The sequence below is a fragment of the Heteronotia binoei genome, chromosome 19, assembly GCF_032191835.1.
Source record: "Heteronotia binoei isolate CCM8104 ecotype False Entrance Well chromosome 19, APGP_CSIRO_Hbin_v1, whole genome shotgun sequence".
Classification (NCBI taxonomy): Eukaryota; Metazoa; Chordata; class Lepidosauria; order Squamata; family Gekkonidae; genus Heteronotia; species Heteronotia binoei.
This window is the reverse complement of record NC_083241.1, coordinates 33,424,842-33,495,910: the sequence shown is the minus strand read 5'-3', so window position 1 is coordinate 33,495,910 and position 71,069 is coordinate 33,424,842. Positions and strand designations below refer to the sequence as shown.

Sequence of the window (71,069 nt, the reverse complement as noted above, 5' to 3'; positions counted from 1 at the left end):
CGAAGGAAGCCGATTTACAGGGCTACTGAAAGTCTGTGTGGGAAAATTCATATGTTGAAAGCTCAGTGTTCCTCAGTTTTGTTTTGTTTTAAGTTTCATTGAAGCTTGCACTAAAACATATTTATACACGTTTCCGTGTAAATTTCATTGCTTCCGGTGGTGGTTCCATTTTCTCCAGGGGAGCTGATCTCTGCTGGCAGATCAGTTGTAAAAGCGGGAGATCCCCAGGCCTCACCTGGAGGCTGGCAACTAGGAGAACTGCCTGGGTGATTCCCAACCCACTGACCCACAATGGGGTGGTAGGGGGGACCTCCCCCGACGTCGCCGGTGTGATGACGTCACCATTGCGCCAGCAACGTCGCGCGCCGGCCACTCTAGGCGTTTCCAGGAGAACTCAATGGTTTTCCCAGACGTTCTAGCATTTTGGAAGGAGAAACTCTATGGCACTTGGCGGGGGACTTGGCAACCCTACTGGCAACTGAGTTATGAACATGACAGCAAAAACGAAACTTCCATGTTCAGAGGCAGGATATCTCTGAATTCCAGTTGCTGGAGTGGGGCAGCTTTGATCAGCTTACAGGTTTCCCAGTGGCCGCTGTGTGAATTGGGGAGCTGGGATGTTTTGATCTAGCCCAACCTTTTGTATGGTCTAAAGCAGGCCGATGCGGTGCTCATGGGCATTGTTGCCAACCTCCAGATGGTGGTTGGAGAAAATGGCTGCTTTGGAGGGTGGGCTCCATGGCATTATGCCCCTTGAAGCCCCTCCCCTCCTTAAACCCCGCCCTCCTCAGGCTCCACCCCTCAAATTTCCAGATATTTTCAAACCCAGAGCTGGCGACACTACAGGGATGCAATGACACCTGCTGAAACCCCTCACGGTGCCTGCCAAGTGCTACTAGAAAGTGGACGGGACCAGATATGGCTCCTTCCCAGCATGCTTCTGATTAGTTGCATAATAGGGTTGCCAGCCCCCAGGTGAGGCCTGGAGATCTCCCGCTTTTCCAACTGATCTCCAGCTGGCCGAGATCAGCTCTCCTGGAGAAAATGGCTGCTTGGAAAGGTGGGCTCTGTGGCATTGGACCCTGCTGAGTCCCCTCCCCACCCCAAACCCCGCTCTCTCCTGGATCCACCCCCAAAGGCTCCAAGTATTTTCCAACACACACCTGACTATTCTTTGTGCACATTAAAATGCGCACTGTTTCCACGGCAGCCACCACTACAGTGTGGATTTTTATACTGCTCTTTCTCAGTGGTTTTTTTTTTTTTAATTACTCCTCTTATCCCTTCTACTTGGGCTTCCTTTGTGGATGGCTCTGCTTCTCATGGCAGCCATTTTGTGGTTGGCTCCACCTCCAGTGGTAGCCATTTTGTGTTTGTGATAGAATTTGTGATAGAATTCTATCTTGTGATAGAATTTCAGAGCTGCCCTCAGGTTCAAAAAGGTTGCTGGCCCCTGTGCTAAAGAGAAACCCTCTCTCCTACAAAGGTTTGCTGTACTCGACTCCCAGGTTTTTTTGTAGGTCTGTGAAAGCAAAACTCCTTGATTTAAAATGAAAGAGAGTGCTCATATTTGGAGAATTCTACTACTGTTCAATAGACACGGTTCCGCTTGCTGACACAGATACTAAATCTGTGCATAGCATAGCATCGCATCTAAGTTTACAGGTATGGCTTATCAAATATCCACCTCCTGGCCCTGATAGCAGATTGAATGACTTTGCTCATGCTTTCTGAATATTGAAATTCTGAAACAGGCAGCTGTCAGAGTCAGCTCGCTATGGCGCCGAAAATATACAGGTTTGGTGTATCTAAACCATGTAGAAATGTGTCAAGGAAAAGATCTATAATAAAGCTGTACAGTGGTATCAAAATCAGACATCATCTGTGTTTAGCAAGATTTTACAGAAAGCCTGTTAGTTAATTGCAAAACCCACATAACCTGATCTGGGTGGAAATTATAGAAAGGAAAATTATTTCCAAGCCTTCATCATCGTCATCGTCTCCTCCTCCTCCTCTGTGGATGTTTGATCTCTTTACACAAAATTTGTCAGTAATAAGAAAGCTAGAGAAGAAAAAAAAAGGAGTTTGGTCTAAATAGCCCTCTACAATTGGACAAGAAGGGAATCCTAACGCTGTGGTCCACAAACCAATTAATGCTGCAACCCCATGTGCTGTGTTGTGGGGAGGTGAATTTGTTGATGTTCCTTTGCTGGATCGTAAAGTTCTTTTAACATGATGCCCTCAAGAAAAATTGCTTTGCCGCGGTTTCACTTTTGCCGGCTCCGTTTGATTATGGCCTGTTGAAGACCACCAAAAAAGGCAAATCAGTGGACTTCAGATCAAATCAAGCCTAGAACTCTCCCTAGAACCTAAAATGACTAAACTGGGGCTATTGGACTTTGGTCACATTATTAGAAGACCAGGGCTGGCCTTCCACATGTGGCTCTTGCACACGCATTGTGTGGCTCTTGAAGCCCCCGCTGCCCCCATTGGCCAGCTTGGAGAAGGCGTTTGTCTCTTTAAATAGCTTCTCCAAGCCAAGCCAGCAGGCAGCTTGGAGAATGCATTTAAAGTTAACGTTGCTTTCTTTCCTCCTCTCCCTCCCCTGTCTATTTGCTTTCCTTCCTGCCTGCCTGCCTGGTGGCTCTCTGACATCTGACATTCATGCCTTGCGGCTCTCTAACATCCGACGTTTGTTCTATGCGGCTCTCACATTAAGAAAAATTGGCTGCCCCTACCTTATTTTATTTATTTACTTTAAATTTATATGCCGCCCGCCCTGCGAGCGGACTCTGGGCGGATAGCAGTCATGATAAAAACCATGTAAACACAATAATAAAAGAATAAAACACACATAAACAATTCCAAACTACATTATTAGGTGCCATAAGAAGATTTCATAACAAAGGCGGCTTCTCCATATCTTCTCCTTAGACCCTGGGCAAGGCTAACTTCTTGTGCCTCCCCCCCGCACTGATAACATTACTGAGTCACATGGGGGAGGTGCCCAATTTGGCGCCCCCAGAAGGCTGGCACCCTAGGTGATCACTTAGTTTGTCTAGCCCTGGAGAAGACAAAGAGTCTGGACTGGAAAAGACTGGAAAAGACAGTCTGGACTGGAAAAGACAGTCGCGCTAGGGACAGTAGAAGGCAGCAGGAGAGGGGGACGCCCCAACATGAGATGGACTGAGTCCGTCAAGGAAGCCGCGGGCCTCAGTCTCCAAGGCTGCGAACAAGCAAGGCTGTTACAATGGGACGTCTTGGTAGGTCATTAATTCATAGGGTCGCCATAAAATGGAAGCGACTACTGCACTTCCCAAACAGACGTACAGTCTTTAAGGTACAGCAAGAGTCCAGGTTTATAAACTCGTGTGGATTACAGCCCACTTCTTTGGATGAAGATCATGTAGTAGACGGGGTGGCCAAACTGTTGCTTGGGAGCCACATGGGACTCTTTCACACACGTATTGTGTGGTTCTCAAAGTCCCCATTGCCCCATAAGCTGGTTTGGAGAAGGCATTTCTCCAAGTCAAGCCAGCCAGAGGTTTGGGGGGAATACATTTAAAGTTGCTTTCTTTACACCTCTCCCTCTCTCTCCTCCATTTATTTTCCTTCCTCCCTCCCTCCCTCCTTTCCATTCATCTTGCAGCTCTCAAACATATGATGATCATGTCTTGTGGCTCTCAGACATCTGACATTTATTCTATGTGGCTCTTACATTAAGCAAGTTTGGCCACCCGTGTAGTAGACCATAAAAGCCTGTGTCATAAGAAATGTGAGTCTTTAAGAAGCCACACGAATCTTTGGCTTCCGCTCAGAGACTTAACACAGCTATTCCTCCGGGAAAATCACATAGCTTGCAATTCTGTGATTTGTAATAAGAATGTGCATTTAGGATTGGTGTTGAATCCCAATGCGTGGACCTAAGTAGGGACACAAAATGTTGATTTGGCACCACCTTGAGGTTTGCATCAGATACTGCGCTTTCCAGCCTGTCGAGAACTAGCAGAAACAACAAGAAATCTTGTGGCACGCTTCAAGACCCCAGCAGAAGATTTCGTCGGCCGGAGTCCACTTTGCCCGGTGTCCGTTGAAATGGTGCTGAAGGGTATTTTAACACATCTGGGTCTGAGGCAGCAGACTTCCCCCACTACACTTCCACACTTTCATGGGTCCCTTCCTGGTATAGACTTAAACAAAAGAGCAATCCTCTTACATTTGTGCCCTATGCTGTCACCTGGATGGAAGGGTATCTTTGAGACTGCTAAGGACCAGGGGTTGTTTTGTAGAAAAATAGGTGGTGGAGCTCATTAGCATTACTCATTAACATATGCCGTCCTCCCCCCCAGCCAAAAGCAACCCGATGCAAGAAAGAAGAGCCCCGGGTGAGCGAGGCTGGCTTGGGCTGGCTAGAGATCCAGCCAGCACAAGCAGGCCTCAGTTGCCTGGGGCTCTCCTGGACCACAGCCCCCCTGCAGTCGAAAGGCCAGCAGACTACCTACCACCCAAAATCACATAAGAAGTTGAGAAAGGGTGGAGTGGGCTTCTCCAGGGGTTCATGAGGGCTGCTGGGGGTGTGGCAAAGCCCCTGGTGGCTGGCTGGCTGCCCGCTCTCCTAATCCAGGGATCGTTATGCAGCTGCACCTGCTATTCAATGGACAAGGTAGGTAAGGAGGAGGAGAACGAGCATTGGTACTTACCGTGAGGGGTCATTCTCCTCTGAGTACAGGAGGACATCTTGGGTGCTTTCCACCATCTTGTCAGGGAGGCAGGCAATAGAATAATTTTTCTTCCTCTTCCTTGACTGTGGAGCACCCAGATCTCCTCAGTTGGGATACTCCGATAAGCAGTCTCTAAACTATCAACCTTACTCACAATAAGGAAACAGTAATAACAGTCAGTCAATATGCAAAAAGCATAACATAAGGAACTGTAAAGAACTGTAGAGCAGCAGAAGAAAATGGAATAGATATAGCAGAATAGACCCCAGTGTGAGCGATGCAACGTGGTGGGCAAGATGTCCTCCTGTACTCAGAGGAGAATGACCCCTCACGGTAAGTACCAATGGTCGTTCTCCCTCTGAGTCGGAGGCCATCTTGGGATCTCCTATAGCAGTGAATTAATGACTGGGTGGGGCATCGCTCTCTTCTAGGACCACATGTTGTAAAACCTTTCTGCCAAATGCTGCTTCTGCTGAACTGTAGGAGTTTAATCTGTAGTGTTGGACAAATGTTGAGATAGAGGACCATGTTGCGGCCCTGCACACCTCGTCTACCGAGGCATAATTGTTAAAGACTGTGTTAGTTGCAGCACTTCTAGCTGAATGTGCTGTGATACCTCTGGGTACTTCTAATTTCATTGCTCTATAGGCTTACGCAATACGTTGTTTAATAGCATAGCTGATGGCTGAAGTTGACATCTTTTGTCCCAATCTTGGTTGTGCAATGTTAATGAACATGGCATCTGTTTTCCGGATTGGTTCAGTCCTGATTAAATATGCTTTTAGACAGCGTCTGACATCTACGTTATGCCACATTCGCTCCCTAGGATGTTTAGGGTCTGGACAAAATGATGGCAAGTGAAGTTCTTGAGACTTGTGAAATTTTGACACAATCTTGGGTTGAAAAGTAGGATCTGTATGAAGAACTACTTTGTCTTTGTGAAAAATACAAAGTTCTTTCTTTACAGACAGTGCATTGATCTCCTCTTCTTGCTGAAGTGATCACTATTAAGAAGATTGTCTTTAAGCGTAACCATCTTAAAGAAATGCCTTGAATAGGCTCAAAGGGTGTTTTAGTGAGTGCGGACAAGACAGTTTGTAGACACCACGTCGGAAACCTATGAGTCTGTGGAGGGCACTTGAGGGTGGCTCCCCTTAAGAACCTCTGTACATGTGCATGCTTGGAGGGATCTTTACCTTGAATCAGTCCCAATACGGAAGATAGTGTTGCTACCTGTCTCCGTAAGGTGGCTGGTTTCAGTCCAGATTGTAATCCATCTTGTAGGAATTCCAATATGTCTTGAATTGATGGATTTAGTGGATCTTTTACTTTTCTGCGACACCATCTATGAAAAGCTTTCCAATTGCTATTGTAAATTCTAATGGTGGACTTCTTTCTGGAGGCCAATAATGTGTCAGTGATCTCTGAAGAATAACCTAACTTCAGGAATGTAGACCGTTCAATTTCCACACAGTCAATTGCAGCCAATCTGGATGTGGATGCCAAATTGGACCCTGCGTCAACATGTCTGGAACGATTTCTAGCCTGAGAGGTTGAGTGGTTGATAGCCTTTGGATAGATGAGAACCATGGGCGTCGTGGCCACCACGGGGCTACTAATATGACCCATACTTTCTGATGTTGTACCTGTCGAAGAAACCTTGATAACACCGGAATCGGGGGGAAGGCATACAGTAGGCCCTGAGGCCAACTCACTGTCAGTGCGTCCACCGCTGCCGCAGCCGGGTGAAAAAATCTGGTGCAAAAGGTTGTTACCTGGTAGTTGTCGTGAGAAGCAAACAGATCCATTATAGGTTGACCAAAGTGTTTGACTATCTGCTGAAATATTGATGTCTTTAATCTCCATTCCCCTGGTTGTATGGTCATTCGGCTGAGCCAATCTGCTTGAACATTGGCAATGCCCTTGATGTGTTCTGCCCTGATGGAAAGAAGGTGGTGTTCTGCCCAGTTGAATAATGTCTTTGCTTCCCTGGACAGAGCTGATGACCTCGAGCCCCCCTGATGGTTCAGGTAGGACTTTGCAGCCACATTGTCTGTTCTTACTAGTACATGCTGTTTCTGTACCTGATTGGTGAAGAATAATAGGGCTAGGCTTATTGCTCGTAGTTCCAATACACTGATCGGCAGTTGGGTTTCTGACGGTAACCATCGACCCTGCGTTGGTATGTTGTCGAGTGTTGCTCCCCAACCTGACAGACTGGCATCTGTGAACAGCTGCATCTCTCTGGGAAGATAGTAAACTCTCACTTGTCGCAGATTGGAATCCCTGGACCACCACATCAGAGATTTCTTGGCCTCTAATGTGACCTTGATCTGTGGATTCTGTTTTGTCATGATCTGGTACTGGTGAGGGCAGATTAGCCTTTGTAACAGTCTCGTATGTAATCTGCCCCACTGAACTGCATCTATGTTTGAGATGAGCAAACCCATCAATTTGGCTAAAGTCAATAATGGAGTGTGAGTGTTCCGAATAACTAAATCCACGAGTTGCTTGGTTTTCTGTATCTTGTTGTTCGGAAGAAAGATAGAGTTCTTTCGTGTATCTATAATCATCCCCAAGTGTTCCAACCTTTGTGTTGGTTCTAGAGAGCTCTTGGCTATATTTGTAAGAAAGCCGTGTTCCTGTAGACACTGCATAGTTGCTTGGACATCCGACAGAACTTTCCGGTTGGACGCTGATCTGATCAGAAGGTCGTCTAGATATGGATGAACGTGTATCCCCTGTGGTCTGAGATGTGCCACAACATTTACCATCACCTTTATGAATACCCTGGGAACCGTGGCTAGACCGAAGGGAAGTGCTCTGAATTGAAAGTGTCTGTTCCCCACACAGAACCGAAGGAACCGGCGATGAGATAGCTGGATCGGAATGTGCAAATAAGCTTCCGTGAGATCCAGTGAGGTGAGGAACTCTCCTGGTTGTAAGACCTCTGTGATTGATTTCAGGGTCTCCATACGAAAGTGTCGTAGATGAATGAATCTGTTGAGAAACTTTAGATCGAGTATTGCTCTCCAGTCCCCGTTTTTCTTGGGAACCGTGAAGAATATTGAATAAACACCTCGACCCCTCTGGTCTGTTGGAACGTGTTCTATGGCATTGATCTCTAAGAGATGTGTGATGGCCTTGTTCATTATAGATCTTTTTGTAGAGTTCTTCCGGATCGGGGACACCAGAAAACGTTCCGGTGGAATGCTTTTGAATTCTATTGCATACCCGCATGACACGATTTCTAATGTCCAGCAATCTGTTTGGGAAGCCTCCCAAGCGTCTTGAAAAACAGGCAAATCATATAACTTTTTTACAAAGGCAGGAAACTGCCTATTAGAGTTAGGCTCTCCCCATTCAGCTTTTAATTGTCTCTCAAAGAATTGTGGAAAAGGGAAAACCTTGGTAGTGGTGTGTAAGCCTGGGAAAAACTCCCTATCCCCAGTAGTTTTATTCCTGGGATTAGTATCGGTACTGGGATTCTCCTCCCCAGAGGCAGAATATTGGAGCACCAGTGCTGCCATGACCCTGGTTAACAAATACTGATAGTCATCAGCTTTAAAGCAGCGAACTGTCTGCTCTGGGACAGAGACATCCTCCACCTCCTCATCTGAAATAAAACTCTCTTGATCTTTGGATTGTGACTCCACATCCGACTGATTCTCCTCTGAATCTTCCTCTAACAATCTAGAGTTAGAGATCTCTTTTCTGGCTGCCTTAGTGGCCAGTTGCGCTCTTTGGAAAGATTTTTCTCTGGCTGCCTTGAGGAGGAAGAAGGAGGGGAAGGAGATCTGGATCCCACTGACCCCATGCCCATAGCCCCTGATTGACAGGCATTAAACATTTCTGCTCTAATTGTTTGCTGGAGCATAGTCATAAATTCAATAGAAATGGCTCTTTAGGGTACCGTACATTACCACTTTGTTGTATTAGGGCTGGGTTGACTGTGGAGGCGTGATCCGATAGGGGTTGGCCTCCTGTATTGTCTCCTGCCGGGAGATTGGTAACCGTCCCAAGGGGCAAAGCATAAGGCTCCTGGCGCCTGTCTGGCAAAACGCGCGCCAAAAATCCTCCTTCAAGGAAAAGGAAGAATTAGATTAGGAATAGAGAATAGGATTAAAATTGCTTCCTATCTTCTAGGAGCTAAGCTAGCTAGTTGCTCTCCCTCGAGAGGCAGGAAAGAAACTGAGGAGATCTGGGTGCTCCAAGGTCAAGGAAGACGAAGAAGAATTATTCTATTTCCTGCCTCCCTGACAAGATGGTGGAAAGCACCCAAAATGGCCTCCAACTCAAAGGGAGAAGGGGGAACCGTCAGTAAGGTTCAGGAGCTGTGCTCCCGTGAACTCCTGCTGAATTCAAGCTAAGGACTGTCTGGCTTTGGTTCAGTAGGTTTTACACCAGGGATCCTCAACACGGTGCCTGTGGGCGTCACGGTGTCTGCTGATATCTTTCCCAGCACCCATCGAGTGTTTTTAGCAGGGAGTTTTTTTGGAAGCAGGAACTTCTTTGCATATTAGGCCCCACCCCCCTGATGTAGCCAATCCTCCTGGAGCTTACAGGGCTCTTAGTACAGGGTCCAGGGATAGAATTCCAGTAGGGGCTCCTTTGCATATTAGGCCACACACCCCTGATGGAGCCAATCCTCCAAGAGCTTAGTACAGAGTCCAGAGATAGAATTCTAGCAGGGGCTCCTTTGCATATTAGGCCACACACCCCTGATGGAGCCAACCCTCCAAGAGCTTAGTACAGAGTCCAGAGATAGAATTCTAGCAGGGGCTCCTTTGCATATTAGGCCACACACCCCTGATGGAGCCAACCCTCCAAGAGCTTAGTACAGAGTCCAGAGATAGAATTCTAGCAGGGGCTCCTTTGCATAGTAGGCCACACACCCCTGATGGAGCCAATCCTCCAAGAGCTTACAGGGCTCTTAGTACAAGGTCCAGGGATAGAATTCTAGCAGGGCCATATGCAGCTGCACCTACTATTCAATGGACAAGGGAGGGAGGGAGGAGGAGAAGGGGGAACCGTCAGAAAGGTTCAGGAGCTGTGCTCCTGTGAGCTCCTGCTGAATCCGAGGCTTGCTAAGGACTGTCTTGCTCTGGTTGAGTAGGCTTTGCACCAGGGGTCTTCAACATGGTGCCTGTGGGCGCCACGGTGTCCGCTGATATCTTTCCCAGCACCCATTGAGTGTTTTTAGCAGGGTTTTTTTTTGGAAGCAGGAACTTCTTTGCATATTAGGCCCCACCCCCCTGATGTAGCCAATCCTCCTGGAGCTTACAGGGCTCTTAGTGCAGGGCCTACTGTAAGCTCCAGAAGGATTGGCTACATCAGGGAGGGTGTGGCCTAAAATGCAAAGGAGTCCCTGCTGCAAAAGAAAGCCCTGGTGACGACCATCTATCGATTGTGGGACAGTTTCACTTGACTTGCAGTGCAACCTTAAATGGAGTTGCACTCTTCAAAGGCCATTGACTTCCCTGGACATGGAAGGCCTCAAAGCCAAGGATAGCATCATTTAATCCAGTCGGCCTTTCTTGGCTCAAGGTTGCAAGCCCCAGGAGCTGCAGAGACTTCAAACTGCCTTGCTGCTCCTTCACTACAGTGCAGTGACACCATCCAATCAAACCTTCTCCGTTCAGACCTGCTGATAGAAGCAGCAACCTCAAGGCACGAAGAGTCTACATTTACCAGCCTACAGACAGGGACAGCCAAGAGCCTGTATATAAGTCCAGGTGCTTTCAGACACAGCATTTTTATATTTCTCCACAGGGAAACGCTCCCTTATGGCAAAGTATGAAGGGGTTTATGATTATCTGATAATTGTTCCTTTCCGTTAATCTAATTATTAACAGCAATGCAAGGCTTTTGCATATTACCATTCTTCTAATAGCAGCAATGTGGGGTCAAGACTGCCATTGACTGCATGCTTACATAGAATCATAGAGTTGGAAGGGACCCCCAGGGTCATCTAGTCCAACCCCCTGCACAATGCAGGGAACTCACAAATGCCTCCCCCTAAATTCACAGGATCTTCATTGCTGTCAGATGGCCATCTAGCTTCTGTTGAAAAACCTCCAAGGAAGGAGAGCCCACCACCTCCTGAGGAAGCCTGTTCCACTGAGGAACCGCTCTAACGGTCAGGAAGTTCTTCCTAATGTTGAGCCAGAAACTCTTTTGATTTAATTTCAACCCATTGGTTCTGATCCGACCTTCCGAGGCCACAGAAAACAACTCCACACCATCCTCTATATGCCAGCCCTTCAAGTACTCGAAGATGGTGATCATATCACCTCTCAGCCGCCTCCTCTCCAGGCTAAACATACCCAGCTCCTTCAACCTTTCCTCAAAGGACCTGGTCTCACCACCTTCATCGCCCTCCTCTGGGAGTAAGAGTTTGCTGCCAGCTAAACATACATTGTTGTTGTTGTTCAGTTGCACAGTCGAGTCCGACTCTTTGTGACCCCATGGACAAAGTCACGCCAGGCCCTCCTATCTTCCACCATCCTCCGAAGTCTGCTCAAATTCATGTTTGTTACATCAGTAACACTGTCCAGCCATCTCATCTTTTGCTGTCCCCTTCTTCTTTTGCCTTCTGTCTTTCCTAGCATTAGGATCTTCTCCAGCAAGTGCTCCCTTCTCATTTGGTGGCCAAAGTATTTGAGCTTCAGCTTCAGCATCTGACCTTCCAGTGAACAGTCTGGGTTGATTTCCCTTAGGACTGACTGATTTGATCTTCTTGCAGTCCAAGGGACTCTCAAGAGTCTTCTCCAGCACTACATCTCAAAAGCATCTATTCTTCTGCACTCGGCCTTCCTTATGGTCCAGCTCTCACAGCCATACATTACTACTGGGAATACCATCGCTTTAACTATACGGACTTTTGTTGGCAGGGTGATGTCTCTACTTTTTATTATACTGCCCAGGTTTGCCACAGCTGTCCTCCCAAGGAGCAAACGTCTTTTAATTTCATGGCTACAGTCACCATCTGCAGTGATCTTGGATCCCAGAAATGTGAAGTCTGTCATTACTTCCATGTCTTCGTCTTCTATTTGCATGTGATGGGGCCAGATGCCATGATCTTAGTTTTTTTGATGTTGAGTTTCAAGCCTAGTTTTGTGCTTTCCTCTTTCACCCTCAACAAGAGGTTCTTTAGGACTCCTCATTTTCTGCCATTAGAGTAGTGTCATCTGCATATCTGAGGTTGTTGTTGTTTTTCCCGGCAATCTTAATTCCAGTTTGTGCTTCTTCAAGGCCAGCATTCCGCATGATGTACTCTGCATATAAATTAAATAAGCATGGTGACAATATACATCCTTGTCGAACTCCTTTTCCTATTCTAAACCAATCAGTTATTCCATATCCTTCATACATAAGAACGCTTGAAGGCATGAAACTGCCTTATACTGAAACAGACCATTGGGTCTCTCAAAGTAAGTGTTGTCTACTCAGGGTGCTCCCCAGTGTCTCAGGCAGAGGTCTTTCCCATCCCCTACTGCCTGGTCCTTTAAATGGAGAAGCCAGGGACTGAACCTGGGACTTTCTGCATGCCAAGCAGACGTTCTATCACTCAGCCAGGGTTTCCAGTAGAGGTCTTTCCCATCCCCTACTGCTTAGTCCTTTAACTGCAGATGCCGGGGATTGAATTTGGGACTTTCTGCATGCCAAGGAGACATTCTATCACTCAGCCAGGGTCTCCAGTAGAGGTCTTTCTCATCCCCTACTGCCTGGTCCTTTAACTGGAGAAGCCGGGGATTGAACCTGGGACCTTCTGCATAGGATCCAGTGATGTATGGGCACTCAGTGCAGCAGACAGATTCTCTAATGACAACACTTCCCATTGTTGTGCTCACACAATTTTTAAAACGAGACACCCACGGTCCGCAAAAGGGGCATCTGCAAGCACAAATGTTGAAATCGGCGTCACCTCTGCCGACGAAGGGAAAGGCGGTCATCATCCAGAAGCGTTTAGCGCTCAATTAAATGAATGGATGTTTTGTTTCCCCTGACTCATATTATTGATCTGTCTGATGTTTTTATAGAGTTTGAGTCTGTTGTTATTTTCAGTGGTTCGCATCAAACTCCAGCTAGAGGTACCTAACTTTTTTTTTCTTCCCACAGAAGCAAAGCAAACGAGGGGCTCCATTTCCATTCAGGGAATCATGGGGGGAGAGTTAACCCTTACTTTTCCAGTGCCAATGCCCCCAATTAAAAAAAAAAAGAGGTAAAGGTAGTCCCCCTGTGCAAGCACCAGTCATTTCTGACTCAGGGGTAACGTCACATCACGACGTTTTCATGGCAGACTTTTTACAGGGTGAACAGAATAGGAGTCAAGTTGCACCTTTAAGACCAACCAATTTTTATTTAGAACATAAGCTTTCATGTGCTCTTAAGCACACTTCATCAGACGAGGAATCCAGCACAGTGAGCAAAGCCACTGTGAGCCAGGCTTTGCTCACTGTGCTGGATTCCTCGTCTGATGAAGTCTGCTTAAGAGCACACGAAACCTTACGTTCTAAATAAAAATTGGTTGGTCTTAGGTTTAAAACAATTTTATTGGTAACGTATGGTAATAAATCTATTTCTTACATCTTTAATAACTTCTTTTATCTATCCCATATATTACTTTCTACCCACCCCTCCCCCCGTTACTTGACCCCCGCCGGTGTTATTTACTTAAAATGCTAATATTTAAAGGTACCCTTAACTATTAAAACAAAAATTTATATTCTTCTTCTTTCTAAAACTTAAATCATTATCAAAAATTGTCCAATGTCCTTTTATTTTCCACTCTTTTTCTACATATCTTCTAAACTTTTTCCACTCCGTCTTAAAAATTTCTAAATCATAGTCTCTTAATATTCTTGTTAATTTGTCCATTTCACTCCATGTCATAACTTTTATAATCCAATCCCATTTCTCTGGTATTTTTTCTTGCTTCCACAACTGCACATATAATGTCCTAGCAGCTGAAAGCAAGTACCAAATTACAGTTCTATCTTCTTTTGGAAATTTTTCCATTTGTAGTCCCAACAGAAAAGTCTCTGCAACTTTCTTAAATTCATATCCCAAGATCTTAGAAATTTCTTGCTGAATCATTTACCAATACTTTTTTGCTCTTTCACAAGTCCACCACATATGGTAGAAAGAACCTTCATACTTTTTATATTTCCAACATCTATCTGGCATCTTGTTGTTCATCTTTGCCAATTTTTTAGGAGTCATATACCCGTCTATACATCATTTTAAAACAGTTCTCTTTAATACTATGACACGTCGAAAGCTTCATAGAATTCTTCCACAAATATTCCCAAGTTTCCCTCTGTATTTCTTTATTTACATTAATTGCCCATTTAATCATTTGAGATTTCACTACTTCATCCTCCGTAGACATTTTAAAAGTAATTTATATATTTTTGAAATTAATTTTTCATTGTCTCCAAGCAGAACTTTTTCTATTTCTGTTTGTTCTTTTCTTATTCCTTCAGTTTTGATATCATTATCCACCAAACTCTTTATTTGTTGCATTTGAAACCAATCATATTTATTGTTCAGCTCTTCAGCAGTTTTCAATTCTATTTTGCCACTTTGTATTTTTAATAATTGATTATATGACAACGACTTTTCTTCACCTATCTCAGCCGTTATTTTTATTACTTCAGCTGGCACTATCTATGGCGGTCTTCTCTCGTCCCCATATTTCTTATATTTCGTCCATGTATTTAACAAATTATTTCTTATATAATAGTGAGAGAAAAAAAACATCCATCTTCTTTTTTCCATAATACAGATACGCGTGCCAGCCAAATTTATTTCCGTGACCTTCCAATGCTAAGAGTTTTTTGTTTAACAGCGTTATCCATTCTTTTATCCACACTAAACAAACTGCTTCCTGATATAATTTTAAATTCGGTCGTTGAAATCCACGTCTCTCTTTTGCATCTGTTAAAATTTTCATTTTGATCCTTGGTTTCTTCCCAGCCCACACAAATTCTGAAATCTTTCTTCGCCATTTATAAAATTGTTTACTATCTTTCACAATGGGAATAGTTTGAAACAAAGACATTATTCTTGGTAGAATATTCATTTTAATTGCAGCTATTCTACCCAGCAATGACAAATTAAGTTTATTCCATTTTAACATATCTTCATCCATTTTACGCCATAGCTTCTCATAATTATTTTTAAACAGATCAATATTCTTCATTGTTATCTCCACACCCAAATACTTTACCTTGGAGGTAGCTTCACAGCCCGTTAGTCTCTGTAATTCTTGTTGCTTATTTATTTGCATATTTTTACATAGAAGTTTTGATTTTTCTTTATTAATACAAAATCCCACCAACTCCCCATATTCTTGTATTTTAGTTAACAACAAAGGTTTGACTTGTATGGGGTTTTCATTTATAAACTTTATATCATCTGCAAATGCTCTGTATTTGTAAGTAAATCCTTTTATTTTTAATCCTTCTATTTCTTTATCTTCTTGGATCTGCATCAGCAATATTTCAAGAGTCATTATAAACAACAATAGGGAAAGCGGACAACCTTGTCTTGTACCTTTGCTAATGATCATATCTTCTGTAAAATCTGCATTTATACATAGCTTTGCACGTTGTTCAGTGTATATTGCTTTTATCATTCTTATAAAGCTTTCTCCCAGCTCCATTTTCTCCATTACTGCAAACATAAAGTCGCAGTTTAAATGCTTTCTCTGCATCCACAAAGAATAATGCTACTTCCTTTTCTGGATGTCTTTCATAATATTTTACAATATTTACAACAGTTCTAATATTGTCTCTTATTTGCCTTTTGGGAAGAAACCCCGCTTGATCTTCCTTTATAAAATTTATCAAATGTTGTTTAAGCCGTTCTGCCAAGATTCTTGTATATATTTTATAGTCATTGTTTAATAGTGAAATTGGTCTGTAATTTTTAACATTCGTGACATCTCTATCTTCCTTTGGTATCAATGAAAGAACAGCTTCCTTCCATGTGTTTGGTATTTTCCCTTTCATTCTTATCATGTTCATCAACTTCTGCAGTTTCGGTATTAACTCATCTTTAAAGGTTATAAAATATTTAGCTGTATATCCATCTGGCCCAGGTGCCTTTCCATTTTTCATTGCATTAATTGCTGCTTCAATTTCTATTTTTTCAATTGGATCATTCAAAACTTTTCGCATATTTTCTGTTAAGAGTTCTATTTTTATCTTTTATAGACACTCATCCATCTTTTCTTTCTTTATTTTAACACCTTTAAACAACTTGGCATAATACTTAAAAAATTCTCTTTTTATTCCCTCTTGGCTAACCACCTCTCTTCCATCTACCACAATTTTATTAATAATTTTATTTTCTCTCTTTTTCTTCATTTGCCAAGCCAAATACTTTCCAGGTTTATTTGCTCTTTCAAAAGATTTCTTCTGCAGTCTTTTCAAATTCCATTCCTATTCTTTATTTAACAAATGTCTCATTTGCGTTTGTAATATTGTAATTTCCCTTATAATTTTCTTTTTCCCTGGCCTCTTTCTCAACTCCCCTTCTTTTTTCTTTATTTCATTTTGAATGTCCAACAGCTGTTTTTCTTTTGCTCTCTTGTCTTTATTATTCAAAGTAATCAATATTCCTCTCATTACTGCTTTATAGGCATCCCAGACGGTCTGAAATTCTATATCCTCTTTGTCATTAACTTGAAAGAAAGCTTTTGTTTCATTTTCTAGGTATGTCACTATTTCTTTATTCTGTAGTAAATCTTCATTCAATTTCTATCTTCTCAACTTCTTAGACAATTTTGTAATCCACGTGATTGGGTTATGGTCAGCCCCAATTTTGGGTAAAATCTCTATTTTCCTTGTTATAAGACCTAAATCTTTAGTGCCCCGCAACATGTCAATTCTGGAAAAAGTTTTATGTCTTGCTGGAAAAAAGGTATTGTCCCGCACTTCAGGGTTAAATTTCCTCCATATGTCCTCCAAATTTTCTTGTTTGACCAATTCAAAAAAAGACTTTGGCAATTTTCCTTCTTTGTTATTATTCCACCCCCCCAGACCTATCCAGTGAATTCTTAATTGTTCCATTGGTTGGTCTTAATGGCAATTTTCCTTCTTTGTTATTATTCCACCCCCCCAGACCTATCCAGTGAATTCTTAATTGTTCCATTGGTTGGTCTTAAAGGTGCAACTTGATCTCCTGCTTTGTTCAACTGCTTCAGACCAACATGGCTGCCCGCTTGGATCTTTTTACAGAGAGGTTTGCCATTGCCTTCCCCAGTCATCTACACTCACCAACCTCAGAAGGATGGCAGGCTGAGTCAACCTTGAGCCAGCTATCTGAACCCAGCTTCTGCCAAGATCAAACTCAGGTCACGAGCGGAGAGCTCAGACTGCAGTCCTGCAGCCTTACTGCTCTGCGCGATGGGGCTCCTCCCCAATTTCAACCCTCCCCTCTTTGCAGCGTGAAAATGGATCCTCTCATAGTCACACGGAGTGAGGTCTTCCGGTTATGAAGGGACTCGAGTTCCCATGACACATATTTGCTTTATTTCACTTTCACCATACATTTTCAGTTCTCGGTGGCCACTCTGAGGCCACGTGAATCCACAAAGCTGCCTTACAGCTGGCTCAGACCTTTGACCTTTCAGGATCACTATTGTCTGCTCTGACTGGCATCAGCTCTCTTGGGTCTCAGGCAGAGAAGTCCTTTGCTTCACCCGATCCTTTTAAGTGACAACGCCGGGGACCGAACCCGGGACCTTCTCCATGCAAGGCCAACGCTCTGCCACTGAGCCACGGCGCCTGCCCAGCGCTCATGCAGTTGGCACAGAAGCATGATAAATGAATGAAGCCCAGTGAAAGTGGGTTTTATGTCTGAGAAGACATTGCATTTCAAGTGCACTTCTGAGTCTGCTAATGCGATCTCTGTGCGAAGATAACAGTTTGCACATTAAAAATTAAATAGGAGTTTAGTGGCCCTTAAACGTATTTTTAATGTGTCAGAAGTTTTTGCCCTGACCTGAATGTCCCAGGCTAGGCTGATGTTGTCGGATCTCAGAAGCTAAGTAGGTTTGGCCCTGAAAAGTAATTGGATGGGAGACCACCAAGGAAGTCCAGGGTCACTATGCGGAGGCAGGCAATGGCAAGCCATCTTTCCTTGAAAACCCTAAGGCAGGGGTGTCAAACTCATTTGTTATGAAGGCCAGATCTGACATAAATGAGACCTTGTTGGACCGAGCCAAGTCAGGCCGGGCCGTATGTATTTTTTTTTTAAAAAAACTTAAAATAAAAAATGCTTAAAACATTAGCACTCATTGATCATAAAAGGTGCTTTCTTTGTATCTCTCCCATGGGATCCAGGGAACTGGACAAAGGAAGCTCTGGCTCTTTCCTTCCTTCCCCAGGGGGCCAGGAGGGGGAGAGCCTCAGCCAATAGAAAGAAAAGAGGATTGGCTCAGTAGCTCTGCTGTGTGATTGTGAAAACCTGGCAAAGCAAGCTCTGCCTCTCCCCCCTTCCTTCCCAAGGAGGAGCCTCAGCCAATGGAGATAATAAAGACTTTGCTCTGTCATTCCTGTGTTATTGAGCAAACCTTGCAAGAAGCTGTGATGCAGAAGGAAGCAAGAGAGAGGGATAAGGAAGCAGCTGATAGCCAATTGCTCAGGAGCCCTCCGGGGACTAATTCAGCCCCTGGGCCACAGGTTTGACACCCCTCCCCTAAGGGGATGCCCTAAGTTAACGGCAACTTAACAGCACTTTCCACCAAGTTTTTGTGGCCTCTAGCCCATTTCTTCCAATGCAGCGAGCGACTCCTTACTTGGCAGACCTTCTGTGGGGGAAGTTGGAAAAAATAGAAAATAAATTGCAAGGCGTCCTGAAATGAAGGGGACGCCATGGTGAAATATAATTCTTATCAAATTCACCACTCATGAAGACCACTACACAGACAGTTCACAAGTTTTGCTAAGCTAGTTAAACACCTGAAATGGGCCAAGAAGTTTGCTAACATAGAAAAAAGCCTACATATGTATGTGTGTGCAAAGCGCATGAAATCACAGCCAGATTGTTCAGAGGTGGTTTGCCGTTGCCTGCCTCTGCACAGTAACTCTGGACTTCCTTGGTGGTCTCCCATCCAGGGCTGAACCTGCTTAGCTTCTTTTGAGGTCTGGCAAGATCAGAGTAGCCTGGGCTATTCAGGTCAGGGTGGAAAGTGCCGTCAAGTTCCAGCCGACGTAGAAGAAGACCGCAGATTTATACCCCGCCCTTCTCTCCGAATCAGAGTCTCAGAGCGGCTCTCCTTTATCTCCCTCCCCCACAACAGACACCCTGTGAGGTGGGTGGGGCTGAGAGAGCTCCCCCGAAAGCTGCCCTTTCAAGGACAACTCCTACAAGAGCTATGGCTGACTCAAGGCCATTCCAGCAGGTGCAAGTGGAGGAGTGGGGAATCAAACCCGGTTCTCCCAGATAAGAGTCCATACACTTAACCACCACACCAACCTGGCTCCCCAAACTGACACAGAGCAACCTTGTAGAGTTTTGAAGGTGAGAGATGTTCAAAGGTGTTTTGCCATGGCTTGGTTCTGTGCAGTGACCTCGGACTTCCTCGGTGGTCTCCCATCCAAGGACTAGCCACTTAGCTTCTGAGATCTGATGAGATCAGGCTAACCTGGGCTATCCAGGTCAAAGCAACGGGTGTTCAGAGGTGGTCTGCCATTGCCTGCTTCTGCGTAACAACCCTGGGCTTCCTTGGAAGCTTAACTTCTGAGATTTGATGAGCTCGGACTAGCCTGGGCCATCCAAGTCAGGGCACAGTTACTAAGAATTCCGCAACTGTAATCCTTAAAGGTATACATACTATCCTCAGGTGGTTGAGTCTTTAAAGGCTTCATTACACCGAGAGTAAGTAAAATGGGCATGTTTAGCCTGGAGAGGAGGTGGCTGAGAGGTGGTATGGTCACCATCTTCAAGTACTTGAACGGCTGTCATATATAGAGGATGGTGTGGAATTGTTTTCTGTGGCCCCAGAAGACAGGACCAGAACCAATGGGTTGAAATTAAATCAAAAGAGTTTCCAGCGCAACATTAGGAAGAACTTCCTGACGGTTAGAGCGATTCCTCAGTGGAACAGGCTTCCTTGGGAGGTGGTGGGCTCTCCTTCCTTGAAGGTTTTTAAACAGAGGCTGGATGGCCATCTGACAGCGATGAAGAGGCTGTGAATTTGGAGAGGCTATTTGTGGGTTTTCTGCATTGTGCAGGGGGTTGGACTAGATGACCCTGGAGGTCCCTTCCAACTCTATGATTCATGTTTATGTTCACCAGGCTTTGAAAGACAACCAACCAATGGCCGCGTCCTGTGCTCACCTTGCCTGTCCCTGATTCCGCAAACAAACAAGCAACCGCCCCACCAATCAGCTTCAAGTCGACCCTCCCCCCCCCTCCCGCCCCAGTTCTCGGCTCCTGCGCGGCCCGGCCTCTTTTCAGCACCCTGGAGAGCGTCTGCTCCGGGCCCCGCCTTTTGCCGGCGCCGGAGACAGCGGCGAGCCTCGCGAGAGCCGCGGCCGCTGCAGCAGGAGGCGCCGGCGGGCGCTGCGGGTTCGGATCCGGGCGGGGAAAAAGCGGGGGCTTCGAAGCGGTGAGTGTTGGCGGGCGGCGCGAGGGGAAGGCCTGGGCGGCTGCGCGCCCGGAGCCCATTGCAAAAATAATTAATAATAATGGGGGGGAGGGGGAGCCTTGCCCTAAGGAATGTCCCTCCCGCAGTCAGCAAGGCAAAAATGGGCTCTCTCCAGCCCCCCCTCCCGGGACCAGAAAATGCAACCTTTGCAGAGAAGGCGTGGGAAAAAAAAAAGGAGCTTCCTCCCCAACGCGCCCCCCAGCTCCGCCCTTGCAGAAATTGCGCGGCGGGGGTGCAGATTTGGAGGACTGGGGGGGTACATTGAGTCCCCCCCCCCACCCCGCACGCATGCACGCACGTACGTGCCGCGGGGGAGAAGGGCTCGACGCCGCCCCCCGCCTCCCTCCTCTAAAGCCCTGATAGGATCTAAAAAGAGGTCACCCGCTGGCTGGTTCTTCTCTCCGGAGGCCTTCGGCCCGCTGGCTCGGCCTGGAGCGCGGGCGGAGGGAGCAGCAGAGAGCCCTTGGCGCGCCCACCCGCAGACGCCGCTACCCTTGGGGCACCCGGGCCGGGGCGGGGGGGTCGGTCAGCGGCACGAAGGGCTCCTCTGGTTCCCTCGCGCTCTGATTCATCCCTTCCCACCCCCCAATCCCTTGCTTGGGTGTGCAAAACATCCAATATGTGGGGAAAGTGACTTCAGCGGCGGACTGCTGTGAGCGTGATCTAATTGGGTATCTGCCCTTCGCAGTGTTCAGTCGCCCTGCACTTTCTAGTCACATGGGGTGCCTGTCGGTATGTTTGTAATGGCCAGTAGTGCCATGATGCTTTTGCATAGATTGGTGGTGGGTGGCCTCATTTGGATGACTGCTTACAGTTTTAGTCCATCAGTCCGTCCGTCCATCCATCCATCCATCCATCCATCCATCCATCCATCCATCCAGGGGTGGTGGAACTCATCCAGGGATTGTTATGCAGCTGCACCTACTATTCAATGGACAAGGTATGTGGGGAGGAGGAGGAACCCTCAGAAAGGTTCAGGAGCTGTGCTCCTGTGAGCTCCTGCTGAATCTGAGGTATCTATCTCTTTGTCTGTCTGTCTGTCTATCATCTATCTATCTATCATCTATCTATCCTATCACAGAGCTAAAAACGGTGCAGAGAAGGGCGACCCAAATAAAAAAAAGGGGTCTCAGCGCCTTCCTGCAAGGAAGGCTAAAGCATTCAGGCTAAAGCATTAATGGAGGATACATGATTTAGTTTCATAAAAATGATGCGCAGCCTTGAGAAAGCAGAGATAGACCATTTCTCCTCCTCCCTGAATACTAGAATTTTGTTTATGTTCTGACTTATTACCTAATTCTGTGACTATTGATATGCCAATAAAGGTATATGATGATGTTGGAATACTAGAATTTGGGTGGCACCTTGAGAAAGAGGTGGACAATTTAAGATGGAGAAAAGAAATGATCTGTTCACACAATGTGTGATTGACCTATGGAACTCACTGCCCCAGGATATTGCGATGGCTACTAGGGTCTTGAAAAGGGAATTGGATAAATTCCTGGAGGACAGGTGTATTGACAACGGGAGGCATGATACAATCCACAAAATATTGTCCAAAAGCATTGGATCATAGGATTACCTGAAACAATTTTTAAAATTTGTTGTTGAATACCTTTTATTAGGTCCAAGCCAATGGCTGAGAACAGTTACAAATAAATAGGAAACAGTAGTTTAAACGTCTCCGGGTTCAGAAACTGAGTACCTCTGCAGGCCAATTGCTGGGAAGTAACTGCAGAGGGAGAGGTTGGCTTCTTGGACCTCCTCTTTGTGCACTTGCAGCGGCCCTCTGATCGGTGTGTGAAACAGAATGGTGAACTGAAGGGCCCACAAGTGTCATAAGATCATAAGAGAAGCCATGTTGGATCAGGCCAAAGGCCCATCCAGTCCAACACTCTGTGTCCCACAGTGGCCAAAAGACCCCAAGTGCCATCAGGAAGTCCCCAAGTGGGGCCAGCACACTAGAAGCCCTCCCACTGTGCCATCCAACAGGGTTGCTGTTTTGAGTTAACGCTTCCTACTGCCTGGTGTGGGATGCTTAGATCAGCTTATTCCCCTTTGGGACACCTGCTCAAGCCAGTTACTGCTGTCTGCATTCAAACACCTTATGCCACCTTGCTGCTTTTCACATCCCAAGCTGAAACGGAAAACTGCCTTATACTGGAGAGCCAGTTCGGTGTAGTGGTTAACTGTGCGGACTCTTATCTGGGAGAACCGGGTTTGAGTCCCCACTCCTTCACTTGCACCTGCTGGAATGGCCTTGGGTTAGCCATAGCTCTCGTAGGAGTTGTCCTTGAAAGGGCAGCTGCTGTGAGAGCCCTCTCAGCCCCACCCACCTCACAGGGTGTCTGTTGTGGGGGGAGAAGATCTAGGAGATTGTAAGCCTCTCTGAGTCTCTCAGAGAGAAGGGTGGGGTATAAATCTACAATTCTTCTTCTTCTTCATTACACACTCAGTCCGTCAAGCAGTCTGCTCTACTGTGATGGGCAGTAGCTCTCCAGGACCTCAGGTGGACGTCTTCCACATCACCTGATCCTTTGAACTGGAGATGCTGAGGATTGAACTTGGGACATTCGGCATGCCAAGCAGACGCTCTGCCACTGAGCCATGACCGCTCCGGGGATTGTGACTGTCTGGCCCCTGCAGGTGTCTTCCTATTCTGCAGATTTTATCTTTAGTAGCACACGTGTTTGGGTGATTCCCATCTGCCATGTTTGTTTGTTTTTATCTTCTTACTCAACCCTCTTCCTCACCATCAGAGTTTTCTCTTTTGCAAAGGTGTCGGGGGGGAAAACAGCAACATGTTCCTCAAAAGGGCTGGGGCTTTGTTTTCTCCTTTAGTTGTGTATCACTTATGTCAAGATCCGCAACGAGGTAGGAGTGAAGATTTTGATGGACTGGATCCAATAGTGGTGGCTTGAAGGAGGTGGCCCTTGGATTCTGAGGTCGCCATTAGGAAAGGAAAGGTCCCCTGTGCAAGCACCAGTCGTTTCCGACTCTGGGATGACGTCACTTTCACGTTTTCACAGCAGACTTTTTACGGGGTGGTTTGCCATTGCCTTCCCCGGTCATCTACGCTTTCCCCCCCAGCAAGCTGGAGACTCATTTTACCGACCTCGGAAGGATGGAAGGCTGAGTCAACCTTGGGCCGGCTACCTGAACCAGCTTTCGCTGGGATCGAACTCAGGTTGTGAGCAGAGAGTTCAGATCACAGTACTGCAGTACTGCTGCTTTACCACTCTGCGCCACGGGGCCGCTACTAAGGTGGTCACCATTAACGTGATCACAAATAAACAGGGGTGGCTTTCACTATGCTGGAGCTGAGTATTCTGGATTGGGGCCTCCTCTCAACGGTGCCACCTGGCAAAGGGGTAAGACCAGTGGTGTCCTGGAACATTCTCCGTTGTGGCTCTCACCTGGTAGAATGGCTTGCAGTGTTCCTTCTAAGCTGAGTTAGCGTGAGCTAGCTCACTGATTTTTAGCTCCCAGCTCACACATAGTTGTCTTAGCTCAGGAAGGATGACCTCAAGAGCACAATAATTTCTGCAGCAGCTCCCAACTTGAATGCCAGTAGCTCACAGAGTAGAATTTTTTGCTCGCAAGACTCTGCAGCTTAGAGGGGACATTGATGGCGTGTACAAAAAGGCTGGGAAGGCCTCCTGCCCTGTTGCTGTTTTGCAAAATGTGTCCAACAGGATGACTCGGGAGGGCAGTTTTATAAACAGAGTAAGGGCAGTAGTTAAATGGAATTCTGCAGAAAGGGCACTTCCGGAAAAGCAACAGGGCTGGACTTCATTGCATTGCTTGTTTTCATGCATACTATCTTGCCTGTTCTTGTATAGGTTCTCCATAACTGTAATCCAGTTGTTGCATTGTTTTGTGGTGTGTCTTACACTGTTTTAATGCATTTCTCTTCCCCCCACCCCCCAGTTTTGTACCCCACCTTAAGTCTCAGGGGGAAAGGCAGACTATGAATAAAGTAAGTAAAATTACAATAGATCCATGGAGGTCCTGACCTGGATGACCCAGGCCAGCCAGTTTTATCATCTCAGAAGCTAAATAGGGTCAACTGTTATTAATATATGGAAGGGAGACCCTGCAAGGAAGCTCTAGGGCAGGGTGTCGAACTCATTTGTTATGAGAGCCGGATCTGACATAAATGAGACCTTGTTGGATCGGGCCATGTCAGGTTGGGTCGGGCTATGTCGAGCCAGGCCATGCGTGGACCTATTTAAGATTAGGTAGCTGAGATATAAACTTTATAAAGTACACAAACATAATTAAAACATGCTTCAAGCATTAGTACTCGTTGGTCTTAAAGGTGCTTTCTTTGTATCTCTCCCATGGGATCCAGGGAACTGGGCAAAGGAAGCTCTGGCTCTTTCCCTCCCTCCCCTGGGGACCAGGAGGGGTTGGACCCTCAGCCAATAGAAGGAAGAGAGGCTTGTATCAGTAGCTCTGCTATACAATTGAGAGAGCCTGGAAAAACAAGCCCTTCCTCCCCAAGGGAGGAGCCTCAGCCAATGGAGAAAACAGAGGTTTTGCTCTGTAGCTCCTGTGCAATTGAGCAAGCCTGGCAAAGCAAGCTGCGATGCAGAAGGAAGCAAGATGTAGGGAGAAGGAAGTAGATGACAACCAGTTGGCCGGGGGCCTGATTTGGCCCCCGAACTGCATGTTTGACATCCCTGTTCTATGGTCTCAGATAGAGGCCTTTTACATAACTTACTGACTGGTCTTTTGAACTGGAGTTGCTGGGGGATTGAACCTGAGTGTCAGGTTCTTCCCCTGTTGGACCCTGGAAGGGGCTGGGCGGCCGCTCCAGGGCAGATTAAACCGGGGACCAGACATGCCTCAGACCGAGCGGAGGGGTAGACACGCCCGTCCGCTCTAGCTCTTGTCGTTCGCTCCCTTCTTTCTCTCTGAACCGGCCGAAACGACAACACCGAGCTCTTCCTCCCTGGCGTGTATCCCTGGCTCCCTTTAAATCCTGTCCCTCTCGGTCCCCGCCCCCTCCCAGCTTGTCTCCCCCACTTTTATTGAGCCCAGCTGCGTGAGGTTGGTCCCTGCCGGTGGCCGCATCACCAGGTGGCGTCTGAGGGCTTCCCGGCTGGAGGCTGGAGATCCTTCCGGTGCTGGAACTGGTGGCAAGCGGGGCAGAGGCTGGAGGGGCGCCTCCCGGCGGTTCCCCCATCGACGGTGGCGGCGGGCAAAAGGATCGAGGCGGGCCACGAGGCAAACCCTCTGGACACTGGGACCTTGTGCATGCCAAGCAGATACTCTGCCACTGAGCCACAGCCTCTCTGTTGAAAGATCTGAACACGTGAAGCTGCCTTGTACTGATTCAGGTCACTGGTCTACCAAGGCAAGCGTTGTCTCCTTTGACTGGCAGAAGCTCTCCAGAGTCTCAGGTAGAGGTCTTTCACATCGCTTACTGCATGGACCTTTTTAACTGGAGATGACTGGGATTGAACCTGGGACCTTCTGCATGCCAAGCAGATGCTCTACTAATGAGCTGGGGTCTCAGGACAAGGTCTTTCCCATCACTTCCTGCCTGGTCCTTTTAACTGGAGATGCCGGGGATTGAGCCTGGGACCTTCTGCATGCCAAGCAAATGCTCTATCACTGAGCCAGAGTCTCGGGTCAAGGTCTGTCCCATCACCTCCTGCTAGATTCTTTTTAACTGGAGATGCTGGGGATTGAACCTGGGACCTTCTGCATGCCAAGCAGATGTTCTACCATTGAGCCACATTCTCCCCCTAGTAAGCACTGTCTGCTAAGACTGGTAGTGGCTCTCCAGGGTCTCAGGTAGAGGGTCTTTCTAATCTCCTGCTGCCTGGTCCTTCTAACTGGAGATGACGGGGATTGAACCTGGGACCTTCTGCATGCCAAGCAGATGTTCTACCATTGAGCCACATCCTCCCCCTAGTAAGCACTGTCTGCTAAGACTGGTAGTGGCTCTCCAGGGTCTCAGGTAGAGGGTCTTTCTAATCACCTGCTGCCTGGTCCTTCTAACTGGAGATGACGGGGATTGAACCTGGGACCTTCTGCATGCCAAGCAGATGCTCTACCATTGAGCCACATCCTCCCCCTAGTAAGCACTGTCTGCTAAGACTGGTAGTGGCTCTCCAGGGTCTCAGGTAGAGGGTCTTTCTAATCACCTGCTGCCTGGCCCTTCTAACTGGAGATGACGGGGATTGAACCTGGGACCTTCTGCATGCCAAGCAGATGATCTACCAATGAGCCAGAGTCTCAGGTCAAGGTCTTTCCCATCACCTACTGCTTGGTCCTTTCAACTGGAAATATTGGGGATTAAACCCGGAACCTGCAGCATGCAAAGCAAAGGCTCTTCCACTGAGTCCCAGCCGCTTCCCTGACTTCTTGATAAAACATGAGGATATTCTCTCATAGTTATCCTCCAGATAAAAGTAGTGGGTGTTCTTTCAGCCTCCTAAATGCCACTGCTGATGCCAGCACTGCGGCTGATTCGTAGGCAGTCTTGATTGGAAATATGTTGCGTTCCATTCAGTTTGGATTTATAAGGACATGCAATTATCGTCTTGTCAATTTTGGTAGAAGCGAGACCGTCAGTATGTTTTTGCCTCGATGCAATGCAACAGTGTCTCTCTCTCTAAACATGACGGCTGGGCGAAATCCTCTTCCTGCACAATAGAAACATAATTGTATTGTGTCTTTAGAATCATAGAAGAGTTGGAAGGGGCTACACAGGCCAACTAGTCGAACTCCCTGCTCAGGGCAGGATCAGCCTAAAGCAAGGATGCTGAACTCATTTGTTGTGAGGGCTGGATCTGACATCAATGCGCCCTTGTCGGGCTGGGCCATGTGTATCATAAAATGTAATGCCGGGTAGCGGAAATATAAAATTTACAAAGGACACAGACAAACAAAAACTTAAAATGAAACGTGCTTAAAAGATTAGCGCTCTTGCAATATTTTATTTAACTGACCCCTCTTGCTCTGACTTATTGCATCAAAATCGGATGACAATGTCTGTGCTGTATCAGTCGTGAGTATGCTGTTCAGGTGTGCATCTAAGTTGCAAACCTGCTTTTGATTTATTGACATTAGTTACAGAAATCGCATGGTCAATGCTTTGAGTGTAAGACCCAGGGGTAAACACGAAATGGCTGGGCATTGCGAGCTTTTGTACATAAGTTGCTTCATGTGCTGGTCAGCTAAAGGAGAAAATAGAGGCTTTGCTCTGTAGCTCCTGTGCGATTGAGGGAGCCTGGCAAAGCAAGCTGTGATGCAGAAGGAAGCAAGAGAGAGGGAGAAGGAAGCAGATGACATTGTGTTACTTGTGGGCCTGATGGGAGCTCTCTGGGGGCCTGACTCAGCCCTCGGGCCACATGTTTGGCACCCCTGGCCTAAAGTGTCCCTGAAAAATACCTTTGCAATGTGAATCAAACATAGCGTTAAGGCAGGAGTCTCCAACGTGGACACCTGTGGGCTCCACTGACAGCTTTCCTGGTGCTTAACAAGTGGGGTTTTTTTTAAGAAGGGTGGAGCCAGGTGGGGCTTTTGCCCAGCAGGGCTTCTGATTGGCCATTTGAAGATCTGATTGGCTGTTCAGATGAAAATAACATTGTTTCTGTGGCAGCTGCCACTGTGGTGTTTGTTTTATTCTCTCTCACTCTTGTTTCCCAGTGCCTTTTAAACATTTCCCCTCTTCTCTCCTGCCCTGTGTGCGCATAGCTCCGCCTCCTGTGATAGCCATTTTGGAGTCGCACCCTGTATCAAAATTCCAGAGGTTCTGACAGACTCAAAAAGATTGGGGAGCCCTACATTAAGAAGAAGAAGGCTGCAGATTTATACCCGGCCCTCCTCTCTGAATCAGAGACTCAGAGCAGTTTACAATCTCCTATATCTCCTTCTTCCACAACAGGCACCCTGTGAAGTGGGTGGGGCTGAGAGAGCTCTCACACAGCAGCTGCCCTTTCAAGGACAACTCTGCAAGAGCTATGGCTGACCCAAGGCCATTCCAGCAGGTGCAAGTGGAGGAGTGAGGAATCAAATCCGGTTCTCCCAGATAAGAGTCCGCACACGAAGAAGACTGCAGATTTATACCCGGCCCTTCTCTCTGAATCAGAGACTCAGAGCAGTCTACAATCTCCTATATCTCATTCCCCCACAACAGACACCCTGTGAGGTGGGTGGGGCTGGAGATGGCTCTCACAGCAGCTGCCTTTTCAAGGACAATCTCTGCCAGAGCTATGGCTGACCCAAGGCCATTCCAGCAGCTGTAAATGGAGGAGTGGGGAATCAAACCCAGTTCTCCCAGTTAAGAGTCTGCACACTTAACTTAGCCACTACACCAAATTGGCTCTCCCTCACCAAACTGGCTCTTAACAAGTTGCTTGATGGCCAGCAGACACACCATGGAATGCATGCCCGAGATTCGAGCATCATAAGCAGAGACCATCAACTCGTGTTGATTTCATTTGCTTTATCTGTAGTCCATCTTTGCCGCCAAGGCATGAGGCAGATTACAGAGTATGGCAGCCAGACACCTTCAGCAAATAATCCATTTGGACTAGGATTACAGAGTATGAAACCAAACAAAAAACCCAGTATAAAATATGACATGCATTTAGCAATGCAGAGAATGGAACATATTTATTTATTTGTGTTATTTGTCATCCATTTTTCCCACCAAGACTCAAGGTGGAGTACATGATGTAAGTCGATGTCATTGATAGGATGAGGTGTCTAATAAGCAATGTAATAGGACTGGGATTAAAGATATTGGAAACAATTGTGTGTGTAAAGTACTGTCCAGTAGCAACTGACCTATGGTCACCCCATAGGGGTTTCAAGACAAGAGGCGAACAGAGGTGGTTTGAAGAAGAAGAAGAAGATATTGGATTTATATCCTGCCCTCCACTCCGAATCTCAGAGTCTCAGAGCGGCTCACAATCTCCTATATCTTCTCTCCCCACAACAAACATCCTGTGAGGTGGGTGGGACTGAGAGTGCTCTGACAGAAGCTGCCCTTTCAAGGACAACCTCTGCCAGAGCTATGGCTGACCCAAGGCCATTCCAGCAGGTGCAAGTGGAGGAGTGGGGAATTAAACCTGGTTCTCCCAGATAAGAGTCCGCGCACTTCACCACTACACCAAACTGGCTCTCCAGTTTGCCATTGCCTGCCCCTGCGTAGTGACCCTGGCTTCCTTGGTGGTCTCCCATTCAAAGACTAACCAGGGCTGACCCAGCCAAGCTTCCCAGATCTGATTAGATTGGGTTAGCCTGGACCACGCAGAATGTCCCGGGTTCAATCCTTGGCATCTCCATCTGAAACAATCAGGCAATAGGTGATGCGACCTACTGACCTTGGTGGACCAAGGTCTGATTCAGTGAAAGACTGGCAGGGAAGGGGTTACGGCTCAGCAGCAGAGCATCTGCTTGGCAGGCAGAAGGTCCCAGGTTCAATCCCCAGCATCTCCAGTTGAAAAGTCAAGGCAGTAGGCGACGGGAAAGACTTTTGACCTGTGCCCATGGCACAGTGGCAGAGCCTCTGCTTGGCATGCAGAAAGGCATCTCCAGTTAAAAGGACCAGGCAGGAGGTGATGAGAAAGACCTTGACCTGAGACTCTGGCTCAGTGGCAGAGCCTCTGCTTGGCATGCAGAAGTTCTCAGGCTCAACCCCCGGCATCTCCAGTTAAAAGGGCCAGGCAGGAGGTGACGAGAAAGACCTTGACCTGAGACTCTGGCTCAGTGGCAGAACCTCTGCTTGGCATGCAAGAGTTTCCTGGTTCAGTCCCTGGCATCTCCAGTTTAAGGCATAAGGTGATGTAAAAGGCGTTTGCCTGAGACCCTGGAGAGCTGCTGCCTGTCTGAGTAGACAGTACAGACCCGGATGGGCCAATGGGCCGATTCAGTATAAAGAAGCTTGATGTTACCAATTGGGCAGGATGGTTCCTGTCAGGTCTCATTTTGGGCAGGAGCTCACAGGAGCGGAGCTCCGGAACCTCTAAATTTTATTGTGCTCTTTCTCTCTCCTCCCCCCGCAAAAAATACTTGCTTTTGGGCTCCATTGTTCAAACCCCCTGTGATAATTTTGCTGAATGCTAAGATTCGACAAACTTTCTAATATTTTTTTTCCCACGAGAAATGGGAAAAATAGCAAAAACATATCAAGTAGACAGATGGAAACCTTCCTTATGCCACTGTGGCTGCATAGGAGAAAGTAATGTTAAAAGTACGCTGGGAGTCGGGTTTTATGATGACAATTCTAATTCAAGAAGCATTTTAAGGGAGGTGGTGAGCTAATATAATTTAGTACATCTTCCGGTGATGACAGGGTGTGTGCGTCATATGCAAATGAGTTGTGCTACCAAGCCTTTTCATTAGTGGCCCCTCGCTGGTGGAACCAACTCCCAGAGGGGGTGCGAGCCCTGCGGGACCTGAACCAGTTCCGCAGGGCTTGCAAAACCTCTCTTTTCCAGCTCGCATTTGAATTAGGACCAGACTAAACTGATTAAATCATCGTAACTTTAGCCATCTTGTGTGCAATTGTAACTGATGTTTGATAGTATGTAATTGGGACGACAGAATTTATAGCACCTATTTTTATCTATCTTAATCTATTTATGTAACTGTATTATATTTAAAATATAATTTATGTATTATATTTAAAATCTTTGGATGGAACAAAATGCTCTTATAGACCGCTGGCTTTATTTTATCTTGTTTTATGAACTATGCTTTTATTGTATCTGTAAATGTTTTAAATGGAATTGTATGAATCATTATGTTGTGAGCCGCCCTGAGACACTTCGGTGAGAAGGGCGGGATATAAGTTCATTAAATAAATAAATAAATAAATAAATAAAAATGTTGTTTATTTGTTTTAATTGAATCATGACGTGTCATGTCTGTGAGCCGCCCTGAGCCCGCCTTCTGGTGGGGGAGGGCGGGATATAAGAATAAAATTTGATTTGATTTGATTTGATGATCCCTGGTTCCTTTTTTCCTGCCGTTCCTTCATTTTGGTGAAGGAGCTGTTTTCATCTGCTCCGAAACTTCGGTAACGAAACCAAACCGATCAATGCAGCAAGGAAGGACATGACCGTCCAGGCTGGTCCCTCTGTGTGTGTTTGGTTCAACCGTCACCGTTCGAAGCGCTCGCTTTTCCTGACTCATCTTCTGAGAAGCACACGGCAAAACCCAAGATTGCCACAAGCACTTGCCGGCCCCTCGAAAGCTGAGCTGGCTCTCTCCTGTGGCTATTCTGGGCCCTTTCCTAGGACGGCAGATCCCTTTCTGTGGATTAAAGCACAAAAGAGTCAGCGAGAGGTCAGAGGTAGGGCGCCCAGGGGGAGTCAGAGACTAATCTCTCTCGTGTTGCAAGGTCTTCAAGTCTTGCTTCCTGCAATTGCTTCACTGGCACACTTTGTGCCGGAGTCTGCTCAAAATCTTACCAGCGATCTCCAAGCACAACAGATCGTCACCAGTTTCCGTCCCGTACTGTTGTCTGATGAAGTGTGCTTTTAGCACACAGAAGCTTACAGTGTGAATCAAACTTTGCTGGCCTTCAAGGTGCCACTGGGCTCTGACTTCGTTCTGTTCCTTCAATCCAACACGGCTGCTTGTCTGGATCTACAATCTAATCCTTTTGACTGGAGATGCCAGGGATTGAACCTGGGACCTGTGTGCCTAGCAGACGCTCTGCCACTGAGCCACGGCCCTTCCCCACTGAGGGCATTGTTGTTTGACATAGAAGATATTGGATTTATATCCCGCCCTCCACTCCGAATCGCAGAGTCTCAGAGCGGCTCGCAATCTCCTATATCTTCTCCCCCCACAACAGACACCCTGTGAGGGAGGTGGGACTGAGAGAGCTCTGACAGAAGCTGCCCTTTCAAGGACAACCTCTGCCAGAGCTATGGCTGACCCAAGGCCATTCCAGCGGCTGCAAGTGGAGGAGTGGGGAATCAAACCCGGTTCTCCCAGGTAAGAGTCCGCACACTTCACCACTACACCAAACATAATGCCAAGCCAGCACAAAACATGTCAGGGTCCAGTGGCTGGAAGCGGTCATTAAAAGCAAGAAGTTAAGCAGGTAGTGAACGGTCCAGTTTCCTATGTTTTTAAAAAGAGCTCTGTTTCCTTTTAAGCTCATGGCTTTTCTCCTGCTGTCTTTCAGCTTCGGTGGTATCGTGAAGGGTTCTTTGGTCAGGCTGTGGCATACAAAGCAGATTCACCATGGGAGGTAAGTCAGAGCTTCCCTTGTGTAAGGGGGGGGCATCGGTTTCAGCCAGTCTGGGTTGCACCCACACTTATCCTGGGAGAATTCCCTGAATCTGCTTCAGTCTCAGACTTGTTCATTTATCTAAGCCAGGCATGGCTTTTTTCCATAGCAGGAACCTATTTGCATATTAGGCCACACCCCCTGATGCAGCCAATCCTCCTGGAGCTTACAGTAGACCCTGCAATAAGAGCCCTGTAAGCTCTTGGAGGATCGGCTCCATCAGGGGTGTGTGGCCTAATATGCAAAGGAGCCCCTGCTAGAATTCTATCTCTGGACCCTGTAAGCTCTTGGAGGGTTGGCTCCATCAGGGGGGTGTGGCCTAATATGCAAAGGAGCCCCTGCTAGAATTCTATATCTGGACCCTGTACTAAGAGCCCTGTAAGCTCTTGGAGGATCGGCTCCATCAGGGGGTGTGGCCTAATATGCAAAGGAGCCCCTGCTAGAATTCTATCTCTGGACCCTGTACTAAGAGCCCTGTAAGCTCTTGGGGGATTGGCTCCATCAGGGGTGTGTGGCCTAATATGCAAAGGAGCCCCTGCTAGAATTCTATCTCTGGACCCTGTACTAAGAGCCCTGTAAGCTCTTGGAGGGTTGGCTCCATCAGGGGTGTGTGGCCTAATATGCAAAGGAGCCCCTGCTAGAATTCTATCTCTGGATCCTGTACTAAGAGCCCTGTAAGCTCTTGGGGGATTGGCTCCATCAGGGGTGTGTGGCCTAATATGCAAAGGAGCCCCTGCTAGAATTCTATCTCTGGACCCTGTACTAAGAGCCCTGTAAGCTCTTGGAGGGTTGGCTCCATCAGGGGTGTGTGGCCTAATATGCAAAGGAGCCCCTGCTAGAATTCTATCTCTGGATCCTGTACTAAGAGCCCTGTAAGCTCTTGGGGGATTGGCTCCATCAGGGGTGTGTGGCCTAATATGCAAAGGAGCCCCTGCTAGAATTCTATCTCTGGACCCTGTACTAAGAGCCCTGTAAGCTCTTGGAGGGTTGGCTCCATCAGGGGTGTGTGGCCTAATATGCAAAGGAGCCCCTGCTAGAATTCTATCTCTGGATCCTGTACTAAGAGCCCTGTAAGCTCTTGGGGGATTGGCTCCATCAGGGGTGTGTGGCCTAATATGCAAAGGAGCCCCTGCTAGAATTCTATCTCTGGACCCTGTACTAAGAGCCCTGTAAGCTCTTGGAGGGTTGGCTCCATCAGGGGTGTGTGGCCTAATATGCAAAGGAGCCCCTGCTAGAATTCTATCTCTGGATCCTGTACTAAGAGCCCTGTAAGCTCTTGGGGGATTGGCTCCATCAGGGGTGTGTGGCCTAATATGCAAAGGAGCCCCTGCTAGAATTCTATCTCTGGACCCTGTACTAAGAGCCCTGTAAGCTCTTGGGGGATTGGCTCCATCAGGGGTGTGTGGCCTAATATGCAAAGGAGCCCCTGCTAGAATTCTATCTCTGGATCCTGTACTAAGAGCCCTGTAAGCTCTTGGGGGATTGGCTCCATCAAGGGTGTGTGGCCTAATATGCAAAGGAGCCCCTGCTAGAATTCTATCTCTGGACCCTGTACTAAGAGCCCTGTAAGCTCTTGGAGGATCAGCTACATTAGGAGTGTGTGACCTAATATGCAAAGGAGTTCCTGCTACAAAAAAAGCCCTGAAACTAACCTTTTTGAGCCTGTGGAGACCTTTGGAATTCTGACACAGTGTGGTTGGTGCGGCTCCAAAATGGTTGCCACAAAACGGCTTCTGCAGGAGGTGGAACAAGCCACTCTGTTGCACTGTGCACAGTGCACTGTGTGATCCTTGTGCTGTGGGGGCAGCTAGTGCCAAGGCAACATTTTAAAAAAATCTGCACACCAATCAGAAGCCTTGCTGGAGAAAAGCCCCACCTAACCATGCCCACTTTCTAAGAACACTTTGTGGAAACCAGGGCAGTGATCACACACTTCCAATGCACTTTCCAACCAAATTTTTACTGTGTGAACAGGCAACATTCAGTTGGAAAGTGCAGTATTGAAAGTGCATTATTTAGTGGGTGTCATGGCAGCACAGGAAAGGTGCTAATGTGCACCTATGTGTCGCTGGGCATTCTTGGTCTGAGCAATGCATATGATGTGTCTGATTAGGAAAAAATTAGTATTGCATTGTTGTTTAGGGAGCAGAGTAAAAATCTTTGGAGGGAACAAAATGATAGCCCTGATTTCTTTTTTTAAAATCAGATGCAGGAGTGGAATTCTAGCAGGAGCTGCTTTGCATATTAGGCCACACATCCCTGTTGTAGCCAATCCTCCGAGAGCTTACAAGGCTCTTTTTTATAAGCTCTCGGAGGATTGGCTACTCCGGGGTGTGTGGCCTAATATGCAAAGGAGCCCCTGCTAGAATTCCACCCCTGATTCAGATGGAAGTTTTTTCGTGGTTTCTTCTTCAAGGTTAAGTAGTTTACTAGTCTACCATTGTGAAGCCTTTGCTTAGAAAAGGCACTCCCCTCTCACACAGGGAGGGATGGTGGCTCAGTGGTAGAGCATCTGCTTGGGAAGCAGAAGGTCCCAGGTTCAATCCCCAGCATCTCCAACTAAAAGGGTCCAGGCAAATAGGTGTGAAAAACCTCAGCTTGAGACCCTAGAGAGCCACTGCCAGTCTGAGTAGACAAGACTGACTTTGATGGACCGAGGGTCTGATTCAGTATAAGGCAGCTTCATATGTTCATACTACATACCACGAGGTATCCCTGCATCGTCTAAGCAGAAAGGAAGCTTGTCGTCGTCTCCCCCACCCCAGGTGTGCGTTTGCTCCTTCAAGACTTGAATCCGTGCCGTTGGTCAACTAAAATGCAGATGATTGATCCAACTAGATTTCTTCCAGCTGGGTCAATTGCCTCGGTCAGGGCTTTTTTTTTTGGCAGAAAAAGGCCCAGCAGGAACTCATTTGCATATTAGGCCACACCCCCTGACATCACCCTTGTTTCACACAGGGCTTTTTGTAGAAAAAAAGCCCAGTAGGAACTCGTTTACATATTAGGCCACGCCCCCTGATACCAAGCCAGCCAGAACAGTGTTCCTGTGGGTTCCTGTTCAAAAAAAAGCCCTGGTCTTGGGAGGGACGGTGGCTCAGTGGTAGAGCATCTGCTTTGTAAGCGGAAGGTCCCAGGTTCAATCCCCGGCATTTCCAAAAAAGGGTCCAGGCAAATAGGTGTGAAAAACCTCAGCTTGAGACCCTGGAGAGCCGCTGCCAGTCTGAGTAGACAAGACTGACTTTGATGGACCGAGGGTCTGATTCAGTAGAAGGCAGCTTTATATGTTCATAAAGGCAGAGGTCCGCCCTTTCTGTTTGGGAGCAACAAATGGGGGAAAGACACAATTTTGTGTTTTTTCCTTGCAGAAAAAATGAACAACTTCCCTCCCCTGCCTCGCTTCATTCCCCTCAAGCCGTGTTTCTACCAGGATTTCGATGAGGAGATTCCACCGCAGCACCGGACCATGGCCAAACGTCTCTACTACCTCTGGATGCGTGAGTTGCGGCTTGGGAGGGCGGAGGGGAACCTTGGCCCGGGAGGAGGAAGGAGGAAGGAAAGGGTAAGAGATCCTGGTCTCTTCCTCTTTCCCCTCCGTATCTTTTTTTTTCTCGTCGCTACTAATGGAAGGGTGAGGGGGGGCAGCAGGAACCTTCTTGTTCTGCCTTTTGAGATTTGATTGGTTTGGGTTTGGGCCTGTGTGATTTCTTTCTTGTGTGTATTTCTCAGGAGCTCAGTCTGGAGTTGGAGCCCCAGTTCTTTAGAACTGAAAAACCAGCTGACCTCCAGGTGACAGAGATCAATTCACCTGGGTGAAGTGCCCACTTTGGAAGGCGGACTCTGTGGCATTATACCTTACTGAAGTCCCTCCCCTCTCCAAACCCCACCCTCAGGCTCCGCCCCCCCAAATCTGCCCTGATTATTGGGCAAAGGGCCACTCTAGTGGACTCTCATTTCATAGAATCATAGAGTTGGAAGGGACCTCTAGGGTCATCTAGTCCAACCCCCGCACAATGCAGGAAACCCACAAATACCCCAAATTCACAGGATCTTCATTGCTGTCAGATGGCCATCTAGCCTCTGTTTAAAAACTTCCAAGGAAGGAGAGCCCACCACCTCCCGAGGAAGCCTGTCCCATTGAGGAACCGCTCTAACGGTCAGGAAGTTCTTCCTAATGTTGAGCCGGAAACTCTTTTGATTTAATTTCAACCCATTGGTGCTGACCCTACCTTCTGAGGCCACAGAAAACAATTCCACACCATCCTCTGTAGGACAACCCTTCAAGTGCTTGAAGATGGTAATCCTATCACCTCTCAGTCGCCTCCTCTCCAGGCTAAACATGCCCAGCTCCTTCAACCTTTCTTCATAGGAATTGGTCTCCAGACCCCTCACCATCTTCGTTGCCCTCAGAAGCATTTGCTATTTCAGCCTGGGTATTTTGCACCACATTAATGATACATCTGATTTGGTTCAGAATCGATGCTCCCTCTAAGCTGCGGAGTCTTGTGAGCAGAAATTCTACTTTGTGATCTACTGGCATTAACGGTGTGAGCTACCACATAAATTAGTCTGCTCTGGGATCATTTTTCCTGAGCTAAGACAAAAATGTGTGAGCTGGAGGCTAAAAAGCTGTGAGCTAGTTCACACTCACTCAGTTTAGATAGAACACTTCACATGTGTGGAAATAGCACAGCTTCTGGGCCAAACCCCAACGTTGTTCCCCAGTCTACTTTTAATTCATCTCTCCCACTTTTGTGGCTACTCCCTGGGGCTGCCTGAGCTCATAAATTGCCTTATTTTCAGCCACTTGGAGCCTATTTAGCGTCACCGTTATCTAAAGAAGTGCCTTTGGAACTCCAGAAACTCCTATCGTTTTAAGTATGTTCTTGCCACATTTGTTATTCACTGCTCTTGTCTGGTCATTAACCGGCTTCCTTTTTTGCTTGTTTGTTCTTGAGCTGTGACATGTATATGCATGACAATCCATAATTGGTTTGACTTCCTGAGATTAAATTTCTGCTAACTCTATGCTGTTTGGGGAGAACCCTTCCGGCGATTGCGGAAAGACATGCTCAACGTTTGGGACTTGGGGAGCGCAGTTTAGTCGGAAGCCAGTTCTGTCAGCAGGAAACATCAGATTTTGGACAGGGGATACAGTTTGCAGATTTGGGCATTTTGCCCTGCGGCTTTGAATTCTCCTTTCAGTTGCTCGGGAACTTGGAGAGAGCTTCTCTTGGCACAGATTAGGCCAAGAGTGCTAGAAAATGAAAACTCTGTGTTAGGGATTATTAGGAGAGAGGGATTGAGAATAAAACGGCCAATATTGGAATGTCCCTGTAGAGATCTATGGTGCAGCCCCATTTGGAATACTGTGTACAGTTCTGGCCACTGTATCTAAAAAAGGACATTGCAGAGCTGGAAAAAATACAGAGAAGGATGACTGAGAGGATTAGGGGGTTGGAGTCCATTCTCTGTAGGGAAAAGCTGAAGAGTCTGGGACTTTTCAGTTTAGAAAAGAGGTGTCTAAGGGGGAACATGATAGAGGTTTATAAGATTTTGTGTGGGTTAGAGAGAGCTGACAAAGAGAACTATTTCTCCCTCTCCCAAAAGACTAGAACTCAAGAACAAGTGAAGCTGATGGGCAGGAGGTTCAGGACAAACAAAAGGAGATACTTCTTTATACATAGAATGATTCAGATGTGGAATTAGCTGCCAGAGGAGGTGGTGATGGCCACAGGAATAAATTGCTTTCAAAAGTTATTTGATAGAGTCATGGAGGAAAGGTCAGTGGCTACTAGCTGTGGTGTCTGAGTGGGACAGGCCTACCCTGTTGTTGCCCCTCCAGAGGAGCTGGTTGGTCACTGTGTGAAACAGGATGCTGGATTAGATGGACCACTGGTCTGAGCCAGCAGGGCTCTTCTGATGTTCTCAGGAAGGCCTCAGCCTCTATGCCCTGCTGTTGGCCCTCCAGAGGAGCTGATTGGTCACTGTGTGAGACAGGATGCTGAATTAGATGGACCACTGGTCTGATCAGAGCAGGTCTCTTCTGATGTTCTCAGGAAGGCCGCAGCCTCTATGCCCTGCTGTTGGCCCTCCAGAAGAACTTATTGACCACTGTGTGAGACAGGATGCTGGACTAGATGGACCCTAACTGGTCTGATCCAGCAGGGCTCTTCTGATGTTCTTATGAAGGCCTCAGCCTCTAAGCCCTGTTGTTGGCCCTCCAGAGGAACTGGTTGACCACTGTGTGAGACAGGAGGCTGGATTAGATGGACCACTGTCCTGATCCAGCAGGGCTCTTCTGATGTTCTCAGGAAGGCCTCAGCCTCTATGCCCTGCTGTTGGCCCTCCAGAGGAGCTGATTGACCACTGTGTGAGACAGGATGCTGGACTAGATGGACCACTGGTCTGATCCAGCAGGGCTCTTCTGATGTTCTTATGAAGGCCTCAGCCTCTAAGCCCTGTTGTTAGCTCTCCAGAGGAACTGGTTGGCCACTGTGTGAAACAGGATGCTGGACTAGATGGACAAGACTATTGGGTTGATCCAGCAAGGCTCTTCTCACATTCTTATGTTAAGTTTTTATCACTGAGCATGATGGAGGAAGATTGGCAAGAGCTGCTGTAAAGGGGCGCTTGCTTTGTTGCTAACGGGAACTAGAGCAGCAAAATGACAGGCTTTTAAAATTTGCCAGCATGCCCGCTTCTTACCATTTGGATACCAGCCCATTTTTCGCCTAGCCCCAGAGTATGTTTACTTAGACATAGATCTTGCTGAGTCAGCAAGGCTTATTATTTTTTTTCTCAATGGTAGCTTTACAAGAGGCCCCGTCCAATGCTCCATTTGATATAAAACAACCCTGATCAAATTGGAAGGCAGCACAGAGCTGGAAACCAAAATGGCAACGAAAGAAGGAAAACCATCAGTAACAGAGCAGAGAGAGAAGCCTGTGGGTTAGACTATCTGTGCTATCCTACACACAGCTAACATGACATATGAACATGTGGACATCGAAGCTGCCTTCTACTGAATCAGACCCTCGGTCCATCAAAGTCAGTCTTGTCTACTCAGACTGGCAGCGGCTCTCCAGGGTCTCAAGCTGAGGTTTTTCACGCCAACTTGCCTGGACCCTTTTTAGTTGGGAGATGCCGGGGATTGAACCTGGGACGTTCTGCTTACTAAGCAGATGCTCTACCACTGAGCCACTGTCCCTCCCCCATTTGACACCATCCAAAGCTCTGCTGACAGTTTCCAAGCATCTGGGTTTATAACTACAGTCTTTTCCTTTTAAAAAGTAATCCCTCTACATTAGTGTTGTCTTTAAGGGGGTTAGGTTATTCACTGGATAGGGGCATGCATATCTCCTGCCTTTCAAAGAAAACTATCTGGGTGCCTAACAAGAATTTAAGAACATCAGAAAAGCCCTGCTGGATCAGTCCAGTGGCCCATCTAGTCCAGCCTCCTGTCTCACACAGTGGCCAACCAGTTCCTCTGGAGGGCCAACAACAGGGCTTAGAGGCCAAGGCCTTCATAAGAACATCAGAAGAGCGCTGCTGGATCAGTCCAGTGGCCCATCTAGTCCAGCCTCCTGTCTCACACAGTGGCCAAACAGTTCCTCTGGAGGGCCAACAGCAGGGCTTAGAGGCCAAGGCCTTCGTAAGAACATTAGAAGAGCCCTGCTGGATCAGACCAGTGAGGGTCCATCTAGTCCAGCATCCTGTCTCACACAGTGGCCAACCAGTTTCTCTGGAGAGCCAACAACAGGGCACAGAGGCTGAGGCCTTCCTAAGAACATCAGAAGAGCCCTGCTGGATCAGACCAGTGGTCCATCTAATCCAGCACCCTGTCTCACACAGTGGTCAATCAGTTCAGTTCCTCTGGAGGGCCAACAACAGGGCATAGAGACTGAGGCCTTCCTGAGAACATCAGAAGAGCCCTGCTGGGTCAGACCAGTGGTCCATCTAGTCCAGCCTCCTGTCTCACACAGTGGCCAACCAGTTCCTCAACAGAAGAGCCTAGAGGCTGAGGCCTTCCCCTGGTGTTGCCTCCAAGCTCTGGGATTCAGAGGCTTTAGTGCCTCTGAAGTAGTCATTGATAGACTTACCTTCCATGAATCAATCTAACCCCCTTCGAAAGCTTTTTATTCCTGCGGCCATCACTGCCTCCCACATTTTAATCACTCTATATTGAAGGAAGTCTTTCCTTTCGTCCATCCTGAACTTGCTGCTCGTCAGCTTCATTGGATGCCCTCCAGTTCTAGTCTTTTGCGAGAGGGCGGAAGATCTAATGCATTCCCAAACCGTGGCCGTTAAAAATCATGCAAGTTTGAAACCCCACCCATCTGCTGCTCTTGAAGGATAGTGTAGTGAGTATAGAAATTCATTAAATCAGGCTGCTATTTGTTCACTGGCTACATGGTGTCCTGACACCCTGGGCGGGCAGGAATCTGAGAAATGTTTCTTGGACCAGGCAGAGGGAGGGAGGGAGAGAGGGAGAGAGAGGGAGAGGCTTGTTAGTTTGGGTCCCGACCTCAGCGCTTTCATCCCCAGAAGGGTCTTCTCCGGCGCTATGCTTGTGGTGTTGACCTGCCACTGTGGCCCCTCCTCCCTGTGTGTCTTTTCTCTCTCTACGTGTTTGCAGTGAACAGCATCACCTTGGCGGTGAATCTGATTGGCTGCCTCGCATGGATGATTGGTGGTGGCGGAGCGACTAACTTTGGACTGGCTATTCTCTGGCTCATTCTCTTTACGCCCTGCTCTTACGTCTGCTGGTTCAGACCCATTTACAAAGCCTTCAAGTGAGTGCCGGGTCCCGTTGTATCTCTTCCTTTCTCACCCTCCCAGGCTCAGTTTGCTTTCAGCACTTGGAACTCCTAAGTCACCTGGGAGGTTCCCAACCCACCAGTCCACATTGGGCCGGGGGGGAACCTCCCCCGATGTCGTCAGCATGATGACGTCACCCGCAAGTGACGTCACCGCGCTGGCAATGTCACGTGTTGGCCACTCCAGGCATTTCTGGGGAAACTCTATGGTTTTCCCAGATGCTTTAGCATTCTGGGAGGGAAAACTCTATGGTACAATAGGTATCATAGAGTTTTTACCTCCCAAAATGCTAGACTGTCCAGGAAAACCATAGAGTTTTCCCGGAAATGCCTAGAGTGCAATGTCACCGGCGCAATGATGTCACTTGTGAGAGTGGCTAACAGTTTGGGGCTGGAGTCAGAAATTGACTTGGCCATCCCCCAAAGCTTGTGGTATGATAAAGGGGCTTCCACCAAGAAATGGGAGTTTGCCCCCAATGTTTCTGTGAGATCACAAGGACTTCTGGGATGATCTTCTTGTTCTTGATGAGAGGTATTTTGGAACATGGCTCCCTCCCTCCCTCCCTTCAGGGAGGTCTTTCAGCAGGAAATGCGGGAATGTGATGTCATCAGATACCATCTCCTGCTTCCTGGTGGATGTGCCAGACTGAAGAGGCTGAGAAACATGGCTGTTTTGCATGAGAGCTGCCTTCCTCCACCACTGGGCAACTGTCTCAACAGGAAATGGAATGATGTGATGTCACAGGAGCCTGGTGTGTGTGGGGGGGTCAATCTCCCATTTCCTGATGGGAGGCTGGCAAACAAACTAGGAAATGGCTATTGACCGCCTAGCCTCCTGTGTCCTTGGAAAGTCCCCACCTCTGCCTTTTGGTTTCACACATGCCCAATCTATAGCTCTGGGCTAGCAGTTCACGCCTCATGGCATGATGGGGAATCGAATAGATGAAGTTCAATGGGAATAGTTAGTCTGTGCCCTGGTTTTAGGGGAGGAAAGTTCATCTGGGGTGCAGGAATGGCAGGATTGTGAACACTCAGGACACATGAAGCTGTCTTATACTGAATCAGATCCTTGGTACATCATATTCGGAATCGCCTACTCCCCAGCAGATGTCTTTCACATCACCTCCTATCTGATGAACATATGAAGCTGCCTTCTACTGAATCAGACCCTCGGTCCATCAAAGTCAGTATTGTCTACTCAGACTGGCAGTGGCTCTCCAGGGTCTCAAGCTAAGGTTTTTCACACCTATTTGCCTGGAACCTTTTAGTTGGAGATGCCGGGGACTGAACCTGGGAGCTTCTGCTTACCAAGCAGATGCTCTACCACTGAGCCACCGTCCCTCCCCATCTTTTAGTTGATCCTTTAACTGTTGATCAGTTTGATCAGGTAGGGAACACAATGGCAGAATGAACAAAAACAATTCAATTCCGAGGCCAACATTGCACTGGTAGTCTGGCAGCAAAAATGTTGGAATTCTAAAAAGAAAGTGCGGGGAACTAAAAGAGGAGATGTTCTACGAGGAGAATGTTACAGAGAGGCCACTACTGAGAAGGCCCTGTCTCTGGCGACTCTCACTGTAACTCCAGAGAGAAAGGCCTTAGATTTATTTATTTATTTCAGTTGATTTATACCCCGCCCCCTCCCGTAAACGGCTCAGGGCGGCTATGTTGATCTTAATCGATGGGCAGGTTGAGATGGAAGATTTTGTTTCTGGTGAGCTGCTTGAGGAACCGATTCCAGCTGAAAAGCTTGAGAAAAATCTAACCAGCAACCCTGCAAGGTCGACCATACTGCAAGATTGCATCTTGTTAGTGAGCAGCGATTTGAATCTGGGGCTCCTACATCCAAAGCTGAGTGCCCTGTCTTCTGCCTTACATTGTCACTTGGCTGGATTTTAATCCCACCAGTAACTACTCGCCTTCTCTCTCCTCTCCTTTTCTTGGGACGGCTCTGATCCTAGCAGAGCCATCTCTTCTCAGCGATGGCTTTTCCCGGAGCTGCTGGAGAACTGCTGGCGTGAGATGTGCCTGCCATTGGTGCAGTGAATACCTTTGTCAGTCTGGTGATGGAAGAACTGTTGTCCTGGTGACGCTAAGCTTTTAATTCCACTCCCCCCCCCCTCTTTTAGGACAGACAGCTCCTTCAGCTTCATGGCTTTCTTCTTCACGTTCATGGCTCAGCTGGTGATCAGCATCATCCAAGCGGTTGGGATCCCCGGCTGGGGGGTCTGGTAAGTCCTCAGGCAAAAGAAAGATTCCTTCCCCCCACCCCCCACCAAATCTTAGCACAGCTCACTGACAGATCTCCTTCTTGAGCAGAGAGACCAAGACCCGATCTGCATGCATTTATGACTGACTTGGCCCCACTGGTGGACCTCCTGACGGCCCCTGGTGTTTTTGGCCACTGTGTGACTGGATGGGCCGTCGGCCTGATCAGGGGTGAAATTCTAGCAGGAGCTCCTTTGCATACTGGGCCACACACCCCTGATGTAGCCAATCCTCCAAGAGCTTACAAAAAAGAGCTTCGTAAGCTCTGGGAGGATTGGTTACACCAGGGGTGCGTGGCCAAATATGCAAAGGAGCTCCTGCTAGAATTCCGCCCCTGGGCCTGATCCAACATGGCTTCTCTTATGTTCTTAAAAAGCTAAAGGTAATCCCCCCAGTCGTTACTGACCCGTAGGGTGATGTAATATCACGTTTTCTTGGCAGACTTTTTTGCTAAGGGGTAGTTTGCCATTGCCTTCCCCAGTCATCTACGCTTTCCCCCCAGCAAGCTGGGTACTCATTTGACCGACCTCGGAAGGATGGAAGGCTGAGTCAACCTGGAGCCGGCTACCTGAAGCCAGCTTCTGCTGGTCAGGTCGTGAGCACAGCTTGGACTGCAGGACTGCAGCTTTGCCACTCTGCGCCACGGGGCTCCTTCTTAGGTTCTTCGTTAGTGCATATTTAACACACCCTTCTGCAGGTGGCATTCATGGTTCTGCCCAATCTTCTTTTATCCTCACGACAACCCTGGGAGGTAGGTTAGGCTGAGAAAGAATGGCTGACCCAAGCTCACCCAGTAAGTTTTGTGAGAAGTGGGGATTTGAATCCAGGTCTCCCTGGTCCATATCCAGCGATGCTACACTTTAGTGACCCTCTGTGTTCAAACGATCGTAAAATACTGCCTGCTGAGACTGTATTGCTTTGAGCTGCCGGTGAGGGATTGCTTGTTTAAATGTTCCCCTATGTGAAAGTCCCTTGTACTACACAAGCTAGAGTAGCAGGGACTGCCATTATAGCTTAGCTCGGTGAGCTAGTTTTCTGCATGCGAGGAATTGAAATGAAAGTATTCAGTCCTTCGCCTGCAGTCTATAATAAGGAAAGCTCTGGATTCTGAAAATGAAGACCAGCTGTTTGAACGGTGGAGACTTCATTATCTAAGGAACTAGTTGCTCCTAAGATTGTAAGGCATCACAAGTGGGTTCCAGTAACTTGGAGACCGATTTTGCACTAGGGCTTGTTCTGGACGGAGAGCCCTTTTGCTCCTGGCACTTCTCTCCGTTTTTGCACGAGCTGCCCCGGAGCTGTGAGTCGGCGCGACGCTTTTCTGCAGCAAGCGAGATCCTCTTACAAGCGGTTTCCGCTTGCTGCAGAAAAGCAGAGCACCAACTCGCAGTTCCGGGGCAGCTTGTGTGAAAACAGAGAGCAGCGCCAGGGGCAAAAGGGCGTTCCACCTGGAATGAGCCCTAGTGCAAAATTGGTCGGAATGATTTAGAGGGGAGGAAGGATGGACTGTCCTGACGCATATGGCCCTGGTTGGGACTTGGATGGGAAACCCCCAAGGAAATCCAGGGTCACAATGCGGAGCCAGGCAATGGCAAACCACCTCTGAATACCTCTTGCCTTGACCAGATCTCTGAAGCTAAGCAGGCTTAGCCCTAGTTTGGACTTGGATGAGAGACCCCCAACGAAGAACAGGTCACTACATAGAAGCAGGCAATGGCAAAACCACCTCTGAATACCTCTTGCCTTGACCAGATCTCTGAAGCTAAGCAGGCTTAGCCCTGGTTAGGACTTGGATGAGAGACCCCCAAGGAAGAACAGGTCACTACACAGAAGCAGGCAGACGCAAACCACCTCTGAATATCTCTTTGCCTTGAGAAGAGAATATCAGAAGAGCCCTGCTGGATCAGACTAGTGGTCCATCTAGTCCAGCGTCCTGCCTCACACAGTGGCCAAGCAGTTCCTCTGGAGGGCCAACAACAGGGCAGAGAGGCCGAGGCCTTCATAAGAACATCAGAAGAGCTCTGCTGGGTTAGAGCAGTGGTCCATCTAGTCCAGCATCTTGTATTCCACAGTGGCCAACCAGTTCCTCTGGAGGGCCAAGGCTTCCCCCTGATGTTGCCTCCTGGCTCTGGGATCCAGAGGTTGACTCCCTCTGAATATGGAGGTTCCCCTCAGCCACTATGGCTAGTAGCCATTGATAGGCTTAACCTCAATGAATGTAATAAGAAAAACTCCATGGGATGTGACTTGACAGTGTGTGTGGGGGGCGGGGAGGATGGACTTTGATGCTCAGGTGCAGACATCTGAAATTTGTTCCTTGGGAGAGAGAAAACAAAGCAGGGCAAGCTGGCTGCTGCAGAAATAACAGGTGGGGTGTCTAAATATAGCCATGGGGTGATTCATGGATTTGTTGATAGCTGATCACATTCTGCAAGATGCATTCAACATGCTTATGTTGACCCTTTCCATAGAGATCAGCATTCCTCTCCAAGTTAATTTCCTGTCTGCCGGTGATACATAAGCCTTCTTGAATCTTGCAGGCTAGAAGTTCAACAGCATCCTCACTTGTAGAACACTTAGAAACTAGCAGCCACAGAACAGGCAGGTTATTTCGGATCAGGGGTGAACGCAGGGCTTTTTTTTGCAGCTGGAACTCCTTTGCATATTAGGCCACACCTTCCCTGATGTAGCCAATCCTCCTGGAGTTTACAGTAGGCCCTGTACTAACAGCCCTGTAAGCTCTTGGAGGATTGGCTACATCAGGGAAGGCGTGGCCTAATATGGAAAGAAGTTCCTGCTACAAAAACGCCCCTTCCATGACCAGCACCCTTCTCCTTCCCTCACCGTGGTATATAACCCCTGTTGACATTCAGCGATGTGACTTTCAGAACGTCCTGCTTCGATTTGCTGTTCTCGGTGTGCTTTGCTTCCTTTGGGTTTCCCTTTCTCAGTCTGTTCCGTTCTCTTCAGCCTCCCGGCCTCCGGGTTCCCTGACCGTCTGCTTCCCCCTTCCTGTGACCCTTTTCCAGTCTTCAGCCTGGCCTTTGCGAGGCTTTTCTCCCAACCAAACGGACATCTTTCTTGCCCCTCACGGAAGTTGGACCACAAACGGTCCAGCTCCTTGAGCAGCCGAGCATTCTGCACCATTCCGTTCCAGCTCATTCAGTTGGCTCTGCTGCGGTGAACACTATACAAGAAAGAGTTAACTCGCAAATTTGCTAGAAAGCTTTCACGGGCAAAAGAACAGGTAGAATAATCTTCAGGTATGCTAGACCCAAAACATTTAGGGCTTTAAAAGCCTGTGGTCAGATTTGAGTCTGGAAACAAAATTGATATCCACTGAATGAAACGCTGAATACGCTCCGTACAGTTGACTCCAGACAACAATTAGTTGGCTGCCGTTTGGACTAGATCAGAGTTCTCCAAGCTTTTTGAGTTTGGAGGCACCTTTGGAATCCTGACACAGCACAGGGGGCACAGCCGCAAAATGGCTGCTGCAGGAGGAGGGGCCAATCCCAAAATGGCTGCTGCAGCAAAACAGCATTTAGAAAAAATCTGCACAGCCCATCAAATCTTCAACAGCCAATCCGAAGCCTTGTTGGGCAAAAGTTCCACCCACTTTCTAATAACACTTGTTGGGCAGCAGGAAAGTTGTTGGTGGGCACTACATTGCCCCCCCCCCGAGTAGACATTTCTGATAAAGTTGCAAATGTAGGCCTTAGCTGTTGAAGATTTTTTCGTAGGCTGATCAAGGCCACCAAGTCATACACCGTCTTTTAGTTTGCAAAAAATATATTACAAGGATTGTGTACAGCACATAATAAACAATGCAATCATGATAGAGGCCAGCGGTGCTAGGGCCTTTTAAAGCAACAGAAAACCCCAAGGGGCCAAAAAAACCCGTCTCCAAATGAATAGATATAAGTCTAAACTTGGAAATAGTCCAGCTGAAATTCACACCTTAAAAGGCCCTAGCACCACCGGCCTCTAGCATGATTGTATTGTTTATTATGCGTTGTACACAATCCTTGTAATATATTTTTGCAAACTGAAAGACGGTGTATGACTTGGTGGCTTTGATCAGTTTACTAATTACACCAAGTGTCCTTCAAGCGGCGGGCTTTTTTTGCAGCAGGAACTCCTTTGCATATTAGGCCATATCTCCCTGATGTAGCCAATCTTCCAAGAGCTTACATGCCTCTTAGTACAGGGTCCAGAGATAGAATCCTAGCAGGGGCTCCTTTGCATATTAGGCCACACACCCCTGAGGGAGCCAACCCTCCAAGAGCTTACAGGGCTCTTAGTACAGGGTCCAGAGATAGAATCCTAGCAGGGGCTCCTTTGCATATTAGGCCACACACCCCTGAGGGAGCCAACCCTCCAAGAGCTTACAGGGCTCTTAGTACAGGGTCCAGAGATAGAATCCTAGCAGGGGCTCCTTTGCATATTAGGCCACACACCCCTGAGGGAGCCAACCCTCCAAGAGCTTACAGGGCTCTTAGTACAGGGTCCAGAGATAGAATCCTAGCAGGGGCTCCTTTGCATATTAGGCCACACACCCCTGAGGGAGCCAACCCTCCAAGAGCTTACATGCCTCTTAGTACAGGGTCCAGAGATAGAATCCTAGCAGGGGCTCCTTTGCATATTAGGCCACACACCCCTGATGGAGCCAACCCTCCAAGAGCTTACAGGGCTCTTAGTACAGGGTCCAGAGATAGAATTCTAGCAGGGGCTCCTTTGCATATTAGGCCACACACCCCTGATGGAGCCAACCCTCCAAGAGCTTACAGGGCTCTTAGTACAGGGTCCAGGGATAGAATTCTAGCAGGGGCTCCTTTGCATATTAGGCCACACCCCCTGATGGAGCCAACCTTCCAAGAGCTTACAGGGCTCTTAGTACAGGTCCAGAGATAGAATTCTAGCAGGGGCTCCTTTGCATATTAGGCCACACCCCCTGATGGAGCCAACCCTCCAAGAGCTTACAGGGCTCTTAGTACGGGGCCTACTGTAAGCTCCTGGAGGACTGGCTACATCAGGGGTGTGTGGCCTGATACGCAAAGGAGTTCCTGCTACAAAAAAAAGCCCTGGGCCTATGTAAATGGTGTTGCGGTGGAGTGATTTGCGGCAAGTCACCCAGTCATCTCCCAACTTCTTTCTGGTTTACCCGCAGCGGCTGGATCGCAGCCATCTCTTTCTTCGGCAGCAATGTGGGCTCGGCGGTCGTGATGCTCATCCCCACCATCCTGTTCACAGCCATGTCGGTTTTCTCTTTCATTGCCCTCAGCATGGTAAGTAGGAATTATTTGTGGGTAGGAATCACTAATATCCGTGGAGGGGTTACAGGAGAACTCCAGAAAAGCCCTGCTGGATCAGATGGAGAGTCCATCTAGTCCAGCATCCTGTCTCACACACAGTGACTAACCAGTTCCTGTGGAGGTCCAGCAACAGGGCATAGAAGCTGAGGTCTTCCCCTCATAAGAGCATCAGAAGAGCCCTGCTGGATCAGACCAAAGGTCCATCCAGTCCAGCCTCCTGTCCCACACAGTGGCCTGCCAGTTCCTCTGGAGGGCAAACAACAGGGCAGAGAGGTCGAGGCCTTCATAAGAACATCAGAAGAGCCCTGCTGGATCAGACCAGTGGTCAATCTAGTCCAGCCTTTTGTCTCACACAGTGACCAGCCAGTTCCTCTGGAGATCCAGCAACAGGGTAGAGAGGCCGAGGCCAAAGTCAGTCTTGTCTGCTCAGACTGGCAGCGGCTCTCCAGGGTCTCAAGCTGAGGTTTTTCACGCCTACTTGCCCAGACCCTTTTTTACTTGGAGATGCCAGGGATTGAACCTGGGACCTTCTGCTTACTAAGCAGATGCTCTACCACTGAGCCACCCTGAGGTTGCCTCCTGGCTCTGGGATTCAGAGGTTTAGTGCCTGTGAATGTGGAGGTTCATCACAGCCACCAGGGCTAGAAGTCACCGATAGACTTCTCCTCCACAAATCTTTCTAAACCCCTTTGCAAGCTGTTTCCTCCTGTGGCCATCATTATTTGCACCTATATTAGAATCATAGAATCAGAGTTGGAAGGGACCTCTAGGGTCATCTAGTCCAACCCCCTGCACAATGTAGGAAACTCACAAACACCTCCCCCAAAATTCACAGGATCTTCATTGCTGTCAGATGGCCATCTAGCCTCTGTTTAAAAATCTCCAAGGAAGGAGAGCCCACCACCTCCCGAAGAAGCCTGTTCCACTGAGGAACCGCTCTAATGGTCAGAAAGTTCTTCCTAATGTTGAGCTGGAAACTCTTTTAATTTCAACCCATTGGTTCTGGTCCTACCTTCCGGGGCCATAGAAAACAATTCCACACCATCCTCTAGACGACAGCCCTTCAAGGACTTGAAGATGGTGATCATATCACCTCTCAGCCACCTCCTCTCCAGGCTAAACATACCCAGCTCCCTCAACTTTTCTTCATAGGACTTGGTCTCCAGACCCCTCACCATCTTTGTCGCCCTCTGGACCCATTCCAGCTTGTCTATATCCTTATTAAATGTGCTGCCCCAAACTGTACACAATACTCCAGGTGAGGTCTTACCAGAGCAGAGAAATGCGATACCATCACTTCACGTGATCTGGACGCTATACTTCTGTTCAAAAATCTCCAAGGATGGAGAGCCCACCGCCTCCCGAGGAAGCCTTTTCCACTGAGGAACCGCTCTAATGGTCAGGAAGTTCTTCCTAATGTTGAGCTGGAAACTCTTTTAATTTCAACCCATTGGTTCTGGTCCTACCTTCCGGGGCCACAGAAAACAATTCCACACCATCCTTTAGATGACAGCCCTTCAAGGACTTGAAGATGGTGATCATATCACCTCTCAGGTGAGGTCTTACCAGAGCAGAGCAAAGCGATACCATCACTTCATGTGATCTGGACGCTAGACTTCTGTTGATACATGTACGTGCATCTACTAGAGCTGTGGCTTGGCCCTCCTCTTGGTTCAAAAGGAAGAGCAGCAGAATCTGTGTCGGAGAGCTTTGGACTGTCTTGTTTTCTCCCTGTAGAGCTGCTAAGCCCCCAGTCCGGGCAGGAATTCCCCCGCCCGGGAAGTTCCCAACCCGCCTCCCCCTACATTGCCACTGTGATGATGTCACCCGGAAGTGATGTCATCATGCCAGTGTGCAGCAGCCACTCTAGGCGTTTCTGGGAAAACGCTATGGTTTCCCCAGACACTCTAGCCATTTGGGAGGGAAAACTTTATGGTACAATAGGTTCAGGACATGGGGGAATTTGCAACCCCATCTCCCTGCCCCTCTGAATTTGGGGAAGTTCTTCCATCGGGGAGGGTAAAGCTTTCTGCTGGGTTGCCAACCTTCAGGTGGCCAGCTGGAGATTCTTTCACCATCGCAAGTGACCTCCGGGGGACAGAGTTCAGTTTCCCGTTGAGCCAGTCTCCGTCACCTGGAGATCCGTCGCAACAGCAGGTGGTCTCCAGTTACCCCCCAGGAGGTTGGCAACTCTCTACACCAACGATTCCCACCTCTCTGTTCCCGTCCCCAACGCAGGTGCACAAATTCTACCGGGGGAGCGGCGGCAGCTTCAGCAAGGCGCAAGAGGAGTGGACGACAGGGGCGTGGAAGAACCCGCACGTCCAGCAAGCCGCGCAGAACGTGGCCGTCGGAGCGGCCCAGGGAGCCATGATGCAGCACGAGACGCAGTACTCGGCCACCCCCAACTATAACTACCCCAATGAGATGTGAAGGGAAGGCTGTGGCTCGATGCGGGCGGGTGGAACCCGGAGCATTTGTCGGTGTGCGGCTGAGTGTGTCTGTGATAGTGGATTCCGCTGTGTCGAGGTGGGAGGGTCGGGCTGGTTGTACGATAACTCCCCCGCCGGAGGAGGCATGTCAGATGTTTGTTCTCCTTCCTGCTCTTGACTTTTGGGACAGGCTCCTTTTTGGGGGTTCTCGTGTCCCCGGAGATAAATATATCTATCTATCTATTTTTTCCTCCCTTTCCATTCGAAGAAGCCGTGAGTTGACCTGCAGGACAATGGTGTTTGTGCTGTAGTAATCGTACGTGTGTGCTCGATTTTTTTATTCTCCCCCCCCTCCCCCTTTCTGTGAAACTGTGCAGTGGTGGTTTTTTAAAAATTACTGTGGTGGTAGGTGGTATTTGTAGCGGGGGAACAGAGCGGCCCCCAAACGGCAAGCGAAAACAGAATTTGAGAATTTGACCGCACCCTTCCTGTCCCGAGGAGCTCGCGATGCCTCAAATATTTTGGATGGCAGCCTTATTAGGACTTAATTCCTGCCCTTCCTGTTATCCGGAGGAGTCATCTCCCAATCCTCTTTGTGTCGGAGTCCATGGAAGATCTTAACTGCGCAGTTGCGAGCAAAACTAAATCAGTTCCGCCCCCCTCCCCCTATGTCAGTGCTAGGAAGACAGTATTTGCGTGTGATTTTCAAAGATAGTTCTCCTTTCGTTCCTGTAGCACTCCTGCTTTTCAATGTAAAGTTCTCCGCATTCCAGGTCTTCTCCCAGTTTGGTGTAGCGGTTAAGCGTGCAGATTCTTATCTGGGAGAACCGGGTTTGATTCCCCACTCCTCCACTTGCAGCTGCTGGAATGGCCTTGGGTCAGCCATAGCTCTGGCAGAGGTTGTCCTTGAAAGGGCAGCTACTGTGAGAGCCCTCTCAGCCCCACTCACCTCACAGGGTGTCTGTTGTGGGGGAGGAAGATAAAGGAGATTGTGAGCCGCTCTGAGACTCTGAAATTCGGAGTGGAGGGTGGGATATATATCCAATATCATCTTCTTCAAGAAAAGCCGCTTTTAAGTTGCCCCGCAGATGTTGTGGGTTCTTTTCCTAGACCACCATGCTTCTCAATAGGTTAGCACTGGTCAGTGCTAGACAGTTGGTTTGGCCTGCAGTATGTTGCTAGTGAAGCTCCTGTACTTTTATTGAGGCGGGAGTCATTCCTGCTAGTATAAAGGTGTGTGTGCCAGGGGAATCAACCCAGTAACTTAAATCTCATGATGTTCAGATTAGTGGTGGTTTGCCATTGCCCGGCTCTCATGTTCTTCCATACAGATCCTAACCAATGCTGACCATGCTTAGCTTCCGTGATCTACAAGACTGGGCGAGCCTAGCCCATCTCGATCAGGACAACGTTCACCTTACTAGGAAGCATTTCTGTGACCTATCTTTGCTTAAATGGTTTAGGTCAGGAGTGGCCAAACTGCGCCTCAGGAGTCGCGTGTGGCTCTTTCAAACATTGTGCAGCTCTTGAAGCCTCCACCACCCCATCAGCCAACTTGGAGAAGGCATTTGGCTCTTTGAATCACTTCTCCAAGCCAACTGGTGGCTTGGAGAATGCATTTAATTTTGCTTTCTTTCCACGTCTCCCTCCCCCATCTATTTTCTCCTTCCTTCCTTCCCTCAAACATCTGACGTTCACGTCCTTCATCTCTCAAACATCTGATGTTTATTCTATGTTGTACTTATGTTAAGCAAGTTTGACCACTCCTGGTTTAGATCTTTTCTTCCTCTTTGCTTTCTTCTGTTGCTTCCTTCCACCTTCCTGGTTTTTTTCACACACCTAGCTAAATATAAAGATTTTTAAAATCCCACTTTTGGATTTAACATCGCTCTCTGGCCAAGAAGGAGCACTCATTCACTTTTAACTTTCTTTTATATCGCAAAGCAACGTCGTGTTGTTTTGGCACCGTACGCGTGGATTTGTGTGTGCTCTCTAGTTACCCCACAGAAACCTCTTTACCAAATAATCCAATTAAATTTTGTAATCCTGCAAGGGATTAAGACTATCCCATAGATGGGTGTTTTCTAAGCTCATTCCGTTACGCAGTGTTCTGCTCTTTCATTCTTGCAGCTCAATCTTTCCTGAGGGTTACCGGACTCCAGGTAGAGAGAAGAGGAGAGTAAACAATGGCAACACGATATAAACAGAAACTGGCCTGGAGAGCCAGTTTGGTGTAGTGGTTAAGTGTGCGGACTCTTATCTGGGAGAACCGGGTTTGATTCCCCACTCCTCCACTTGCACCTGCTAGCATGGCCTTGGGTCAGCCATAGTTCTGGCAGAAGTTGTCCTTGAAAGGGCAGCTGCTGTGAGAGTCCTCTCCAGCCCCACCCACCTCACAGGGTGTCTGTTGTGGGGGAGGAAGGTAAAGGAGATTGTGAGCCGCTCTGAGACTCTTTGGAGTGGAGGGCGGGATATAAATCCAATATCTTCTTCTTCTTAAAAACAATTGTGTCAAGAATACAATTTGACAAATTTACAAAAATCTATATATTATATTGTGCAAAAACATCCAAATTTCATTTCAAAACTGTAAATCACATAGAGGGCATAAAGTCCCAAACAGAAACACTGCTCCTAAGGATGACTCCGAAGAATTCTTTTTCAAAAAGTCTATAAGGAGTACTACTACTCAAGAGTAAGTTCCGAACGGAGTCCTTCCACTGACATTGGCTTCTGAAGGAGAAAATCTTGCCTTCACGCAATCACCTGGTGTGTTCCACTGCATTTGCAGCTTCTTCACAAGCCAACTGCCAAGGTCCTCAGACCGGCTTCTCTCAAACGCCCATATTAGATATTTCAATTGACAGCTCCAGGTAGAGGCTGGAGATCTCCTAGGGTTACAATTGAGCTCCATAGGCAGACATCACCTCCCCTGGAGAAAATGGCTGCTTTGGAAGGTGGACTCTAGGGCATGAAGTCCCTCTCCTCCCCAATCCCCACTCTCCTCAGGCCCCACCCCAAACAGGTATTTCCCAACCTGGAGATATCAACCCTATCTTCCTTCTCCCTTGGGCTTTTTTTTTAACCCATACCCGTTTCCTCCCATTGTTTTGGATGCCCGCGAAACAGAATTACCTTTTTGAGACTTGAAAGTCTGTGGCGCAAAACCTAGCCCTGTGCTGTTTGAAGCTTCTTATAGCATTGCCAACCTCCAGGCGGTGGCTGGAGATCTCCTGGAATCGCAGCTGGTTTCCAGACTACAGAGATCAGTTGTCCTAGAGGAAATGGTTGCTTTGGAGGGCGGGCTTTCATAGAATCATAGAGTTGGAAGGGACCTCCAGGGTCATCTAGTCCAACCCCCTGCACAATGTAGGAAATTCACAAGTACTCCCCCCCACACACACACACATACATCCCCAGTGACCCCTGCTCCATGCCCAGAAGATGGCAAAACCCTCCAGGATCCCTGGCTAAACTGGCCTGGAGAAAAATTGCCAACTGACCCCGTAGTGGCAATCAGCATTTCCCTGGGCATGTAAGAAAGGGCCTCAGGAACTTAGCATTGGTGCGACCAATGCGTCCTCTAAGCTGTGGGATCTTGTGAGCAAACATTCTACTTCATGAGTTCCTGGCATCGAAGTTGTGAACTGCTGCATAGGTTTGTTTGTTCTGGGGCAATGCTCCTAAGTTGTGAAGTCCTGTGAGCAAAAATTCTACTTCGTGAGCTACTGGTATTGAAGCTGTGAGTGAGCAGTTTGGCTGCTGCCTAAATTAGTGTGCTCCGGGGCCCTCCTTCCTGAGCTAAGACAAAAAATGTGTGAGCCGGAGGCTAAAAAACTATGAGGTGGCTCACACTCAGCTCAGAGGGAACACTGCCCTGGGGCCACCCTTCCTGAGGTAAGAAAAAAATGTGTGAGCTGGAGGCTAAAAAACTGTGAGTTCGCTGACACCAGCTCAGCTCAGAGGGAACGCTGGATGCAACCCTTCCTGCCTTCCCTCTCGTGATCTGCCTCATTCACAGAATCTTCATTGTGCTGTAACCCTGTTGAGGTCACTCCCCTACCCAAACTCCATCTCTCCACACACACCCCAAAGACGGATTTCTGTTCTGAGACAGAAGGAGGACCCCATTTCGACATTACAGGGAACCCACATACATCGTGCATGAACATGCGTTTATCTGTTTGTAAGTTAAGAGCCAGCTTGCATTCCCTTTGAACTCAGCTTCCCAGCTCTGGGTTGGGAGATTCCTAGAGATTTTGGGGGGTGGAGCCTGAGGAGGGTGGGGTTTAGAGAGGGGAGGGACTTCAGCGGGGTAGAACGCCTTGGGAGTCCACTTTCCAAGGCAGCCATTTTCTCCAGGTGAACTGATCTCTGTGGCCTGGAGATCAGCGGAAATCGTGAGGTATCTCCTGGAGGTTGGCAACCCTACTTTGATCCCAGGAACCAGTCTCTGGGTAAACGTGGGGCTTGCCTCCTGTATTCAGCACTGGGTGTAACATGAAAAATGACTATATGTGCGTATTTATTTATTTTTTTAAATCAAGTGTGCACTGTGAACTTGTCAACATGGACTTCTGTTTTTGGCAGATGGAGTTTAGATTGTTGACTTGCCTCAGTTTCCCTCTTGGAGCAGCCTGAGATCCATGCTGCCTGATCCCATCTGCTTCCGCATGGCTGCTTTGGCTACTGAGCTTTCTAATTTTTTGTGCATCCACGTGCTGCCACAGTCTGATCAGTTCTCTGTGGTATTCCTGGGTACTTCCTCCTCTTTTGTCACCAGTGAGAGCCAGCGTGGTGTTGCGGTTCAGAGCGGCGGACTCTAATCTGGAGAACTGGGTTCGATTCCCCTTTCATCCATATGAAGCCTGCTGGGTGCCCTTGGGCCAAGCACGGTTCTCTCAGAACTGTCTCAGCCCCACCTGCCTCACAAGGTGTCTGTTGTGAAGAAAGGAAGGGAAAGAGATTGTAGCCAGGGGTGTCGAACTCATTTGTTATGAGGGCCGGATCTGACATAAAGGATACCTTGTTGGGCCGGGCCATGTGTGTACTTATTTAAGATTAGGTAGTAAAGATATAAACTTTTTAAAAGACACAGACAAACACAACTTAAGATTTTTTTTTAAAACTTAAAATGAAACATCCTTAAAACATTAGCTTTCTTTGTATTTATCCCATGGGATCCAGGGAACTAGGAAGCTCTGGCTCTTTCCCTCCCTCCCAAGGGGACCAGGAGGGGGAGGAGCCTCAACCAATGGAGAAAATTGAGGTTTTGCTCTGTAGCTCCTGTGTGACTGAGCAAGCCTTGCAAAGCAAGCTGAGATGCAGAAGGAAGAAAGAGAGAGGGAGAAGGAAGTAGACAAGAGGCAGTTGCTCGGGGGCCTGATTCGGCCCCCAGGTCGCATGTTTGACACCCTTCTTGTAAACTGCTTGGAGACTCCTTAGGGTAGAGAAAAGAGGAGTCTAAAACCCGTATTTTGGAGAACCATGGAAGGATACAGGAAAACCACTGTATGACAATATCACATGGATGCTCTTAAAAACAAAACACACTCCAGTTTGAGAGGCAGAGTCCAGCCAAACAGCCGTGCGGAAGCAGGTTTGAATCCTGAAACGGGGCTCTGAGAAGGCTCTGAATCTCAGTCGCGAAGAGGTGGCAGCTACACGGATCCCCACCTTCGCCAACAGTTAGAGCAGCTCTTGTTCATTGGCAGCCATAGCTGGACTGAGCCAAGGTGATTGAACACCCTCGAAACGACTTTCTTTCAAAGAAGGGAAGATGGGTGACTTGGCAACACTCGCGCTGGAATCCCTCCGGACTGGCTCTTCTTCGGGCGTGGGAGAGGCCTGCCATTGGCTCAGCTCCGCCCCGGCAGAGATCTTGGCAATCTTGTTCCACATTTCTTTTTTTGTAGACTTCCAGAGTTAGCTGTGGTGCCATAAGTAATCACGTCAGTGTACCTTATTGACAACAGAATTTGAAAAAAAAAACATGTTCAATATTGAAATTGGGGGTGCTGTGGGGAGAGAGAATGGACTTTTAAAATATGGGGACCACTTGTGAGTATCTAGTCATTCCATGTTTGTCCCCGATGAAACTGTGTCAATCTGGAGACTAATAAACAAATTCTCTATCAGAGTTGGTGCTTTTTGGTGGACTCACCTTGTGCTCGGTGAAGGCTGGCCATCAGCAGTGCATGCATGGAAGAGGACGTGTGCGGAAGGGGGAAATCTGGGGAAGGGGGAGTGGAGAAAGAGGGGACTTCCCTCTGTATTTTTTAGGGGACGGGATGTTGGCATAGGTTGGAACTCACTCGTCAAAATGGTGGCTCTAAGTAAGCATCTGTTTGTTTTGATCGGCAATTAAGAATTATTCGGGACGCAGTTCGTTTTTATTCTGTTGAACATATATGAACATATGAAGCTGCCTTATACTGAATCAGACCCTCAGTCCATCAAAGTCAGTATTGTCTACGCAGACTGGCAGTGGCTCTCCACGGTCTCAAGCTGAGGTTTTTCACGCCTACTTGCCTGGACCCTTTTTAGTTGGAGATGCTGGGGATTGAACCTGGGACCTTCTGCTTACCAAGCAGATGCTCTACCACTGAGCCACTTTCCCTCCTCTGCTCTCCAGGATCTCAAGCTGAGGTTTTTCATGCCTATTTGCCTCGACCCTTTTTAGTTGGAGATGCCGGGGATTGAACTGGGACCTTCTGCTTCTCAAGCAGATGCTCTACCACTGAGCCACTGTCCCTCCCCTGCTTTCCAGGGTCTCAAGCTGAGGTTTTTCACGCCTACTTGCCTGGACCCTTTTTATTTGGAGATGCCGGGGATTGAACCTGGGACCTTCTGCTTACCAAGCAGATGCTCTACCACTGAGCTACCGTCCCTCCCCTGTTAGGTTTTATCGAACCTGTTCTTGAACGCTTGGTCCCCTTGCATCCCCCATTCGTTCTTACAATCACAACTCTAAAGAAAAGGCTGGCTATTACTGATTCAAGGTCACCCAAAGAGATTTATCCAATAAAGTGCGGCCCTGAACCAGGGCTGGATTAACAAGTAGGCACTGGCCTATGGGCCCCCATGCCTTTAGGGGCCCCAGGCAGGCTCTCCCCCCCAGTTTTCTCCCTGCCTGCAGGCCTCCCAGCCTGCATGCGCAGCCAGCAACTGAGCTGCTCTTTGTCTGACTTGCCTAGTTTGTCTGCTGCTGGCATCACCAAGTTTGCTTCTCTCTGCCTCTCCTCTGCAGCTTTGTCAAAGGGGCTTTTGAGAAGGTGCAGGCTGCAGCGGGGGGTGGGGAGTGCAGGTGGCGGGGCAGGCGCTCCCACTCTGGAATAATTTGCAAGGCCCCCCTCCCTGAGATTTTGACTGTCTAGAGGCCTCCACAGGGTTCAATCTGGCCCTGCCCTGAACCCGTGCCTCCCTCCTCACAGTCCAGCCCTCTAACCGGTATGCTGACTGTCTATCGACATGCACCGCCCCCTTCATGTCCCGTTGTCTGCTCCATCCTAGACCCACCCGCCCCAGTTTCTGCAATATGTGTGAAGTGGAGCAGTGAATAGAGAGAGCTTTTTCTCATCCTTTAACAGTTGAACCCAAGAAAGTTAAGAACACGAGAAGAGCCCTGCCAGATCAGTCTAGTGGTCCATCTAGTCCTGCATCCTGTCTCACAACAGGGTACAGAGGCCTTTGCCTGATGTTGCCTCCTGGCGCTGGTATTCAGAAGTTGACTGCCTCTGAACATGGAGATTTCCTTGAGTCACAGGACCGGATCTACATGTTTTTTGAGGGGGGGGCAAAATAAAAAAATGGCCCTCTTATGGGCCATTCTGTCTTATGGTCCCATAGAATAAAATGGACTCCATACCCAATTTGGCGCCCCGCCCCCCCCTGTCAGCGCCCAGGGCAAGCACCCCCCACTGCCCACCCCTCTAGATCCAGCCCTGTTGAGCCACTATGGCTAGTAGCCGCTGGTAGACCTTTCCTGTATCAATCTATCAAATCCCCTTTTAAGGCTATTTGTTGCTTTGGCCATCGCTACATCCTATGGCAACGGATTCCACATTTTAATCACTCTCTGTGTAAATGGGTTAAATGATTTTCTTTAAAAAAATGCCTTGGAAGCACAGAAGTTTTATGCAGTATTCCCGGGTCCTCCACATTTTCTGTTTTTCTGAAGGGAAGGGATGGTGGCTCAGTGGTAGAGCATCTGCTTGGGAAGGTCCCAGGTTCAATCCCCGGCATCTCCAACTAAAAAAGGGTCCAGGCAAGTAGGTGTGAAAAACCTCAGCTTGAGACCCTGGAGAGCCGCTGCCAGTCTGAGCAGACAATACTGACTTTGATGGACTGAGGGTCTGATTCAGTAGAAGGCAGCTTCTTATGTTCATATATATATATATATACATATGATTAAGGGGAAAATGCTATTCATTACGAAGATGGTCTCAGTCCAATGGAAACAAGAGGAAGAAATTTTACTTTCATAACTAGAAGCACATCTTATGTGACGTATTTTTGGAGGCACATTTAACCTATTGCGAACAGATGACCTTCAGAAAAAAGGTTAACTCCCTACAGCTCCAAGGCCAGGTAAGAGAGAGAAGAAGAGAGGTCCTCTATAAGAAGGATCGCAGAAGGCAAGCAAGGGCCCAAGAGGCTCAGAATCTAATGGTGTGTTAGAAACCAGGCGCGTTCTACAGCGCATTCACCCTGACCATAGCTTTTTTTCAGCCGAGGGGGTGTGAAGGGCACAGCTTTCAATGTGCTTCCTCCAGAGTTTCTAAGCCCTCCAGCTCCAACCCTGTGAAGCTGGACAAATAGCTGGGACCCAAGAGCAGAGAAATAGCTGGTACATTTATTAGATTCTGGGCTTTTTGTGTGCCAAGTTGGGTTGCCAGCCTCCAGGTGGTTGTACAGAAAGAGACGACTATACAGAAAAGTGATATTGTAACAAAAGGGGAAAAAAACCCTATAAAAGTAACAACTGCTGATACAAGTCTTGGCTTGCTGTTCTGTGTTTTGAAACAAACAATTTATTATCCGTATTATTGACAGAAAAACGCTACACACTAGATGCCAGTTTTTAACAATATTGGCAAAATTACAATAGAAGGTTGATGTTACAGCAGCAGCAATGGATTGCCTGGGTCACTCTCCATTTCATTCGCCTTCTTCAGGCTGCAGCACACTAGGTAAAGCCTTGAACTCAATAATGGAATGCCCAGTATTTCCTTCAAATTTACGGTATATTTACACACTCTCCAGCTTTTACAGTGGTTGTGTAGACAGTTGCAGTTGGGGCCTCAGAGATCAACAGTCTTCCGTTAGGGGTTACCCTTTGTCAGATTCAAAATGTCTCTGCTTTTCCTTTTGTTACAGCCTCCAGGTGGTGGCTAGAGATCACCAAATTACAACTGGTTTCCAGACAACAAAGACCAGCTCCTCTATGGCTAAACATAAACGTATGGAGCAGAGGTCTATCAGTGGCTATTAGCCACAGCATATCATTGGAGATCTCTGTCTGGGGCAGCGATGCTCTGTATTCTTGGTGCTTGGGGTGGGGGGAAACAGTGGGAGGGCTTCTTGTGGGCATTCAATGAAATTGCTGAGCAGTCGGGTTAGAACGGATAAAAGGAGGCACTTCTTCACCCAAAGGGTGATTAACCTGTGGAATTCACTGCCACAGGAGGTGGTGGCGGCTACAGGCATAGCCAGCTTCAAGAGGGGGTTAGATAAAAATATGGAGCAGAGGTCCATCAGTGGCTATTAGCCACAGTGTGTATATATATGTATGTATGTGTGTGTGTGTGTGTGTGTGTATATATATATATATAAATAAAAATTTTGGCCACTGTGTGATACAGAGTGTTGGACTAGACGGGCTGTTGGCCTGTTCCAACATGGCTTCTCTTATGTTCTTATATGTTAGGGCAGAACCTTTCAGGAACCTTCTTCCTCAGAAATGTGAAATTATCTGGGAGAACCGGGCTTGATTCCCTACTCCTCCACTTGCAACTGCTGGGATAGTCTTGGGTCAGCCATAGCTCTCATAGGAGTCGTCCTTGAAAGAGCAGCTGCTGTGAGAGCCCTCTCAGTCCCACCCACCTCACAGGGTGTCTGTTGTGGTGGAGGAAGATAAAGGAGATTGTGAGCCGCTCTGAGATTCAGAGTGGAGGGCAGGATATAAATCCAATATCATCATCATCTTCATTCTGCCGTGAGCACTCACTGGGTGAACTTGGACCAGTCACACACACTCAGCTTAACCTGCCTCACAGGATTTCTGTGAGGACAGAATGGAGGAAAGAAGAATGAGGGGGAATTTTCAGTCTGCCTTTGTATTCCGTCTTAGTAACTGGCTGCTAGTGGATTTTTTTCCTGTCTTTTCAGACAGAGTCCTTTTAGTAACCAGCTGCTACGGTGCTGCTTCCCCACCCCCACCCCTCCACCTTTTTTGCCACATGATCTTTTTTGGAATTTTTTTAAACTGTTCTAATATGAGCACCACGACATTATACCATTATAAAGCTATAGCCCATAGTGCACACATTAGAACACTGAGGGGGGGAAAAACCCCCTCTGAGGAAGATGGAGGAGCAAAAAATGGCAGGAGGAAAAGCAGCCCTGTTTGAAACAATCACAGCACTTCAGAGACGGCTCCTTAATGGAAGGAAATTCACTGTATGAAACCCCCTCCCCTGTATTGCTTTACTCGGAATCAAACCAACAACGAGTAACATCCGGTTTAGAAGAGTAATGTGAAAAGGGCTGATGTAAGCCGTTTTGGGTCCCCTTTGGGAAGAAAGGAAAGGTCCCCTGTGCAAGCACCAGTCGTTTCCGACTCTGGGGTGACGTGGCTTTCACAGCGTTTTCACGGCAGACTTTTTATGAGGTGGTTTGCCATTGCCTTCCCCAGTCATCTACATTCCCCGCCCCCCCCCCCAGCAAGCTGGGGACTCATTTTCCCAACCTCGGAAGGATGGATGGCTGAGTCAACCTTGGGCCGGCTTCCTGAACCAGCTTTCGCTGGGATAGAACTCAGGTTGTGAGCAGAGAGTTCAGGTCGCAGTACTGCTGCTGCTTTACCACTCTGCGCCATGGGATGTAAATAAATAAAATAAGTCCAGGAGGATTGTCAGTAGTTACTAGCCATGTGGACTAAAATGAACCTCCATGTACCAAAGCAGTTAGCTTCTGAATACCAAGTCTAGCAGAGGAGTTGGCGTCTCTGTCCTATTTGGGGAGGGGGGACTGTTGGGGGTTGGCAGCTGTGCAAAACAGGGTGCTCGACTGGGTGGACCACTGGTCTGATTCAGTAGGGCAGGGGTGGCCAACGGTAGCTCTCCAGATGTTTTTTGCAAAACAGGGTGCTCGACTGGGTGGACCACTGGTCTGATTCAGTAGGGCAGGGGTGGCCAACGGTAGCTCTCCAGATGTTTTTTGCCTACAACTCCTATCAGCCCCAGCCATTGGCTGTGCTGGCTGGGGCTGATGGGAGTTGTAGGCAAAAAACATCTGGAGAGCTACCGCTGGCCATCCCTGCAGCAGGGTGCTTCAGAGTTCCTAAGGTCCAGTTTCCCAGGCGCACGAGCCTCAGACTTCCCAGGTGCGCACATCTCGGACTTGCTCCGCAGACTTCAGACAAGACCAAGATCCAGCCAAAGGGGCGAGTGGTCTGATCAGCAGAACTGGGGGCCATCTCCAAAAGGGTGAACTATCAGCAGAGTGAGGTGGCCTAAAAATCTAAAGGGGGCCGCTTCTTTTTGTAATGAGCTAAGCCCTCCCAGTTCCTTTCAAGTCCCTGACTGACCATATATACAGGAATTGGTAAATGTATTTAGCATACAACTGCCAAGATAACTGCTGAGAAATTCTTTTGGCCCTGGCATGTGGGATGAAGGCCATACGTGAAGACATGCAGCTGCCTTATACCAAAACAGATCATCAGTCTGCCAAAGTCAGTATTGCTTACTCAGGCTGGCAGCAGCTCTCCAGGATCTCAGGCAGAGGTCTTTCCCATCACCTCATTCCAGATCCTTTAACTGGAGCGCCAAGGATTGAACCTGAGACTTTCTGCATGCCAGGCAGAGGCTCTACCAGTGAGCCACAGCCCCATTTCATGGCTCTCCTGGGTCTCAGACTGAGGTCTTTCCCATCACCTCATTCCAGATCCTTTAACTGGAGATGCCAGGGATTGAACCTGAGACCTTCTGCATGCCAGGCAGAGGCTCTACCAGTGAGCTACAGCCCCACTTCATGGCTTTCCTGGGTCTCAGACTGAAGTCTTTCCCATCACCTCATTCCAGATCCTTTAACTGGAGATGCCAGGGATTGAACCTGAGACCTTCTGCATGCCAAGCCGAAGCTCCAGTAGCGGGTGGAGTTCAGTGTTGGAGATGAGGGCAGACACTTCTCCGAGGGGAGCTAGAACTTGACCAGGTTCTGTTCTTGCTGTTCAGGTCACGACGCCGTGGCCGAAGTCCCGAAGATTGTGGAGAAAGTGAAGGGTGTTGTTAGACTGTTGAAAATGTCATCCCTTCAGTAACGAATGAGTGAAGTTGTTGTTTATGTACGTTAATCCGCCGTGAGCCCATCCATGGGAAAGGACGGGCCTGCAAAAATAAAAAAATAAACACTATTTATTTAGTGCAGTGCCAATTAGATGTCGGTAGAACTTTCCCACCAGAGAGAGGAAGTTTGGCGTAGTGGTTAAGTGCGTGGACTCTTATCTGAAAGAACCGGGTTTGATTCCCCACTCCTCCACTTGCAGCTGCTGGAATGGCATTGGGTCAGCCATAGCTATCGCAAGAGTTGTCCTTGAAAAGGCAGCTTCTGTGAGAGCTCTCTCAGCCCCACCCACCTCACAGGGTGTCTGTTGTGGGAGAAGAAGATATAGGAGATTGTAAGCCACTCTGAGACTCTGATTCAGAGAGAAGGGCAGGGTATAAATCTGCAATTCTTCTTTTCCATCAGCTATTGGTTAATGAGTATATCGGTTGATGTTACAGAATAAATAATTTTTTTATTACACCCAGGTGAAAAACAAAAACAATTTGACATACAATACATATACAATACATACATCTCACAGTCTAAACTCACAATCACATCATCATATCAACCTCCCTCCACCACACAAACATCCTCCCAAACATCCCGGGAGTAGACAGAGAATAGCTTGTATATTCCCATTAGTCCAACACTATACCTTTACTTTTTACCCAGCGAAATATCGGTTCCCAGCTCTCTTTGCATTTTTGTATATTGCCATCACGTAACCTTGTAGTCATTAAATCCAACTCTGCAGCTTCTATAAGCTTTACAATGAATTCTTCTCTGGAAGGTATCTTTGGTAACTTCCAGTATTTTGCGTACAATACTCTTGCAACAGTAACAATATACATTAACACCTTAATTATTTTAGGCGGAAAGGTCTCAGTACAGATATTTAAAAGATATAGTTCTGGAGAGTGATGTAATGTAATTTTTAAAATTTTCTGAGTCCAAATACTAATTAGCGCCCAATACTTTTTGGCGTGTTCACAATTCCACCAAATATGAAATAACGACCCTTTTATCCTTTTACACTTCCAGCATTTGTCAGAATAGCTGGGGTGGACTTTGGCCAATCGATCTGGGGTTAAGTACCAGCGATAGATCATTTTATAAAGATTTTCCTTATACAGAGCTGGCTTTATTAATTTTACATTTCTTTTCCATAATTTCTCCCAGTCTTCTATAGCAATGCTATAGCCAAAGTCTCTCAACCATTTAACCCAAGATTCTTTCACCACTTCTCCCTGCATTTTCTCCTTAAGCAGCCACTCATAGGTTTTGGAGATTAATTTCTGATCAGTCTGTATTATTTGGTCAAGGTCGTTTAGTTTCTTGGAAAAACCAAATTCTTTATCTTTTTGGTATCTTGATTTTATTTGGCATTGCAGCCACCAATCCATTTGATCCATTTCTTCTGTTCGTAAATTATTTTGTCTATCTAATAAGTTTTGATAGGTTAAGTTTTTCCAGTTATAAAGATTCGGGTGGGTAAATGCCTCAGCCGATGATAACCACGTTGGCGTATAAGAATAGTACTTCCTAATCTCTATCCAAGCTTTAAAGAGAGATCGTCTTATCTCGTGTCTCCAAAAGAAGCTATTTTGTGGGGGGGTTTGGTACCAGAGATACCCATGCCATCCTCTCTCCAGACCCGCTCCCTCTAACACCAAGGTTCTCTTATTTTTTAGTGTAAGCCAGTCTGTTAACCAAGCTATTCGGCAAGCCATATGGTATAAATTCCATTCTGGAAGAGAAAGACCCCCCCTAAGTTTGTTATCCTGAAGTACCTTAAGCCTAATTCTGGGCTTTTTGTTCTGCCAGATGAACAGTGAGGTTATTTTGTTGATCTGCTGGAAAAAATTTTTTGGAAGTAAGATAGGGATCATCTGGAAAAAGAATAGTATTCTTGGCAATACATTCATTTTTATGGTTGCTATCCTTCCCAGCAGCGAGATATGTAAATCTTTCCATCCAGTTAAATCTTGCTGTATATCTTTCACTAATTTCTCATAATTGTTTCGATATAAGTCTTTCAAATCATTGGTCATTTGGATTCCTAAATATCTTATTTTTTTCCCGTATACGAATTCCGATTGAATTTCAAATTGACTAACTTGTTCTTTATTCATATTTTTGGTGAAAAATTTCGTCTTCTGTACATTAATCTTGAGTCCCGCCACTTGTCCATATTGTTTAAATGTTTCTTTCAAATGAAGAATGGATAAATTGGGATCCTCCAAGACACACAATAGATCATCTGCAAAAGCTTGAACCTTCAGCTCCTCTCCTTTGATTTTGATACCTCTTATTTTGTCTTCATCTCTAATTCTTTGCAACAAGAGTTCCAAGGTTAAAACAAATAGGAGGGGGGATAGGGGACATCCCTGTCTTGTGCCTTGTGCTATTTCAATCAGATCCGAATTGATATTATTAAAATTGATCTTGGCATTTTGTTCTGTGTAGATAGTCTTCACCATGTTGCAAAAATTTTCTCCACAGCCCACTGCTTTTAGTGATCTCAAAATGAAATCCCAGTTCACATTGTCGAAGGCTTTCTCTGCGTCAACAAATATAAACGCCACTTGTTTCTCTGGGTGCTCTTTATAAAATTCAATAGCGTTTAATAAGAATCTCAAATTTTGCCTCATTTGTCTGCCTGGGATGAAACCTGTTTGGTCTTCATGAACAATGGTGCCGATAACCTTTTTAAGTCTGTTTGCCAACACTGTGGCGAAGATCTTGTAATCGGCATTCAACAAGGAGATAGGTCTATAGTTTCTCACTTCTGCTGGGTCTGTGCCTTCTTTATGTATTAACGAAATCAACGCCTCCTTCCAAGATGCTGGGACTCTATGATATTTTTGCGTATCTTCAATTACGTTTTTATATGGAATGAGCAATTCTTCTGCACATATTTTATAAAATTCAATTGGTAGCCCATCGGGGCCTGGTACTTTATTCATCTTCTGCTGGCTTATCGCCTCCACAATCTCTTGTGTAGTAATTGCCATTTCCAATTTTCCTTTTTGTTCCTTTGATAGCTGTCTCAGCTTGGTCTTTGCTATGTAGTCGTCTTGTCGTTCGTTGTCAATATTTTGGCCTTTATATAGTTTTTGGTAAAATTTTTGAATTATCATTTTCATCTGATTAATTTGTGTGAATTCGTTTCCTTCTTCATCCTTAAGTAACTTTATTATTTTTTTATTTCTTTCTTTCTTAAGTTTATATGCCAACCACCTACTAGTTTTGTTTGCACTTTCAAAATGGGTTTGTTTCATCCATTTCAGCTTCTTTTCGACCTCCTCCATTAATAATAAATTGATCTGATGTTGAATAGCTGAGATCTTTAGCCTTATCTCTTCTGTGTTTCTTTCCTTTAATTGCTTCTCTTGCTCACCTAATTTAAGAACCAACTCTTTATAGGACTTCAATCGTTCTCTTTTCCTTCCAGCTGCATATCTTATTGCAATTCCCCGAAAAAAGGCTTTAAATGCATCCCAGATAATATGCATGCTGGTATCCTTGACTAAGTTGTATTGAAAAAATTCTTTGATTTCCTTCTTGGCTGTTTCCAGAAATTTTTCTTCTTTCAAGATCTGCAAGTTAAGGGTCCAGCGAGAATTTTTTGAGGTTCCTATTAAATTCACCTGTATAGGATTGTGATCAGCATAAGTACTTGGTAAAATATCCACTTGCTGGAGCGACAGCACTAAGTCAGCCGATATCCAACACATATCGATCCTTGACCAGGACTTGTGTGCCGATGAATAAAATGTATAATCTTTAGTTGAAGGGTTCTTCGTTCTCCACGCATCTAATAGATTGAATTCATCCGCTAGTTTTAAGAAAGCTTTTGGCAAGATGTTCCGTATCTTTCTTTTTTTTGGTTGCTCAAATTTCTTATCCTTTTCCATATCGAACACCGCATTATAATCGCCAATTATGCAACAATTCTTCGGTTCCAATTCTATCAGTTTTCTATGTAGCGTTTGGTAGAATTTCTCCAAATTCTCATTAGGAGCGTAGATGTTGGCTAGTATGACTTTGTTACCATTAAGATCTATCTCTATTATCACTATTCTTCCCTTCTTATCCATATAAAGACATTTGGAGTGGATAGATCTGGATACATAAATAGCCACTCCTCTCTTTTTTTTTTCCGGATCAGATGAATGGTAGAGAATTCCTAATTTATCATTTTGCAAATATTTTATATCTTTTTCTTGAATGTGAGTCTCCTGTAAACAAATTATTGAGGAGGAGGTCTTTTTCAGTTGCTGGAAGATTCTTCGTCTTTTTCGTGGGTCATTTAGGCCGTTAACGTTCACTGATGTTATTTGCAATCCAGACTTAATTCTCATTTTGACATATCTATACTATCAGGTATTAATTTCTGGACTTTTTTGGTTCTGTTCTTTGTCCTGACTCTGTCTCTCTGTGACCTCTGTACAGTTCGTTCTTCTGGGTTGCTCTGGCAATCCTCTTCTTCTTCTCGTTCGTCCCCTGTTTCCGATTCTCGACTGCTCAAGTCCACAAATTGTTCCCAAAATTCTTCTAATTTTTCCATCGAGTTTATATTATGCCTTTTGGATTGATATGTAAAGAGAACCCCTTCCGGGATTAGCCATCTGAATTGTATTGAATGCCTAATCAGCCATGATGACAGCTTACGATATTTAATTCTACGCTGTCGAACTTCCCAGGGGACATCCTTCAACACTTTAATTTTGACATCTTTCCATTTCAACTCCTGCTCTTTGGCTTTCCTCTGAATTCTTTCACACGTTACAGAGTGCACAAATTTGACATGGACCTCCCTTGCCAAGTTATGTCGTCGCGTGTAGTTGGAGGAGACTCTTCTGGCCCACTCAATGTCTCTCCTTCCCCCCTCCAGACATTCCTCGTCTTCGAAAGTCAACATCTCCATAATCTTCTCTATTATATTCTCATTCTTTTCCTCCGGTATGTCCTGGAAGCGTAATATATGGGCCGCCTTCTCCACCTCTAGTCTTATTACCCTTTCCTCTAATTGGGCCACTCTTTCTGCATTGTCTTGAACTTTGTTGAACATCTCTTTTTCTTTTCCTTCTATCTTATCCACTTTAGCAGTCAAACTGTGGATCTGCTGAGTATTCCCTAGCAATTGCTTTTGGAATTCTTCAACCTGCTTGTTAGTTTTTATTATCTGTCCCATTAGGTCTGCTTTCATCACCTCTAATGCTTCCTGGTTTTGTTTAAAGCCAGCCGTCACTATGTTTTGTAGCTTCTCGATGGCATCTTGATTTGTTGCCTCTGACACTAGTTTCCCCCCTCCCCCAGGTGTGGGTGAGGGGGTACCTTGTCCCAATTTTTTTGGTCCCATCTCTATTTTCTATAAAATTTCCTTTACCTCTTAGTTAAGTATTAATGTTATTTTATCTTCCTGAACCCACTGTTTTCTATCCCCTTACTCAGAGAATCCCCTTAATTAATTAGATCAATACAGTCAATACAGTTAGTTAAGTTAATGCAACTAATTAGTTCAGTCCATATATAGTCACAAGCAAATCAATTCAGTTCAGTTCATTCAGTTTAGCACATCAAATTACCTTAATTACAATTCATTAATTTTCCCAACTTCTATTTCATATATAACACCATTACCCTAATACCCAAAATATACCACTACACAATAGAGTTACTACTCCTATTCCAGCAACTGTATCATAAACCATAAACCATAAATCATAAACCATAAATGTCTTCCCCAATCACTGCAGAGTCCTTAATATAATTGTCTTTTCTAATACATATCTGATATTATACTTTCCCTTTCCAGTTAGCTCTGTTTATCCTTCTTCTGTTCTTCTTCTTCCAACTTGCTGCACTTTGGTTTAATTGTCCGTGTTAGGGGGTTTATTCCAGCTTATTCCAAACAGTTCCTTTATAGTCAAAAACCCATCTTCAGTGGAGAGATAGCCGCAGGAAATCACTGCTAAAAACCGTCTCTCCACCCTTTATCCAATATATGTCTTCTAAATCATATGTTCAGTCTCTTTTTAATTCCATTCCTCTGGAAACCAAGACAAGTTCTAAACGCTTTAACTCTCCAAGATAGACGCCCTTCCCTTCCCACCTCATGGTTTCACTTTCAACAGCACCATTGCCACCATTAAGCTGTCTTGCCCACAACACTTTCAAGCAGTTCTTCTCTTCTTTCCTGTCTCATGCGCTTTCTTTACCCTACCGCCTCTAGCATTTTACAGTTTATTTTCCATTTAAGTTTCTCCGTCTATCTTCCTGCCAACAGCTACTTACTCTGTCCGTCAATCGGTCCGACCGCCGCTTTTTCTTCCCGAGTGCAGTTCTGCCGCCGCCGCGTCTACCCGCCGTCCGCTTCTCTGCCCGGTCAGCTCTGCTTGTTTTCTCGCTTGGACCTTATTCTTGATATTCAGAATTCTTTCTTCTTCCCTTCTGTTCTCTATCAATTCCCAATGAGTCCAATTATATCAGAATTTAGTCATTTAGTCATTAGACAGACATCTTTATCATTCATTCGTCTCTTCGCTCCGCGCCGCTTCTCCACACTCTCTCCACACTTTCTGCTTTCTGCTTTCTGCGTCTCCCGATATCAGTACTCGCTTCACAACACTGTCACCAGTTTTGATGGATACTTTTTGGAAATATTGTTTCAACTTACAAGTCTTTCTTGTTGGTTGATGCAGCGGATAGAGGATGTTGTCTCCGTCTGCTCCCTTGTCCGGTGGCCCGGTTCGTCACCACAGTGTTGCTGGGCATCGGCTACAGGGATTCAATGGAGCCGGGCGGAGAGCCTCCGCTACCCGTCCAGTCTCCAAAAGGCACCCCAAACTGCGATGCGTCTTCTGACGCTTCTTTAGGGGGTACTCCCGATCGGGAAGTCCCCCCAAATGCCCCGCAAAACAAAGCAATTCCCGGAGCTCGGGAAAGTGCTTAGCGACACCACGCCATTACACCAGAAGTCGAGTATATCGGTTGATGTTACATGTAGTTTGTCACGTACACAGGCGGG

General features: G+C 47.1%; 1 protein-coding gene and 2 non-coding genes across 3 annotated transcripts; 2 read left to right on the top strand and 1 right to left on the bottom strand.

Annotated features, from left to right (window-relative positions):
* The first annotated feature begins 35,736 nt into the window (after positions 1-35,736).
* Positions 35,737-35,808, top strand: TRNAT-UGU (transfer RNA threonine (anticodon UGU)). The gene has a single exon. It is a non-coding gene; the product is annotated as a tRNA-Thr (tRNA).
* A 204-nt stretch (positions 35,809-36,012) lies between these two features.
* SCAMP5 (secretory carrier membrane protein 5) lies at positions 36,013-51,595 on the top strand. The gene is made up of 5 exons (XM_060259934.1): positions 36,013-36,147; positions 41,289-41,445; positions 43,599-43,700; positions 48,908-49,025; positions 51,291-51,595. The coding sequence occupies exons 1-5, from the start codon at positions 36,024-36,026 to the stop codon at positions 51,483-51,485; spliced, it is 696 nt and encodes a 231-aa protein (XP_060115917.1). The 5' UTR covers positions 36,013-36,023; the 3' UTR covers positions 51,486-51,595.
* Positions 49,552-49,619, bottom strand: TRNAT-AGU (transfer RNA threonine (anticodon AGU)). The gene has a single exon. It is a non-coding gene; the product is annotated as a tRNA-Thr (tRNA).
* Positions 51,596-71,069: the final 19,474 nt, after the last annotated feature.

Excerpts from the sequence above, each read along its gene's own strand:
- SCAMP5 (XM_060259934.1), top strand. The coding sequence starts at position 36,024 with ATGAACAACTTCCCTCCCCTGCCTCGCTTCATTCCCCTCAAGCCGTGT. Across the intron at positions 36,148-41,288 it reads TCTCTACTACCTCTGGATGC|TGAACAGCATCACCTTGGCG; the intron begins GTGAGTTGCGGC and ends ACGTGTTTGCAG. Across the intron at positions 49,026-51,290 it reads CTTTCATTGCCCTCAGCATG|GTGCACAAATTCTACCGGGG; the intron begins GTAAGTAGGAAT and ends TCCCCAACGCAG.